Source organism: Macrobrachium nipponense, chromosome 44, assembly GCF_015104395.2.
Source record: "Macrobrachium nipponense isolate FS-2020 chromosome 44, ASM1510439v2, whole genome shotgun sequence".
Classification (NCBI taxonomy): Eukaryota; Metazoa; Arthropoda; class Malacostraca; order Decapoda; family Palaemonidae; genus Macrobrachium; species Macrobrachium nipponense.
This window is the reverse complement of record NC_087221.1, coordinates 47,378,820-47,450,579: the sequence shown is the minus strand read 5'-3', so window position 1 is coordinate 47,450,579 and position 71,760 is coordinate 47,378,820. Positions and strand designations below refer to the sequence as shown.

Here is a 71,760-nt window from a genome sequence, read left to right as displayed (position 1 = left end):
GGAACATGATGGCTGCCTCCCTGAATTTGCTGATCCGCAAGTCTGCGGGAAAGACTTGCCCTGCCACCGTGTCGATCAGCATACCCAGGTACTTCATCTTCTGCTTGGGTTCGAGATCGGACTTCTCGTAGTTTTATCACGATCCCCAGATCGCGACAAAACTTGAGGAGTCGATCCCTGTCCTGCAGCAACTGCGAGCGGGAGCTCGCCAGGACCAGCCAATCGTCGAGATACCTCAAGAGACGTATTCCGTGCGAATGGGCCCAAGCAGACACCAGAGTGAACACTCGCGTGAACACCTGTGGGGCGGTTGAGAGACCGAAGCAAAGTGCCCTGAATTGGTACACCGTCCCGTCGAAGATGAAGCGTAGGTACTTTCTGGAGGACTGATGGATGGGTATTTGAAAATACGCATCCTTCAGGTACACTGAAAGCATGAAATCGTTCTCCCTGATGGAGTCAAGCATGGATCGTGCCGTCTCCATCATGAACCGAGTCTGGCGAACGAAACGGTTCAGGGGAGAGAGATCTATCACCGGTCGCCAGCCCCCTGAGGCCTTCTCCACCAGGAAAAGGCGGCTGTAAAAGCCCGGTGACTGATCCTCTACGATTTCCACAGCTCGTTTGGTCAGCATGGTCTTGATCTCCTGTCGAAGAGCGTTGTCCTTTGATGAACCTCGGACATAGGTTTGTAGATGGACCGGGTTGGAGTTGAGGGGTGGCCGAGATTCGAAGGGTAGTAGATATCCCTCCCGAAGGACGTCCACTATCCAGGTCTTGGCGCCGTAGCGCTGCCAAGTTGCCCAATGGCTCGCCAGGCACCCCCCCATTTCCGGCAGCAGGTGAGGGGGAACACTGTCCCTAGCGTTTCCCACCTCGCTTCGACTTCTTCCCACCACCTCCTCGGGGAAAGGAGGGCTGGGAGGAGGGCTGATGTCGGCCTCCTTTAGCAGAAGACGAAGCAGCAGGAGTCTTCCCACGGGGCTTAGACGGGGCAACCGTCTTAGCAGCCGAGGAAGCGCTAGCTAAACTCGTAGGCTTAGCCGCAGTAGCTCGAGGCTGCCCAGAAGCCTTACTGTCATCAGTGCGCCGTCTCTCCACCACAGCGTCCACCATCTCTCCAGGAAAGAGAGAGGAGGAACTCCTAATAGGTCCGTTGCGAAGACCGAGTGCCGCCTCACGCCCAGCCCCCTTGGTCACTCGCGTAAGGACTGCGTCCCTACGACGAAGAACCAAGTTGGCCCACAGGTTAGCAGTCTGATGGGCGAGGTAAGAGATGGCTCTACCTCCAGACTGGCACAGTCTCCTGAACGCCGGGTCGTCTTCGAGAGCAGAACTCCCGGAGTCGGCCGCTACTTTGGATACTGTGAGGGACCACAAATCCAGCCAAGAGACTGCCTGGAATGCTGCCATAGTGGTAGATTCCAGGGCGAGTGCCTCCTGCTGTGAGAACCTCTGGTTCTCCGACAGGAGCTGCTGCAGGGACACACCTGGAGTTAGCCTTGCTAGCTCCGGGTTAACCTGTTTAGGCGGTATCGGATCTTCAGATGGCACATAAAAACGCCTGTGAACGCTGTAGAGGAGGAGGAAGTAGCTTAGAAGACCGTCCTGACTTAAGCGAATCCTCTCGCCCTGAGACGAGATTCTCCACTTGGTCAAGGACCGAGTCAGCCAGCTCCGATCGCGGCAGACCCACCGTCATCTTGGGTTCCCTCTTCGGGCCCCAAAATGACTCGAGCCGGGACGTGGGCTCAGAAGGTGGTAGCGGCGATCCTTCCCCAAGGCTGTTGTGCTGACGAATCAGCGCAATGACCTCGGCAAAGTTCCTCTGTATCTCGGGAGTAACAGCGTCTTGAGGAGTAGGACCGTCCAGTCCCTCCAACAAGAGCAGCTCTCGAGACCCTCCTCCTTCAGAAGGAGGAACAGCGACAGACCCCTCACGGTCGCCTCCTGCTACTTGCGCGTACGTCCTGGCCGGTCCTAAAACCGTGCCTGGTGCGTACGGCGTCGCAGCAGGATCGCGAGGGGCGCACCCCTCACGATCACTCCTGGATACCTCGCTCTTCCCGGCGTATCCCGAGGAAATTGAAGGAATAGAAGAGGCAGACCTGACGCTCCCTCCTCGCTCGCTTGCAGGACCAGCGTGCTTGGGGGGCTGCAGCCGATCACCAACCCGCGGTGGAGATAGAGCTGCAGGCATGGCCGCGCCGCTCACCTGTGGCGAGCGGCTCGACTGAGCATGTCGACCCCAGTCCCGTGCGTCAGACGAGCTGCTGCTGGTCGCCCTATCCGCCCGGTACCGATGGGAGCAGCGGTCAGGTGACCTGCAGAGCTCGCTGTCTCGCTGTCGCGGTGAGACCGGTGAGCGTCCTCGCGGCGCGTCGAACTGCTGGTACCAGCCGAGGCTGGTACCGACGCCCGGGGGGACCTCTTCCCAGCCTCAACCCGTGGCCGGTCGGAGACCAGCACGTCAGCCCGAGCTGCCGGCTGGTCACTGCGAGAGTTTCCGCTGGCCTGGCGAGAGATGCCTGAGCGGCTCTCACCAGTCTTCTGCTCCGTGCCTCAGTCTTGACGTCGAGCGAACTCGGGCGTCGAAACCTTGGCTGCACGATCTCCCGCGGGAGACCATACACTCGGAACTTCTCGCGAACGAGAAGTTGAGCCGGATCCTGGCTTAGCGGCAGAGCCGCTAACACCAGGCGAGGAAGTACTTGCCGAAGCCGATACCCCTCTGGTCCCCGTCTTCTTCTTTGCAGAAGGAGAGACAGGCCCTGTTCCCGAAGGAACAGGAGGACCTGCAGAAGAGCCCCCCGACTCACCGGAGCGAGACGGGCCCTTAGAAGGTCCCGAAGGAGCCTTCTTAGGGGGGGAGGAGGCAACCTTCTTCTTCTTCGGCTTGGAAGCCTTAGAAGTCGAAGGGGGAGAGGAGGTCTTCGTCAGCTTCCACAGGACAGACGTCAGGTCTTCCATCCAGGATGGAGCCGGGGCAGTTGCCGAAGCAACAGGGCCCGACTGCACATGTCCTGAAAGACCTGAGCCTGGAGCAGCACCACCACGAGCAGGAACGACGAGAGCAGGAGCAGGAACAACAGGAGCGTCAACAGCGGCTGGGACAGCAGGAGCGGCATGAGCGGCTGGGCCAGCAACGGTAGTAGCGGCAGGTACGGCAGGTACGCCCGCAAAGTCAGGCGACCCAAGCGTCTTGTTTTCAGCCACCAACATTCTAGGCACAGGAGGCAGGTCCAGGGGGGAGGTTTTTGGGCAGCGGAAGTCCGGGGTCGGCAGCACAAAGAAACCAGGTGGAGGTGGCACGCCCCTCCTTGGTATGGCAGCGAGTGGCATCTGAACTGCAGCTGTCGGAGTCACCGAAGTCACATGAGGGGTGTAAACAAGGTGCGGAGGGGCGGCGTACCCTGGAGTAGTAATGGTAGTAGTAGTGGTGGTCACCACACCATGTGTGACCACTGCCGACCCCGCCAACCGCTGGATCAACCCCTGGATCAACCCCTGGATGCTAGGCACTCCCTGCAGCCCCAGCGACTCCCACACCTGCCCAAGGTCGTCTCTCGCGGAAGGCACACCTGCTGAAGCAACAGTCGGGTCAGTTAGAGGGGTTCCCTCGCGCTTGGGGGGGGACGAACCCCACCCAGAGCGGACGGAAGACCCCGAGTACAACTGCACATCCGGGTAGCGAGCGCCCTCCTCCACACTCGACGGATCGAGTGAGGAGCAGGACTCCGCTACCCCCCCCCCCCCCCCCCCCCCCCCCACCCCCCCCCCCTCCCCCCCCCCCCCCCCCCCCCCCCCCCCCCCCCCCCCCAACCCCCCCCCCCCCAACCTCCCCCCCCCCCCCCCCCCCCCCCCCCCGCAGGGGAAGGCGCAAAACGTGGGGGCTGACCAGGGGGTAGGAAGGAAGACGAGGTATCCGTCGCCAAAGGAGTCGCTGGAGAGCTTTCCGACGACACCTTTGCAGGCCTACGTCTCTTCCTACCCTCATACAGAACCCACTGTCGGACCAATTCATACAAGTGATACAAGGTTCGGCCTGGGAGCATTCTCGCCCCCGGCACCGCGTACACAATTCATGTGGATCTACGTCCACAAAGGAGCGAAATCCACCGCACTTACGCCCCTCCAGCCCGGGACACACACTACGGGCAACTGGGGGGCGCTGGGAAAGCTCCATCTTTTGATCCATGTTTGTTTATTCACTTCACAATGAATTAAACAAAAGAAAAAACTGTACTTACAAGTTTCTTTCACTCTACAAACAAACCAGTTAAAGGATAAATCCAAACAAAGCATATGACGAGTAGTGGGCAGAGCGATGACGAGCACGTCTTGACACACCACGGCCGAAAGCAAAAGTGATTCTTACCTCTCAGGCGCGCAGGCGCGCGCACTGTCGGACAAGCAGTTAACTACCGTTCGCCCCTTGTTCGAAGCTTACGACCGTTCCAGCTGCTGCTAGCTACTTCCTATTGTTAAAGGACCAAGGGTTTGTATTACGTATCGGAACAAATATATTTTGCTTAGTCGTTTCTTACCTTAAATGGAACCTGACGATGAAGATGTGGAAGGTTGTGGTTGAGCCTCTTGTGAATGATCTATGCCTATGGGAACACGTTGTGCTTCAGATTGTGGAGGATACAATTGGCTGGCTGTAATGAAAAAATAATGGAGCAGTTCCTCCTCGGCGTATTTGTGTATAAAAATAAATTGTGATAAATACTGCCTGAAGTATTCACAACAATTACCAGGCCGTTGTATCCACTCCTTCAGCTCCCGCCAAAGGATCCATGACAGCTAAGTAACGAGACTGCTGAATGTATGAGACCGTTAGGTTTCAAAATCTCAGGTGATTGGATATAATGAAAAATGTAACCAATCAGAGTTTTGAAGCGAAAACAAACGACAATCAGGCGTTTCTCCCACAATGAAATAGAAAAAAACAAAATACGTACTATTGGTTACAGTGGTATATTGCACGAAAAACAGATCCTTAGTATAAGAATGAGAGAGAAAATGAATCGTCCAATATTTCTGCAAGCCTTTCCTTACGATAGTTTCTACAAAAAATTTCTTAAGAATGGGGCCAAAAATGAATGATAATTTGATTATTCGTGAACATTGTCAGACGAAAAAAAAAACATTGTCAGACGAAAAAAAAATTATAAGGGAAAAAAATAGCCAATGATAACTCTTGAAAAAAAAAACTGATTTCATTGGAAGAGCGACATTACTAGCAGGAAGCCAATAATAACTCTTGGAAAGATCCCCGTATTTTGATTGGAGGAGCGACATTAGTGGGAGGAGGAAATGCGCTTTTAAGCAAATATTGTCACATTATGCAATGGGGAGGAGCCAAGAAAGATGAAAACAGATATACAAACTAACAAGAGCTACCTCGCGTGCCCATAAAAAGATATACACTGAACTTAGAAAAAGTCAAGTCCTACAATACCTCAAATATGACAATTTGTCGAAAATTGCATTTTTCCTAACTATACAAACCTGAGGTCCTTTAACAATAGGAAGTAGCTAGCGGCAGCTGGAACGGTCGTAAGCTTCGAACAAGGGGAGAACGGTAGTTAACTGCTTGTCCGATCGTCGTGCGCCGAGCGACAGTGAGGTAAACAAATCACTTTTGCTTTTGGCCCATGCAAAATACGCAGAGTGAGGGGTGGCATGAGGAGGGACTATATGTAAAGGACCTCAGGTTTGTATAGTTAGGAAAAATGCAATTTTCGACAAATTGTCATTTGTTCCGATACGTAATACAACCATCGGTCTTTAACAATAGGAAGACTCACTTCTTGGTGGGAGGGGAGGAGTCTTTTTTGATGAACAGACTGGTGTTCGTCCATCCCTGGAGTGCCTCCCTGGTCGTAAGAGCGAGGGAGGGATCCAAGCCTCTGTCCGATTGATCGGGGTGTGCACCGCAGGATCAATGGTCAGACCTCTGGGCCGAGTACTAAGAGAGAGGCAAGCGTATCTCTTCGTACCAGCATTGTAAGAACTTGTTCCTGTACAGGAGCAAATATAAAGTCATGGGTTTGTCTCATGTAGGCATACCACTTCCTCCCCCTGTAGGAGAAAGTGGTGGATATACGCTCCTATCCCTAGTTAAAGGGATAGGATGGAGCTCGGTCGAGTAGCTACCTGCATCTGACTCCCTTCCAGCATGGTGACGACCGTATCCCCTCTGCCCAACAGGTAGAGGTAGAGAAAGATGGTGAAGAGAAGCCAGTCACACTCTCATTCGCACATTCATTCTCCCAGTCATACCAGGAATCGATGCTGTTCTGCCTGCTCGGGTGCTGGGGTTAAGCTACACAACGTGTTGAGCAGCCACCACCAAAGGTCCCAAGGAAAAAAGTATCCAAGGACTTGTGGGCAACGGAGGAAGTTCTTCCGGGGACGTAACGCTAAGGAGGGTCCAATACCTCTGACTTCGTGGGCTCTCGGTCGGAGCGTACGGATGTCGTCGCTACCATCAGCTCGTACGCTCTCTGATCACCTTGCGTAGCCAGAAAAGAAAGTGTGTTCTTGGAAACTTCTTTCTTGTCAATCCCCTAGTGCTAACGAAGAGGCGTCGACACTCAGGCCTGAGGTGTCGAGTTCTCTTCAGATAGCGCCGTAGCGCCCTCACAGGACAAAGCAGCATCTCATCCGCAGCGTTATCGGTGAAGTCCAGAAGGGAGGAGGGATCGTGAAAGACTCGAACCTGTCGTCAGGGATTGACGGATTCTGAATCTTAGCTACGAAGTTCGGGACGAAATCGAGCGTCACAGATCCCCAGCCTCTGGTGTTTAACATCATAAGAAAGACCATGTAGTTCCCCTACTCTCTTCGCCGATGCCAGGGCCAGCAAGAAGAGGGTCTTGAGGGTCAGATCCCTGTCTTGATGACTCTCGGAGTGGCTCGAAGGGTCTTTGAGTCAAACTCCTAAGGACGAGAGTCACCATCCACGCAGGGGGCCTGAGTTCCCTGGGTGGGCAAGACCTTTCGAAGCTCCTCATGAGCAAGGAGATCTCGAACGAGTTCGAGATGTCCAGTCCCCTCAGTTTAGGACGAGAGCCAGGGCGGCTCTATATCCTTTAACTGTGGGTACTGAGAGGAGCTTCTCTCGGCGAAGAAACACGAGGAAATCCGCTACCTGCTGAAGAGTGGCTCTGAGAGGAGACAGACCTGTCCTACGACACCAACCACAGAAGACGGCCCACTTCCCCTGGTACACCGCTGGCAGAGGACTGTCGGACGTGTCCAGCCATCTCTGTTGCTGCGCTACGAGAAAAGCCTCTCGTTCGCAAGAGATGTTGGATAACAGCCAGCCGTGAAGTTGAAGGGACTGAACTGCTTGGTGGTACCGTTCTACGCGTGGCTGGGCTAGAAGGTTGTGCCAATTGGGTAGCTCTCTCGTGGTGCGTCCGCAAGAAGAGCCCAGCAGGTCCGGATACCAAACGGCTTGAGGTTGTTTGGGGAGCCACATGATCATTCTGAGATTGGAGTGACCAGACTCGACTGATCACTTTCCGAATCAGACAGAAGGGAGGAAAAGGCGTAAACGAAGAGGTTGTCCCAGGGGTGTTGGAGAGTTGTCCTCTGCAGCTGCCCATTGGGTCCAGGCCACGGCTGAAAAAAAAGAAAACCTGTAGTTTTCTGTTGTGCCGGGTGGCGAACAGGTCTACGACCGGTCGCGCCCCCACAGGTTGAAGAGCCTTTCCGCCACATCTTGGTATAGAGACCATTTGGTTCCTATCACCTGATCCCGACGGCTGAGCTTGTCCGCTACTACATTCCTCTTGCCTGGAATGTAGCGTGCTGACAGCTCTATCGAGTGAGCCGGTGCCCACTCGTGCACCTGCACCGTCAACTGGTGAAGCGGAAGAGACACTAGGCCCCCCTGCTTGTTGACATATGCCACTACTGTGGTGTTGTCGCACATCAACACCACTGAGTGTCCCACCAAGCGGTCCTGAAATTCTTGGAGAGCGTAGGAAACGCCGCCTTGAGTTACAGCATTGATGTGAAGGTGCTTTTCGTGATGGTCCCACACACCTGCAGTCAGCAACTCCTCCAGGTGCTGCGACCCCATCCCTCGGTCGATGCGTCTGAAAACAGCAGCATCTCCGGGGGGGGAGTGCGGATGGGCACTCCTCTTAAGAGGTTCTTGTCGTCGAGCCACCAGGCTAGGTCCTGCCTCACCTTGTCCGTGAGAGCCACGGGAAAGTAAGGAGGATCCTTCGCCTGAGACCAACTCTCCCTTAGCCTCCACTGGAGAGACCGCAGGTGAAGACGCCCGTGATGACTAACTTCTCGAGTGACGACAGATGGCCGATCACGACTTGCCATTGCTGTGCTGCCTGTTCCTGCCGAGACAGGAACCGGCCGGCTGCCTCCCTGAATTTGCTGATACGCAAGTCTGCGGGAAAGACCTGCCCTGTTACCGTGTCTATCAGCATATCCAGGTACTTCATCTGCTTGGGTTCGAGATCGGACTTCTCGTAGTTTATCACAGTCCCCAGATCGTGACAAAACTTGAGGAGTCGATCCCTGTCCTGCAGCAACTGCAAGCGGGAGCTCGCCAGGACCAGCCAATCGTCGAGATACCTCAGAAGACGTATCCCGTGCGAATGGGCCCAAGCTGACCAGAGTGAACACTCGCGTGAACACCTGTGGGGCGGTTGACAGACCGAAACAAAGTGCCCTGAATTGGTACGGGACACCGTCCCGTCGAAGATGAAGCGGAGGTACTGGAGGACTGATGGATGGGTATTTGAAAATACGCGTCCTTCAAGCCACTGAAAGCATGAAATCGTTCCCCCCCTGATCGAGTTGAGCACGGAGCGTGCCGACTCCATCGTGCCCCCAACCGCGTCGTGCGAACGAAGCGGTTCAGGGGAGAGAGGGTCTATCACCGACTCAGCCCCCCGATGCCTTCTCCACTAGGAAGAGGCGGCTGTAAAAGCCCGGTGACTGGTCCTCCACGATTTCTACAGCTCGTTTCGCCAGCATGGTCTTGATCTCCTGTCGAAGAGCGTTGTCCTTTGATGATCCCCGGACATAGGTTTGTAGATGGACCGGTTTGGAGATGAGGGGGGGGCCGAGACTCGAAGGGTAGTAGATATCCCTCCCGAAGGACGTCTACTATCCAGTTCTCGGCGCCGTAGCGCTGCCAAGTTGCCCAATGGCTCGCTAGGCACCCCCCCACTTCCGGCAGCAGGTGAGGGGGAACGCCGTCCCTAGCGTTTCCCACCTCGTTTCGACTTCTTCCCACCACCTCCTCGGGGAAAGGAGGTCTGGGAGGAGGGCTGGTTACGGCCTCCTCTCGCAGAAGTCGAAACAACAGGAGTCTTCACACGGGGCTTAGGCGGTGCAACCGTCTTAGCCGCTGTGGAAGCGCCAGCTAAACTCTTGGGCTTAGCCGCAGTTACTCGAGACTGCCTGGTGAACTAAGCGGTCACTGTCATCAGTGCGCCGCCTTTCCACCGCAGCGTCCACCATCTCTTCTCCAGGAAAGAGAGAGGAGGAACTCCTAATGGGTCCGTTGCGAAGCCGAGTGCCGCATCACGCCCGGCCCCCTTGGTCACTCGGGTAAGGACTGCGTCCCTACGTCGAAGAACCAAGTTGGCCCACAGGTTAGCAGTCTGATGGGCGAGGTAAGAGATAGCTCTTCCTCCAGACTGGCACAGTCTCCTGAAAGAAGCGTCGTCTTCGAGAGCAGAGCTCCCAGATCCGGCCGCTACTTTGGATATTGTGAGGGACCACAAATCCAGCCAAGAGACTGCCTGGAATGCTGCCATAGCGGTAGATTCCAGGGCAAGTGCCTCCTGCTGTGAGAACCAGAGGTTCTCCGACAGGAGCTGCTGCAGGGACACACCTGGAGTCAGCCTTGCTAACTCCGGGTTAACCTGTTTCGGCGGTATCGGGTTTTTTCCGAAGGCACGTAGAAACGCCTCTGACGCTGTAGAGGAGGAGGAAGCAGCTTGGAAGACCGTCCGGATTTCAGCGAATCCTCTCGCCCTGAGACGAGATTCTCCACTTGATCCAGGACCGAGTCTGCAAGCTCTGATCGCGGCAGCCCCACCATCATTTTGTGGGTTCCCTCCTTCGGGACCCCAAAATGACTTCGAGGCGGGACGTGGGCTCGGCCGGTGGTAGCGGCGATCCTTCCGCAAGGCCATTATGCTTGACGAATCAGCTTAATGACTTCTGCAAAATTCCTCTGTATCTCGGGAGTAACTGCGTCTTGCGGAGTAGGACCGTCCAGTCCCCTACAGCAAGGAAAAAAGATCCCGAGATACTCCTCCTTCAGAAGGAGCAACAGTGGCAGACCCCTCACGGTCGCCTCCAGCTACTTGCGCGTATGTCCTGGTCGGTCCTAGAAACCGTGCCTGGTCCATACGGCGTCATAGCGGGATCGCGAGCGCGCACCCCTCGCGATCACTCCTAGGTACCCTCGCTCCTCCCGGTGTAGCCCTAGGAGGTTGAAGGTACAGGAGAGGCAGACCTGACGCTCCCCCCTCGCTCGCTGGCAGGACCAGCGTGCTTGGAGGGCTGCTGCTGATCGCCAACCCGCGGTGGCGATCGAGCAGCAGGCCTAGCCTTGTCCGCGATCGCCTGGGGTCGAGAGGCTCAGCTGAGAACGTCGACACCGATCCCGAGCGTCAGGCGAGCTGTTGCTTGGTTTTACCGTTCTCCGACCGGTCCCGATGGGAGCGGCGGTCAGTGACTACTAGGCTCCGCTGTCGTGGTGAGACCGGCGAGCGTCCTCTCACGTTACCGGGCGCGTCGAGCCGCATGGTACCGGACGGCGAAGGGGACCCCTTCCTCGCCTCGACCCGTGGCTGGTCAGCGACCGTCACGTCAACCCGAGCAGCCAGGGCTGGTCCGCTGCGAGAGCGTCCACTTTGGCCTGGACGGTCTCCCGTGGAGAACCGTCCACTCAGTACTTTCTCGCGAACGAGAAGCCGAGGCGGATCCTGATTTTAGCGGCAGAACCGCTAAACACCAGGCGAGGAAGTACCAGCCGGAGGCTGGTACTCCTCTGGTCCCCGTCGTCTTCTTCTTTGCAGAAGAAGAGACGGGCCCTGTTCCCGAAGGAGCAGGAGGACCAGCAGAAGAGCTCCCCGAATCGCCTGAGCGAGACGGGCCCTTAGAAGGTCCCGAAGGAGCCTTTTTAGGGGGGAGGAGGCAGCCTTCTTCTTCTTCGGCTTGGTAGCCTTAGAAGTCGAAGGGGAAGAGGAGGCAGCAGACGACGAAGAAGACGACGAAAGACGACGACACCTTCCTCTTCTTCCTCTTCTTCTTCGCCAGGCTCCGCAGGACAGACGTCAGGTCTTCCATCCAGGAGGGAGCCGGGGCAGTTGCCGAAGCAACAGAGCCCGACTGCACCTGTCCGGAAAGACCTGAGCCTGGAGCAGCACCACCAACAACAGGAGCGACAGGAACAGGTTACAGGAACAGCAGGAACAGCAGGTCTGAAACAAAAGGCAGCGAGCAGGGACAGCAACAGGTACGGCAGGTACGGCGGAAGGAACCCAGGAGAGCCAGGCGTCCTGTCGGCAGCTACCATCATTCTTGGTACTGGCGGCAAGTCTAGGGGAGTACTTTTATGGCAGCTGGAAGTCCGGGGTCGGCAGCACAAAGAACCCAGGTGGCGGTGGCACCGTTCTCTTTGACACAGCAGCAATGGGTTTGTGTACCGCAGCTGTCGGCGTCACCGTCATTACATGCGGCTTATATACTAGATGCGGCGGCATGTCATAGGCTGGTGTTGTGATAGTAGTAGTGGTAGTGGTCACCACACCATGTGTGACCACTGCCGACCCCGCCAACCGCTGAATCAACCCCTGAATGCTTGGCACTCCCTGCAACCCCAGCGACTCCCACACCTGTCCAAGTCGTCCTTCACTGGTGGCACACCTGCGGAAGCATAGTCTGGGTTTAGTAAGAGGGGTTTCCCTCCGCGCCTGGGGTGGGGGGAGACGAACCCCACCCAGAGCGGACGGAAGACCCCGAGTACAATCTGGACGTCCGGGTAGCGAGCGCCCTCCTCCACACTCGACCGGATCGAGCGAGAGAAGGACTCCGCTACCCCCCCCGCAGGAGGGGAAGGCGCGAAACGTGGGGGCTGACCGGGAGGCAGGAAGGAAGACGAAGTGTCAGTTACCAAAGGAGTCACTGGAGAGCTTTCCGATGACTTCTTTGGAGGCCTAAGTCTCTTCCTGCCCTCGTACAGAACCCACTGCGCTCGGGACCAATTCAATACAAGTAATACATTGGCTCGTCCCGGGAGCATTCTCGCCCCCGGCAACGAGTACACACCTCATGTGGATCTACGTCACAAAGCTCTAACTCCGCCGCATCTACGCCTCCCGCCCGGACAACACTCTACGGGCGACTGGGGGGCGGCCGAAATCTCCATTTCTTGGGCTCAGTCAGTGATTCACTCAATGCAATAAGAAATGAAAGCAAGTACTTACAATTCATTTACCACACTAACAAACCAAAAAGAGGGCTGAATTAACCAAAGCAACGACAATAGCGGGCAGAGCGATGACGAACACGTCCTGTCTCCACATGGCCGAAAGCAAAAGTGATTTGTTTACCGCCGCGCGACGATCGGACAAGCAGTTAACTACCGTTCTCCCCTTGTTCGAAGCTTACGACCGTTCCAGCTGCCGCTAGCTACTTCCTATTGTTAAAGGACCGATGGTTTGTATTAGTATCGGAACAAATTTTTTTTCTCTGTAAGTATGCATAAGCGACAATAATGTATTAAGAAGAAGTGTTTTATTATCACATGCTTTACTCAGGAAAAATATTGATATAAAGATTTCCCATAATGGTTGTCACTGTAATAATACCAAATTTTTTACATTTTCATTGTGGCGGGATCACAAGTTGAAAAACAAGCTGGCAAAATCCCCCCCCACATTAACCTAATCACTCTTGCTGCCAAATCCACCCCAGTCACACTTTCCTCTACACACTACAGCATACACGCAGGACAATTGACCTACAACTACACAAAACACAAAGACTAAACACGTACTTACCAATCAATCCAGTTACTCCGGGCTATCCTGTGCTGTCCGCTGGTTAAGGTTACTGGGACTCTAACAACAACAACAACAACCACGACGCCACAACCGAACACAACAACACCAAGGACTACAACCCAACAACTCGACAACACAACCAAGGACAACAACCCAACAACTCAACAACAACACAACAACAATCAAGGAACACAACCACAACTCAGCAACACAGCAACCAACCAAGGAACATAACCACAACCTAATAACACAACAACCAACCAAGGAACACAACCTCACATATAACAACAAAACACAACAAAAGACCACTGCACAAACAACACACACAAAAATCACAACACCACAGGCACAGCAACTCTAAGCAAAAACGCTAACTTAACAATAAATCAACAATACAAATCAATAACACACAAAACTCAACTGACTGAAAAACTCACTCAAATCACAGAACTCTAACAATCAACAGCACCAGCAGACAGCCCAGAACATACCAACAACCAATTCAGTCATTAACTATCCATACAGCAATTAACCCTCTCTCTCTCTCTCTCTCTCTCTCTCTCTCTCTCTCTCTCTCTCTCTCTCTCTCTCTCTCTCTCTCTCTCTCACAGACGTTGTCAAATGGAACTCCATAACTCCTCCATATCATGATTATTAATTTGTATTAATTGTTGAAAAGTAATTAGATTCCTGACTCAAATATCAACAGTTTTGCTGTGAACAGTACCTATGGCGTTGTTCGCGCTCTTCTATTGTTTATCAGTGTTGCCAATTGGTATGTGTTTACCCTCCAAACTGGGTATAAGACTTAAACAAAACCGAGGAAATAAGTGAAATTAGCGTATCTAATTGTAGTATTTATATACATAGAGCAATTTTATCATTATTGCATTACTATGACAACTAGAATTCATGGAAACAGTTTGTAAATGCATAGGCGTATGTGTGAAGTTCCGCTAGATTGGCAGTGATGAGTCATTTTGCCTTATGCTCGTATGGACTTTAGAAATATCTGTAATTTTTGGGGCTTAATTTGGTTGTAAAAAAGGGATAATAGACATGAATTGAATAAACATTTTATTGCAGTGTCTTACCGAACAATTATACAGCTGTAGGTTCCCTACGAATGGCTGACAATAGATTCAAAACTTTCGCGGTGGCGCCGCCATCGCTGATGTAGGTGACGTCATCTCCCTCCACTCGAGGGAGCTACAGGTACAACTGTCCAGGTAACATCAAATTCGTTCTCTGCCAGCTTCTGGTGAACATCGGTGGTCGGTGCAGACTTTTTTCTTCATTTGTTGGGAAGTATTATCTCTCCAATATTGGTGAAGTATTCAACTCCATGTTTGTAGGATTGAAGCTGAATTTCTTTTCTGCAATTTTGTGGTCTTACCTTCATGTTGGACTCTAGTCCTTCAGTAGTTAGGTTTTGTGCCGGAGGGTGCAAAACTAGGTTAGTTAAATTAATTTATGATTCGCACACTAAGTGCATTAAGTTTAGGGGTTGTGAGTGCTCAAGAGAAGTTACTTGTGATGAATGCAAGGATTGGAGTGAACAACAGTGGAAAGTTTTTGTTTCTCACTCGGGGAAGATAATTAAGGATAGGAAGAGGAAGGCGGCTCTCAGAGCTGAAAGTAAGACTAGTTTAGCTTCTTCTGCTTCTTCTATCGAAGCACCTGCTCCTATTCCTTCTCCTCTTATTATGTCTCCGATCTTGAGTCCTACTCCTGCTCCTGTAACTCCTTTGCCAACTTCCCGTGGAGTTTCTCCTGACACCATTGCCAGCATCAAGTCTAAATTTGAAAAGAAATTTGATGTATTAGCTAATATGGTTATGCAGTTAGGTTTATCTGTAAAGTCTTTCATAGAAAAGACTTCTAGTGAAGTGAAAAGTGTTAGTGCAGTGCAATCTGAGGGGGTGGCTGTTTGTCACGATAGTTCTCCTAGACGAAGGTCCCTGTCCCGCTCCCCCGCCTCGGGGAGAAGACACACCGGAGGTCCAAGAGAGACTGTCGGGGTTTGCCCACAGACAGTTGCTTCCTCTGTCGATCCTGTGGTGTGACAGCAGGATTCGACTAAACACCTTTGGAAAGGTGTGTCGTTCGGTAACCAGTTATCAACAGAGTCGAGTGATTCGTCGCCGGTTAGACGTCGTAAGTGGCGTGATTCTTCAGTCTCACGTCCGTTGAAGAGACGTTCGACTGAAGAGGTGTTCTCTCCACCCCCTGTGAAGAGGAACAGAGAAGTAGATATCTCTTGGCCGTCGTGTAGCATAGCTACATGGACTTCGCCTTGTATTCTTACGACAGCAACAGCCGCCTTCGACTCGATTGTGGAGCGACGGATTCTGAGTTCGTCGAGATCTTCGACTCATCAAGCTGTCGAAACTTTACCTTCGACTTTGCATGTGACAGATAATTCGACTGGTGCGAGACCTCCGGTGGCGATCGTGTCAAAGTCCACGACCCCAGTTGCTTCGACTTCAACTCAAGAAGACGAGAATCTAGTTCCTTTACGTCGACAGTAGCAAGAGCTGATGAACTGGATGAAAGAAAACAAACAATGTACGAAGAACAATAAGTCGAATCAAGAACTGTCTCTGTCGCCTATCTCTTCGGATGACGAGGAGGACTTAGAAGCGGACTCTATCCCTCTCTCGTGCTATTCAAAACTTTTACGCTACCTTCTCGACATGCACCCGGATTACTTCGTAGCAGCCGCTCCCAGGTCGCCTGCTTCCATCTTCCTGATGAGAAGGAGGAATTTCGATCCTCTTCTCCCGAAGCTCGTACTTTCCAAGGCTGCTAAACATTCGCTTCATGATATAGAAGATTGGTTGAAGGTCAAGAGAGAGCTCGGGAAAGCAACTTTCGCCTATCCTCCGTCGAAGCTTGTTAAGAGGTATAGGTTCTACGTAACCGGAGAAGCCCCCTCTATGGGAGTGTCTGCCTCCTCCCAGGGGGACTTCTCTGGCTTGGTGGATGCAAATAGGAGGTCCGCGTTTGATGCAGCTAAAATATTCTTTACTTCGCCCGAGTTGGACTATTTGTTAAAGAATATTTTCAAGATTTCAGAAATTATGAGTTTCTTGGACTGGATGATCGGAGCCCTCGCTACGAAAATAGAGGATTGCCCTTCTCTCCAGGAGGACCTGGCATCGGACTGGCTTGGAGTTTTGTCATGTGCCGACAAATCAATTCGGGATGGTTGCGATGAGCTGGCCTCTCTCTTGGCATTCGGGACTCTCAAGAAAAGACAGCTCTGGTGTTCTTTTGTTTCGAGAGGAGTCGCTTCGCCTCAGAAGTCCGCCCTTTTATTTTCTCCTCTTGACAAGGATCATCTGTTTCCCGAAGAAATAGTGGCCAAGATACTTTCCGCACTGGAAAAGAAGTCTACTAATGTTTTGCTTGCTCAGTCTTCTAAGCGGGTTAAACCCTCGACTGTGATGACTACCACCTCGGAATCACCCTTGCAGAAGAAACCCTTTCGAGGGGGTAGGTCTAGACTGTTCGTCAGGCCTCGATCAAATTTACGACACCCAACCAAGTCCTCGACCAAACCCGACACGAAATCTTCCAAGTGATCCTTCAATCCTTCATGCTCCGGTAGGGGGCAGATTGAGCCTCTTTTGGGAGGAATGGAGTCGCAGAGGGGCAGAGCCTTGGGTGACCCAAGTTCTCCGGTTCAGTTACTCCATTCCTTTCAAAGACACTCCACTCCGCCTCTATCCAATGTTCCCATCACATTACCCGCCTACTCTCGGAGAAGTTTGTAGCCTTAACCCGAGAAATAGAGACTCGTACAGAAGGCTGTTATAGAGGAGATAAGCGACAGACCATCCCCTGGGTTTTACAACTGTCTGTTCGTAGTCCCCAAGTCATCGGGGGGGCTGGAGGCCTGTACTGGATGTAAGTGCACTGAATTTGTTCGTTCAGAAGACCAAATTCAATATGGAAATGACTCGTTCAGTGTTGGAATCCCTTCGTAAAGGGGACTGGATGGTATCCCTGGATATGCAGGACGCATACTTCCACATTCTAATTCACCAGGACTCCAGGAAATACCTTCGGTTTGTGTTCATAGGCAAGACCTACCAGTTTCGAGCTCTTTGCTTCGGCCTCTCGACAGCACCGCAAGTATTTACGCGAGCGTTGACTCCTCTGGGAAAGTGGTTACACCTCCTGGGCATCAGTGTCACTCTACCTAGACGACTGGCTTCTCCGCTCCTCTTTGGAAAGTCAGTGCATGAAGGATCTCAAGAGGACTTTCATTAACTCACTCGTTAGGTCGTCTTAGAAACGAGGAGAAATCTTGGCTAATTCCGACTCGGAACATTCTCTATTTGGGGATGACTCTGAACTCTCGAGTTTTTAAATATGTAACCGACCTGGCAGTTATATACATAGCTATATTTTCTGATGTCATGACGTCACGACAGATTTTTTGAAACTCGCAGCAATCGCCAACCATCGGTCTGGTGATCGTTACCTGTACGCCCTCTAGATAGTTACCTGGAAACCTCAGATTTTCTCTGTCGCCCGAGCCGACAACATCGCCGTTGTTGGCTCCTCGATAGGTTTTTCGCTGCTCGGTAGAGTATTTCATTGTTTGGTGAAGTATTTTGTTGGCTTTCGCTGTTGTTGACTTGGATTGATTTTGGATTTGTTTTTGGATTACTCAATTAACGATGTCGGACTCTGGAGTTGTTTATCGAGTCTGCAGTAAGGGGGGTTGTGTAGAGTTAGACTTCCCAAAGCTTCTCTTGATCCCCACACACTTTGTGTGAATTGTAGAGGCCGCAATTGCACGTTTGAGAATAGGTGTGATGAGTGCATGATTTTGGATGATAAAGAGTGGAAGGAGTTGGACAGGTATGTCCGTAAACTTGAAAGAGATAGGGTTAGAAGAAGTAAGAGTTCCCTTTCCCGTTCATCTGCTAGTCAGGAAGTGGTAGATAACCCCATAGTTCCTTCCCCTGTTCCTTCTGAATGTCATTTAGTAGAGGTAGCAGCTCCCGAACCTGTCATCGAGTCAGGGGCAAAGGACTCGGCTATTGCAGGTATTCAGGCAGTTCTTGAAAGAATGGGACAACAAATTGCCTCCCTTACTGAGCAGGGCAATCGTACCTGGACTGTTGTAAGTGCTTTGAGTGCAGGTACAAAAGTAAGGGTCAGTGACAAGTTAAGTGTTAGTGCCAGTGTAGTGGAGGGGAGGGTGAGTCTGATCGGTCCTGTCGCGCTCCTAGACCTAGACCTCTTACAAGCTCCCGGACCCATGGGAGACGTAAAGTTGAAAGTCGAAGGGAGGCGAGAGGCTCTAGTATCCGGTCGGGTGTGCCCTCGAGCAAACCTGTTGACGCCTCCCAGGTTGCTTCAGACAGCCATAGAAAAGGCGTGTCAAGTGTTTTTGGTTCGTCATCCGATGACGTCTCCCCTCGTCGAGGATGACGACACTACATCTTCTCGTCCTCTCAAGAGGAAGTTACCTCGTGATATGCGGTCTCGTCCGATGAGCAACTGCCGGGCTGCAGTCACTGGAGTTCTCCGGAGAGGTTTTCGTCATCGGAAGCTTCCCCAGCTAAACAGAGCAAGGCAGCTCCATCGATGCACGCTCCTCTTCCGCCTTCGGCTTGGGAGGAATTACCAAGGGAGCTTCCTACCGAGCGTCCACAGGAAGCATTAGATAAATCTGCTCCCCCGGTTACAGATCATGCGGGCGAATCGGACAAGTCACCTTCGTCCTCTAAGGGTGATAAAACCAAGGATATGCTGCAAGGCATGCAGCAGCAGCTATCAGCCCTGATGGAAAATCTGCAAGAACCGAAGCGTCAGCTTGACTCCCCCGGGACTTATGAAGACTTCGCTAAGCGTCAGCAGCCTGAAGCGTGCGGACAAGCATGATACTTGCGAAACACTCGGACATGACGTTCACGCGCGCAATGCTTCCGAGCATGACGCCAGCGCGCGTGAGAGGAAGGAACGTGACACCAGCGCGCGTGAGAGGAATGTACGTGACGCCGAGGCTCGTAAGCGTGATGCCCTGGTTGATCATAGTTCCAAGGAGCGCATCGGTACCAACGACACTCCTGCTTTGGCTATGGCTACATCATCCGATATGGAAATGTTGGAAGTAGTTTCTGAAGAGGAGATGAAAGAGCAAGCTCCCCCTTCTGACTATAAGACCCTTATGCTCCTGTTTCAAGAACTTTTTGAAACAGACTTCAAGCCTGCAGCCCCTCGTTCTCCCCTGTCTCAGTTCCTTTGTGGGAGGACTCAGAATAAGGCTTCTTTTACGAAGATGGTCCTTTCCATTTCCGCCAAGAAAGCTCTCGCGAAGATGAACGAGTGGATGAAAGACAAAAAGGAGCGAGGCAAAACTGCATACTTTTTCCCCCTTGCAAGATTGGCCTCAAAATCTAGTGTTTGGTACGAGACTGGAGAAATCCTGGGCCTGGGAGTTCCTGCCTCCTCTCGGGCAGATTTCTCCAGTATCGTTGATGCCAGTCGTAGGCACGCCTAGTCTGCAGCGAAGATTATGTGGACGATGCAAGAGTTTGATCATTTGCTGAAGGGCGTGTTCAGGTTTTTTGAGGTCCTGAACTTTCTCGACTGGTCTCTGAGTGCACTCGCCAAGAAAGTGGAAGCGAAGGACTCCCCGGACGTACCAAATCTCTTGAGCGTGATGTCTTGTATGGACAAGGCGTTAAGAGATGGAACGAATGAAGTGGCAGCGATTTTCTCGGCAAGGATCGTGAAGAAAAGGTCTGCTCCTTTACAGCTAAAGGGGTCACACAAGTACAAAGAGCAGAGCTTTTGTTTGCCCCCTTTTCTAAATTTCTTTTCCCTCAAGAGGTTATAAGGGATATTGCCACCTCACTTACACAGAAGACCACACATGACCTGATCTCGAAGGCAGCCAGCGGGGTTTTGCCTTCTTCGTTTGTGGCCAAGAGAGCGAGAGAGGAGAAACAGCCGCAGCAGTTATTTCGAGGTAAACAGTCCCGAGGTACGTCAGGAACTACTAGGAAGTCCTCCAGAAAAGGCGGCAAGCCCCCTTCCAAAAGGAGGCCATGAAGTGAAAGTCCTCCAGACACAAATAGGAGCCAGGCTTTCAATGTTTTGGGAAGCCTGGAGAGCCAGAGGGGCAGACAACTGGACCCTTCAAATCTTCATGGAGGGCTACAAGATCCCGTTTTCCACCACCTCCCATAGTATTAGATCCCCTCGACTTGACGGCGAGTTACAAGGACGTCAACAAGAGACTCGCGTTGAAGGAACAAGTAGAGCTTATGCTCTTAAAAAAGGCGATAGAACCTGTTTCACCCCAAGAGAACCCAGGGTTCTACAATCGACTGTTCTTGGTACCCAAGAGCTCGGGAGGATGGAGACCCGTCCTGGATGTCAGTGCCCTGAACGCCTTCGTCGTGAAGACGAAATTCACGATGGAGACAACGCAATCAGTGCTGTCGGCGTTAAGACCAGGAGATTGGATGGTCTCATTAGACCTACAGGACGCTTATTTTCATGTCCTCATCCACCCGAGCTCTCGGAAGTACCTCAGGTTCTTATTCGAAGGGAAAGTATTCCAGTTCAGGGCTCTGTGCTTTGGTCTCAGCACGGCACCGCAAATATTTACAGCAATTATGGCGAATGTAGCCAAATGGCTGCACGAAGGGGGGATCCGCATCTCACTTTATCTAGATGATTGGCTTCTCAGAGCCAGCTCCAAGAAGCAGTGTCTGGAGGACCTGGAAATAACCATGAACCTAGTACAGGAACTAGGATTAGTGGTGAACATGGAGAAGTCTCGCTTGGAACCTTCTCAATCGATCATCTATTTGGGAGTTCTGATAAACTCTCAGGATTTTCGGGCCTCTCCCTCCCAGGAGAGACAAGACCGATGCCTGACTCGGGTGCAGGAATTCCTGGGGAGACAACAATGTTTGGTGAGGGAATGGATGAGTCTTCTGGGGACCATTTCCTCGATCGAGCAGTTCGTCTCCCTGGGAAGACTGCACCTCAGACCTCTGCAATTTTACCTTTACAAGAATTGGAAAAGGAAGGAACAAAGACTTTCAGACACCTTCCCAATTTCAGCAGAGGTCAAAAACAATCTAAAGTGGTGGCTGGATCCAGCGAAGCTGGGAGAGGGAGTCTCACTTCAACAGGTGAACCCACAGCTAATACTGTTCTCAGACGCATCCGACCTAGGCTGGGGAGCAACACTAGGGAACAGAGAAATTTCGGGGCGATGGAACGAGACCGAGAAATCGTGGCACATCAACAAGAAAGAGCTGATGGCAGCCTTTCTAGCTCTTCAGGCATTCGAAGAGTGTGTGTCCGGCAAAGTAGTGGAACTAAGCATGGACAACGTGACTGCTCTAGCGTATGTCAAAAAGCAAGGAGGCACCCACTCCTTTTCCCTGAACGAAACAGCCAGGAATCTTTTGTTATGGGCAAAGGACAGAAATATCGTTCTCCGAACGAGATTTGTACAGGGAGAGCTGAATGTCAGAGCGGACCTTTTGAGCAGAAAGAATCAGGTCCTTCCAACGGAGTGGACTCAAGTTGGAGGTATGCAAAACACTATGGGGGTCATGGGGTCAGCCCTCCATAGACTTGTTTGTGACCAACAAGACGAAAAGAATGCAGATGTTCTGCTCTCCGGTTCCAGACCCACAAGCAGTGGCAGTGGACGCGTTCCTCATGGACTGGAAAGGGCTGGATCTGTACGCCTTCCTGCCTTTCAAAGTGTGGCACAAAGTGTTGAAGAAGTTTGCACAGTCCGAAGGAGCCAGAATGACCCTGATAGCCCCGTACTGGCCGACGCGAGACTGGTTCGCAGAGATGATGCAGTGGCTAGTGGACGTTCCAAGAACCCTTCCGTGGCTTCCAGATCTGCTCAGACAACCCCACTTCAAACGGTATCACAAGAATACCCGCGCTCTGCATTTAACTGCCTTTCGACTGTCGAAAAACTCCTTAGAGCTAGAGGCTTTTCGTGAGAGGCAGCTAAAGCTATCGCCAGATCGAGGAGGAGGTTGACCATCAACGTCTACCAGTCGAAGTGGGAGGTATTTAGAAGCTGGTGCAAGGAGAAGGTGTCCTCGTCCAACACGTCTGTGAGCCAGATTGCAGACTTCCTTCTTCACTTAAAACTTAAAGTAGGTCTAGCCACGACTACGATTAAGGGATATAGAAGCATGCTGCCTTCAGTCTTTAGACATAGAGGACTGGACTTGTCTAGAGATCAGGACCTTCACGACCTAATTAGATCTTTTGACACTACGAAACAAAAGAGTGAACAACTACCAGGATGGAACCTGGACGTGGTGTTAAGGTTTTTGATGTCTGGCAAGTTTGAACCAATCCAGGAAAGCTCTTTCAGGGACTTAACCAGAAAGACACTTTTTCTGGTTGCTCTTGTTACTGCAAGGAGAGTAAGCGAGATTCAAGCTATGGACAAAAGGGTGGGAATTCGCAAATCCAAAGCGGTTTGTTCAACCACCTTAGGTTTCTTAGCCAAGAATGAGACACCAACCAATCCTTGGCCTAGATCTTTTACTATTCCCAGCCTTCGAGACTTTGCAGGCCAGGAACGTGAAAGGACTCTTTGTCCAGTGAGAGCCCTACAGGTTTACCTGCAGAGATGCAAAGACGTCAGGGGGACTTTTGACAACTTACGGTGTTCCGTCAAAGACCCCAAGAGGCCTATGTCAAAGAACGCTTTGGCCTTCTTTATTAGAAATGTGATTCAGGAGGCACACATTGAGTGCAATGAAACTTTACACAAGGATCTAAAGGTAAAAGCCCATGAAGTTCAAGCAGTCTCGACATCAATGGCATTTAGGAAGAATCAGTCCCTAAAAGCCATTTTAGACGCAACGTACTGGAGGAGCAACTCCGTCTTTTCTTCATTCTATCTTAGATAGATAGAAACGGTCTATGAAGATTGCAGAACCCTTGGATCGTTCGTAGCCACTGGCTCAGTGATAGGTGAAGGAGTTGATGCCTCTAATCCTACATGTTAGGCCCTTGATGTTTTTATGGTTGTCTGTTGAAGGTTAGGGGAGACCTTCAACAGTCTAGAGTATACGTGTGTTATTTCAATCACTTGTATGTAAGGATTGAATGGTTAGGTGGTCTATTGCCTGTTTAAGCCCATATCAAGGGCATAGGTGGTTTTGTCGCATAGAGGTCACGTCCCGTCAACAAACCCCTTTGAGCTCTTCAGCTGCACAGGTCACATCCCTTAGCTGGAGCTCCTAAGGAGAGCAGACGAAAAGAGGCAGTAGTACTTGTCAAGTCAGCTCCCTTAGCAGGTAAGAGTCATTAGTTACCTATCAAGTAGTTGTTTTACAACGGTGTTGCTGTCTCTGACCCTCCTCCAAAGGTGTCAATCAGCTATGTATATAACTGCCAGGTCAGTTACATATTTAAAAATAACATTTTTATTTTAAAATAAATTTTTAAATATACTTACCTGGCAGTTATATACATAGCTATATTCTCTGACGTCATGACGTCACAACAGATTTTTCGAAACTTGCGGCAATCGCCGACCGTCGGTCAGGTGATCGTTACCTGTACGCCCTCTAGATAGTTACCTGGAAACCTCAGATTTTCTCGCCCTCTAGTCTCCTGAGGGGAGGTGGGTGGGTTTCTGATTGTATATAACTGCCAGGTAAGTATATTTAAAAATTTATTTTAAAATAAAAATGTCATTTTTCGGGCTTTTCTTTCACCAAAGAGAGTCCATATAAATACAAAGTACTCGTGTAACCTTACACTTGTTTCAAGTGTGAAGAGTGTATAGCCTCAGGAGGTCAAGAGGACATCAATCATTATTACCATTGATAGAGGTAAATGGTACCAAAAGAAAGTAGGGAAGATGTCTGACCTGCTTGGTGTAAACACGTGTATGCACACTGGCCTGATGTCTCCACAAAATTCATGGTGAATGAAAGATTTCTGCAATAGAGCACTCAAATTTGCTGAACTACCACCAGTAGAGAGTTCACCCTGGTGTCCCGGTGATTACGCAATGTCCTGGGATTTCTTGCTGGCTATCAAGTGATGTAGTACGGTACGTCCTGGGTGGGAAGGGGTTAACTAGAAATTGGCAAAGCTAACCAGAGATCAGCACCGATAATCCTGTTAACATTGTTGCTAGACAAGCTCCGTAAAACCGGATCGCCGTTAACTGACACCGCTGTTAATCGAGGGCCGCCTGTACTTCCATTTAAAATTTCTTCCTCGGGCACTCTTTCGAAGACGGTGAATGCTCGCCATCACACAAAAAGCAAAACAATTTTGGCACATGGTATTTGGTTCATGATTGTCTGAGCATCTGTGGCATCTACATTGTTTTGGAGATGGTTTAATCATCTCACTCGCATTCTTACATGGTCCCCAAAGCTAATATAGTCGGATAGTTCCTCTGAGGAGACGTTTATCAAACTCTTCAGGATCTTCACTTCTCCTTTCCGAAGGTTCTCTTTTTGTTTAAAGGAGTCTCTTCTGTTTCGGTTTCTATTTCCTGATCGAGAGTTATATCTTCTACTCTATCTGCTTCTTGACTCTCCCATGCTTTGGCTTCTGTCTCTCGAACGAGAGTATGGTCTCCCATTTCTTTGCATATCATTTGATCTAGATGTAGATCTTTGTCTATTTGTATAAAATATGTCCAATTCCTTTTCGGGTTTTTGGTTTTCTATCTGTAGTTCCTTGAACTCCTTTTTACTTAGTATTTCTATTGTCACTTTATCTTTATTTTATAGTTGTTCCATAATTTAAATGTAATAATTTGTTTCAAATTTAGACTTATCTAAAACCAAAACTAGTCCAGAACTTCCTCTGATCCAAAGTTTGCTCTATCCATTTTCACTAAAGATTCTCAAATCTATTCAGATACTCTTCACCTGTGTCTATCTCTCTGTTCAAAGTTTTGTATTTCAGAAACCAATTCAGACATTTTTTCCCAAGATTGTTTTTCAAATTTACCCTTTAGCAAGTGCATCACATCTTCAATGAGAGTTTCACTGTGAGTGTTTACTTTTCTATAACTTCTCTTGACACAAATTCTGATAATTCTCCAATCTCTTTGTCTTGAAACTATCCACTAATTCGAAAAATGTTTAAATTGGAGGAATGGTTGTCTCTGCATCCCAAAGCTTTAGTTGATGGCAATAACTTTTAAAATCCTGGCCATTAGTCCAGATTGGAGCTTTCCGATTTTTAACTGAATTAACATGGTTATTTCCACTTCCAACTTGGTTTATCTCAAAATTCTTTTCAAAGATTTTCAATAATTTATCTAGTCTTTCATCCATATCACTCTTTTCATACATTATCCTGTTTTCCTGTTTGTTTCTTTACCGAAGTCTCATTTTTTGTGAAAGTTTTTCTGATGTGAAATATTGGTCGCTCTGTTTTTAAGTGGTTTATTGCACTGTCCACTAATTCTAGCCTCATAGCCTTGATCTAACTGGTTTTTCGCTGCCTCAAAAAGTTCATTTGTTTCTAGCCACCGTCTTACCTGTTCCACTTCACCTAAATTCAACTCACTATTTTCATTTGCTCTCATCTCCATTTTCTGTGTGTACCAATACTGGGCCTTTATGCTTATGAGAAAATTTGAAAATAAAATTTCCAGCATTGTCTATGGTTCCAGAGTTAGCCAGTCTGGTCAACTGGTTCATAAGCTCTCTTTCGTCTTCAGTGTATCCTGATAAGGAAACTGCAGAGTATTCTGAAGTCGCCATCTTTCCGAACCTTGTGAGGGGAAAAAATGTATATCAACTATTTCCGATTATAACTGTGTTTCACCTTATTGTAGATGGTAACACCAGGGTTTAAGGTTTCTTCCAGATCCCCAAGCACACATGACACTCAAAACAGCAAAATGATTAAGGTGGGAATTAGGGTTAATTTATAACTTCTTTCCTATTGCATGGGTTTTCTTGAAAATTGCAGTTTTCTTGTATCACATTAAGGTCATGGCACATTCCACTAAATGAACATAAGGTTTTCAAACCTAGTAGGTTATGGGCCCAGTTGACAGCGAGTGTCCTGAAATGGTAATGAAGACTGCATGTGGTATTTGAGGCTGATAACTTGGAGCTTTTGTATGGAGGAGATTCTGCATTAGTTGAAGTCTGCTTCTGCTGCTACCAGAGAGATTTGGCGGCAATTATGTTTGCTGTTACTGCTATTGCCTGAAGTCAGCGAACTAGGTACTTGTTTTGTAGTGGACTATGGTATTCTTGCTGCTAATGTGAGTAGCTTAAAAGCCTCTTTTATTTTCATCAGAATGTCTGAGTTGAGAAGTGTCATTGTGCCCCTAAATGGCACTAATTATGCTACTTGGAAATGGCACTCATTAAGGAGAATGTTTGGAATCTGATTGATGACACAGAGCCCATCCCTGAACGCAATGATCTGGATAAATATAATAGGTTTATATCGAAAAGGAATAAGGCATTGGTTATCATAGTTTTAGCTGTTGATCCAAAATTGCTGTATTTGTTAGGAGATCCAGAAGATCCACAGGTGGTTTGGAAGAAATTTTACAACCAGTTTCAGAAAAAAAACCTGGTCAAATAAATTGGCATTAAAGCGTAAGTTGTTCTCCTTGAAATTAAGAGAAGGCGAGTCTGTACAGGAGCATATTAAGACAATTACCGAGGTTTTTGATTAACTCAGTGTTGTAGGGGATCCGGTAAGTGAAGAAGATCGGTTGGTGTATCTGTTGGCAAGTTTGCCTGAATCTTTTAGTATGTTGGTAACTGCTTTAAAGCCAAATGCGGATGTCCCCAATATGGAATTTGTCACTGAAAAGCTTTTGCATGGGGAAAGGTAATCCTTGTTTGCCAAATCCTTTTATGTTGATAATCTTCACAGTAGTATGTCTAATGAAATAGAATTGTTAGAATTTTATGCAGAGGCTAACAAGCAACTGAGTAGTGCCAATATGCCACTTGGGACTTGGGTTACTGACAGTGAGAAATATAAACATTAAAATCGAAGATAACAGTGGTTATGTTGTTCCTACCACTACTTCAGTTCTTGGATTGAATTGGGATGTCAACTCAGACATGCTTAGTTTGAAGTTGGCTAAAATATTTGTACCTGAAGTAATCACAAAACGCAATTTACTTAGTTTGGTCTTGACTGTTTTTGATCCACTAGGATTCCTTTGTCCAGTAATCGTAAGGGGTAAAATCCTTATTCAAGCTGCTTGGAGGACTAATGTCTCCTGGAATGATCCATTAGGTAAAAAATTTTTAAGTAGTTGGATGGAATTATATGAAGAGTTCAAGGCACTTAACCCTCTTACGCCGAAGCGGTAAAAAAAAAATTGTCTCCCGTGTGCCGGAGGTGTTTCAGAGTGAGCGCGGAAGCGGAAAAAATATTTTTTTCAAAAAATCACAGCGCGCTTAGTTTTCAAGATTAAGAGTTCATTTTTGGCTCCTTTTTTTGTCATTGGATGAAGTTTAGTATGCAACCATCAGAAATGAAAAAATTATCATTATCATATATAAATAATGCGATATATGATAGCGCAAAAATGAAATTTCATATATAATTGTATTCAAATCGCGCTGTGTGCAAAACGGTTAAAGGTAACAAGTTACTTTTTTTCGTTGTAATATACACTAAATTGCGATCATTTCGGTATATAACACATTATAAAACGATAAAAGCAACACCAGAGAAAATATTATCACAAAAAAATGCATGAATTCGTAACGCGCGGACGTAAACAAATATTTTTTTCAAAAATTCACCATAAATCTAAATATTGTCCTAGAGACTTCCAATTTCTTTCAAAATGAAGACAAATGATTGAATATTACTATACTGTAAGAGTATTAGCTTACAATTGCAGTTTTCGACCATATCTGACGAGTTAAAGTTGACCGAATGTCGAATTTTTTTATATGTATATTTTTTATATGCAATTATTTCGGAAATAAGAAAAGCTACAACCTTCAAATATTTTTCGTTTTATTCTACAGCAAATTGCGCACATTTTTATATATAAAACTCTATGAAATGCCTAATATGAAACGGAGCAAATATTCCGAGAATGGTACGTACGCATTTCGGAGATTTGTGGCGGAGAATCCGCGCGCGGAGGGAAGGAAAGATTTTTTTTTAAATTAACCATAAATCTAAATATTTTGCTAGAGACTTCGAATTTGTTTCAAGATGAAGATAAATGACTGAATATTACTAGACTGTAAGAGTTTTAGCTTACAATTGCTTTTTTCGACCATTTCGGTAGAGTCAAAGTTGACCGAACGTGGTTTTTTTTCTATTTATCGTGATTTATATGCAAATATTTCAAAAATGAGAAAAGCTACAACCTTCAATTTTTATTTTGTATTCTACATGAAATTGCGCAAATTTTCATATATAAAACTTTATGTAACGGCTAATTTAAAATGGTGCAAACATTACCACAATCGCACGTATGATTTTTTCGGAAGAGTTACCGCGCGGACGTAAAGAAAATTATTTTTTTCATAAATTCACCATAAATCCAAATATTGTGCTAGAGACTTCCAATTTATTGCAAAATGAAGGTAAATGCTTGAATGTTACTAGAATATAAGCGTTTTAGCTTACAATTGCGTTTTTGGACCATTTCGGTAGAGTCAAAGTTGACCGAAGGTTGAAATGTTGGCAATTATCGTTATTTATATGAAAATATCTCAAAACTGATAAAAGCTACAACCATGGGTTGTTTTTAGTTGTATTGTGCATGAAATGCGCACATTTCCATATATAAAACTTTATATAACGGCTAATTTTAAAATGGTGCAAACCTTACCACAATCGCATGTATGATTTTTTTCGAAAGAGTTACCGCGCGGACGTAAGGAAAAAGTTTTTTCATAAATTCACCATAAATCGAAATATTGTGCTAGAGATTTCCAATTAGTTGCAAAATTAAGGTAAATGATTGAATATTACTAAAATATAAGTGTTTTAGCTTACAATTGCATTTTTCGACCATTTCGGTAGAGTCAAAGTTGACTGAAGGTTGAAATTTGGCACTTTTCGTTATTTATATGAAAATATCTCAAAACTGATAAAAGCTACAATCATGAGTATTTTATTGTTGTATTCTACATAAAAATACACACATTTTCATATATAATACTTCATGTAACGGCTAATTTACAATGGTACAAAAATTATGTCAAAGTGACGAAATAATTTCCGAGATGTGTCACAGATACTTTTTAGTGCGGCAAGAAAGAAATTCACGCTTGCGCACCTGCGTAACGATTGTAAACAAAACAACACCTTGATCCGTGAATTCCCAGCATCCCCCAAGGCGCGTGATTCAAAAGTTTTAGGCTGGTAGGCCTATAAGTATTTTTCCGCGAATTTAAAAAAAAACTTTTGTAAGTCGACGTAAAATACGTCCAGTCGGCACACGGGAGACAAAAAATGTCGACGTAAAATACGTCCAGTCGGCGTAAGAGGGTTAAGTGAATTTTCAATACCTCGCAAAGTTGCAACTCGAGGAGTACACTGTTTTGCACATATTTTGTGACGGCTCAACCAAAGCTTATGGTTCTGCGGCCTTTTTGGTAAGAAATGGAGAAAGTTATCTTATGGCAAAAGCTAAGGTTACCCCCCTTAAAACAAAAGCTCTTCCACAATTAGAACTGACATAATTTGGCTAGAAACTAAATTAGCCAACTACATTCACAAAGTTTTAAGTGATAATAATATTTCAAGAACTGTGATTTGGTATGATAATGAGGCCACTATTCAATGGGTCAGAAGCGATAATTCAAAAAATACTTATGTCAAGAACAGGAAGGCTGAGATCAGAGAAGTGTCAGCCAATTATCAGATATTTCATGTGTACTGGAGAAAATCCTGTTGACTTAGTGACTCATGGAGTTGAAGTTGTAGTTTGAGATAACAGTGGGGATACAAATTGATCCAGTTAAGGTTCAATGTTTGTTTGAAGTTAGAGAATGTTTTTTGGAGGAGATTTTCATGATAACGAAATATGTATTTCAGTTTCTGAAAAAATTGTTACTCAAGATATCACTCAATAGAGTGACATAACTTTACCAGATCCAACGGTTTATTGGGTGAGATACTATTAACTTACTGAGTTTAAAGAAACGTTTACTTGGCTGTTTTATTCTGAAAATCCCGATTCTATTGAATTTAGGAGCTTTTGTGATCTTTTGCAGAAACCACATTGCTTGTCTGTCGAATGTTCTGATTTGATTAAGGACGTAGGTCTGTATTTTGATCCAAACATTGGACTGATGAGGTCAAGAGGTTGCCGCCAGCATGTTGACATTACTGTAAATTCCAAATACCCTGTACTAGTTCCACCGGGAGAACATTTAACTAACCTTTTCATTCTTAAGGCACATAGGCATAATTTTGCATGGAGGAGTACAGGAAACTTGCTACTATTCATCGACAACTTAGGATCTGTAAAGGAAGGCAAGCAGTATGCAAAGTGATTAGAAAATTTATCTGCAGGAAAGTTTAAGGTAAACCCTGTATTTACCCTGGTCCCCCTTCTTTACCTTTACATAGTTGTTTTGAAGATGATGAGCCAAGGAAGGTTTATATCTGCATGGTTACTTGTACAGCTACAAGAGCAGTTCATCTATATGTGGCATTAGATGACAGCAGAATCATTTTTATTAATTTTTCATAGGTTTTGTGGTGGCACCTGGTCTGTTCGCAAACAAATAATTTCGGTTAATGGGACAAACTTAAGAAGAAAACTGCTCAAGTTTTTGGAAATAGTAGTGATCCTATACGAGAATATTTTGTAATCATGGTATTAGTTTGGATTCATCGCTCCTAGGCCTTGGCAAGGTGGCTTCTATGAGAGGATGATTAAGGTTAAGAATTGTTTGCAAAAGGTTTTGTATCATGAGAGTCAGTTTAGATGAACTTCAGACTGTGTTGTTGAGATTCAATCTCGTGTTAATAATAGACCACTCACTTATATCAACAGTGATAGGATGTCTTCAGAATCCTTGTCACCTTCACATCTCCTATATGGCAGATCAATTACAACTACTATCTGACTTACAACCTGCTCGACATACGACCACTCGTACTTACAACCTTACTTCAGACAGTTGACTATTGAGTTACTTGGCACTGCGCCATCTCATGAGAACTCTCATCACTCAGGCATGAGAACTCTCATCACTCAGGCAGCATCAGTTTGAGTTACCCTGCCCTATCTGCAGCATCATTTGGTATTAACTGTACTGTAGGCTGAATTGCAAACCAATTTACGTAAGAAGACTTCTGACATGCATGCAAGAACCTAACCCCATTGTAACTCAATGCCTGATTGTACGTAATATATACTATTACATAAATGATTAAAATGTATTAGTAGAAGTACATTATGGTAAAAAGATTGAAATAATGATTGTACATTACATTACAGTACTAAGTAGGCACTTTTATATAGCAAAGGTTTGATAGTATACCCTACCCAGTATGTTGGCCACTTTCTAAGGTTCGACTTACATCCATTCTGACTTACAACCAGTGGGTCGGAACCAAACTTGGTTGTAAGTAGGTTAGTACCTGTATTGAAGCTATGCCACCAGTAGTTTTAGAGGATGAATCTGATCCTACTTACATGGACCATAATTTCCTTAAGAGAACATCATTATGGTTCTGATAGAGCTAGGGAATTGAATAATCTGAAAGTTGGGGATGCTGTTTTGGTCCAAGTTGAATCTCCAAGAAGTGAGTGGCCTTTAGGTAGAATTGTTGAGCTTCGAACTGATTTAGGAGTCATCACAAGTGCTGTAGATGTGTACTGCAAAGGTCATGTCAGTATACAAACAGTTGAAAAGCTTGTACCTTTAGAGGTTAGTGAACCAGTGAATGAGGAACTTATAGGTAATCATGATGATAATGTGAATACTGATGTTCCTAGTTCTGAAATGCCTCATCCCCCTGGTCAAATGATTAAAACACGTCCTCAAGGTGCTAGCAAAACTAGAGCTACACTAGAGAGAAGAGAGCTCATAAAACATGGAGCTCTGTAAGTTTAATTCTTATGTGAGAAATCAATTTTTTTTTTCCTTAGGGCTTGCCCCCAGAATGTTATAAAATGACAGTTAATTTCCATTTCCATGAAAAGAAATGTGTTAATTTCTCTATCATTAATTTTACTGTAGATTTATTATGATTTACTAATTAGTAATTAGTAATTTTTTCATTCTTTTTTAATTGTAAGGATTTTTGTTTGCCCATATTTTGCAAATGTGATGAGTTTCCCTCCACTTGTTTTCCCACCTTAACGGTGGCGTAATGTGCTGCTGGTTTCTGTGCACATATGTTCATGGGTCCTGATAGTGGTGAGCACTGCCATTCTGTATTAGTTATATTATGTAATTACTTCCTGTACCTATCTTCATGAAGACATTGAACTAGCTAAGTATTTTATATAAGTTAATTTGCATGTTTGGCCAAATGTGTATAGGGGAGTTGTATAAGAACGCTAGGTTAGTTCTCGTCTCTGCGTTAGGCGAATACCAGCGAGATTTAAGGTAAACGCAAATTGATTTCTTGTTTGGTAATTTAATTCCAGTGCCTAAAATTCCTACCATTGTTGCCTTAAAGAAAATTGTGCTGTGGACCATTTTGAGCCATCGTAGAATATAATTTCACCACAACTCTTGACCAGTTCAATAATTTCTCTGAAATTCTGCTATTCTAGTCTTTTTGTACATGAACTTCCCTGCCAGATATATACATAGCTTACGACTCTGACGTCACGACAGAAAATTCAAAACTCGCGGCACACGCTACAGGTACGTCAGGTGATCTACCTTACCCGCCGCTGGGTGGCAGGTGTAAGAACCAACCCCCCTTTCCAGTCAGATTTTTCTCCGTCGCCGGCTTAACAGCACCTGTTGTTAAGTCCTCTCAATAGTGGATTTATTCTCGTCGCCGACGATTCTTGGATTGACTTTTTGGTGATGTACCCTTTGTTCGTTGGCTTGGCATACGCTATTTTGGATTGTTTTTTGAATTGTTCTTTGTTTATTTCTCGTAATGGCTGATTCTGAACTTAAGAAATCTTCTATGTTTAGAGTATGTTCGAAGAGTGAATGTAAGGTGAGGCTTCCTAAAGCGTCTTTAGACCCTCACAGTGTGTGTATGAACTGTAGAGGGAATGAATGTTCTTTCGTTAACCCTTGTCAAGAGTGTGAAAGGTTGGATGAGGACGAATGGAAGTCTCTTTCTTCCTACTTAAGGAAGTTAGAGAAGGATAGAGCGAGTAAGGCTTCTTCCAGGAGTTCAAGTAGGTCTCTTGTTAGAGAACTTGATGTTGAGAACCCAAATGTAGACGTAGTTCCTTCTCCTGTTTCAGCCCCTGCTCCTAGCTTTGAACCCGAAGATTCGTGTTCAGAGAACGCAGTAAGGAGTAACGAGAGCAAAGTACGCTCTTATAAAGGTAAGAGTGACAGTGAAAGTGATAAGTGCAGTGCCCCTAGTGCAGTGGAGGGTGCGTCTGACCGGCTCTCTAACGCTTCTAGGCCTAGACCTCTTCCAGACTCCCAGACCCAGTGGAGGAGGAAAGTCGAAAGCCGCAGGAAGGTTAGGGAGGACCCCCACCGGTCAGGCGTCCCCTCGGCAGATCCTGTTGCTCGCTCCCAGGCTGCCTTGGATAGAGCCAAGAAAGAAGTGTTGAAACAGTGCTTCTCGTCTTCTTCGTCTCCTTCTCCTAAGCGTAGATGGAGCGCTTCGGAGTCATCGCGCCCTCTCAAGAGAGCTTGGAAGGAACCTTGCGCCCTTCCCTCCAGCCCCGAATCCTTCTCAGAAGATCCAGAGATCGAGTGTAAGAGAGCCAGGAGATCTCAAGGATCCTCTTCTCCTTTTCCACGCTCACGCTTCTACTCCTACCGAAGAGTTTGAGAGATCGCCAGCGCGCATCTTGGCTGGCCTACAGGCGCAGATTTCTGCTTTAGCCAACTCTTTAGCTGGGAGTTTTCATCGTCAGAAGGACATCTCCCTACCGGTGAAGAAGTCAAAGAAGGATTCTGCGGATTTTTCGCCTAATGCAGGAAAAGTGCAAGAGCCTCGCAGCAGAGCCTCTTTCATTAAAGAGAGAGTCAGTCGCTCTCCAAGCAGGCGCTCCTCTCACGCAAGTAGACGTAAGGATCTTGACAGGCGCTCTTCTCCTGAACTCCGCTCTCCTAGTTTTAGGGAGGATAGGCATCGCTCTCCGAAGACTCGCTCTTCTTCTTGTAAACGTCAAGAGTTTGACAAGAACAAGGATTCTCGTTCTGTCCAGGATCGCAGTAGGCGCTCTTCACCTGGAAGCCGCTCTCCTCTGCATAGGTGCACGGAGACTAGTAGGCGCTTTTCTCCGGATTTTGTTTCTTCGCCTGAGATTAGTTCGCCATCTGTCAAGGAGCCTAGCAAGAGACAGACTAGACTTTCGCCTTCTTGCGAGCTCACTCGTTCAGACAGGCACTCAGTACCTCGCAAACGCTTTGCGTCTGATAGACGTTCTTCTTCGGAAGACTTTTCGCTTTGTGACAGGCGCCAAGAGCCTGACAAGCGAGTTGGATTGGACAAGCGCCAAGGGCCTGACAAGCGCTTAGAACTTGATAGGCGCCTAGAGCCTAGCAGGCGTAAGATTCCTGATAGGCGCTCTCCTCATACTAGGAGCCCTTCAGTTGTCTCTGACAAGGATTTGGACAGACACGCCTCCTCTAGCAGGCGCTCTATTAGTAGGCGCTCTCCCAGTAGGTGCTCTCCCAGCAGGCGCTCTCCCAGCAGGCACTCTCCCGACAGGCGCTCTCCCAGCAGGCGCTCTCCCAACAGGCGCTCTCCCAGCAGGCGCTCTCCCAGTAGGAGTTCTCCTGGAAGGCGCTCTCCTAGGAAAAGCTCTCCTATAGGCAGCCGATTTCCCAAACGTCTTTCTTCGGAAGAAGGACATGGTGCTTCTGAGGAAGATCTTCCGAAGGATTCTTCAGGCTCCTGTTACAAGAGATTGACTGAACTCCTCTTACAAGAATTTGGAGAGTCTCTTTCGGCGGTTGCACCTCCTTCTCCACCTTCATTATTTTCTACAGCTAAAACTTCGAAGACGTCGTCGGTGGTGAAGATGAAACCTACGGTGTCAATGAAGAAAGCGCTCAAGAGCTTTGAAGATTGGTTGGTCTCCAAGGAGGAGAAGGGGAAGACAGTTTTTTCCTTCCCACCTTCCAAACTTACCGGAAAGATGGGATTCTGGTACGAGTCGGGGGAACCTTTGGGTTTGACTCTTCCAGCTTCTGCAGACTCGGACTTCTCTTAGTTGGTGAATTCCGCGCGTCGTTCGGCGCTTAATTCAGCTAAGACGACGTGGGGAATGAGCGAACTCGACCACCTTCTGAAGGGAATGTTCCGGGTGCTGGAAGTGTTTAACTTCCTCGACTGGACCCTAGGAGTCTTAGCTAAGAAGACGAGGGATCAAGACTTTATCTCCAGAGGATTTACATTCAGTATTGTCTTGCATGGACAAGGCAGTGAGAGACGGTTCTGGAGAGATAGCTTCGCTTTTCGGGGCAGGAGTTGTTAAGAAGAGGGCAGTTTTCTGCGTCTTTTTAACTAAAGCGGTGTTGCACGCGCAGAGATCGTCGCTGTTGTTTGCTAATCTTTCCCAGCAACTCTTCCCCAAGAAGATCATAAACGACATTTCCAACGCTCTTTCTGCTAAAGCGACGCAAGATATGTTGGCTCGCTCAGCGAGAATTCCTAAGGCTTCTTTTCAACATAAGGCGAAGACCGCGCTTCTTCCTCCAGAGGAACAAGACCTCCTAGAAGAGGAAGGACCTTCTCTCATTCTATCAGAGCGAAGAAATAGTACGAGTGTCCTCCAGACTGCAGTAGGTGCCAGACTGCTGTGTTTTGCAGACGTCTGGGCACAGAAGGGGGCGGACAACTGGTCCCTCTCTATAATCAAAAAGGGATACCTCATTCCCTTCGTGTCGAGACCTCCTTTGACCACCACACCAAGGGAGTTAGTGGCCAGGTACAAAGACCCTCATATGAATCAGGCCCTTGCTCTAGCAGTAGAGCTGATGCTGGAGAAGCAAGCGATAGAGATGGTGCAGGACCCTCATTCCGCGGGTTTCTACAACCGTCTTTTTCTTATGCCCAAGAACTCAGGAGGATGGAGACCGGTTCTGGACGTAAGCGCCCTGAATGTCTTTGTGAAGAAGAGAAGTTTTACGATGGAGACGACATCCTCAGTATTAGCCGCCCTTCGTCCAGGGGACTGGATGGTGTCACTAGACCTTCAGGACGCTTATTTTCATGTGCCAATCCATCCTTCTTCGTGCAAGTTCCTGAGATTCATGTGGAAAGGGAAAGTGTTTCAGTTTAGGGCATTGTGCTTCGGCCTCTCCACAGCCCCTCAAGTCTTTACAGGGCTGATGAAGAACGTAGCCCAATGGCTTCATCTCGAAGGAGTGAGGGTGTCCCTTTACTTGGACGATTGGCTGATCAGGGCCAAATCGAAGCAGAAATGTCTGGAGGACCTTCACATCACTCTGACCTTAGCGAGTTCTCTGGGTTTACTGATAAACTTCGAGAAATCACAGCTAATCCCCAGCCAAGATCGTATTTATCTGGGGATTCGGATGGTTTTTCAGGCTTTTCGGGCTTTTCCATCCCCGGAAAGGATCAACCGTTGTGCAGAGAAGGTCGCAACCTTTCTGGAGAAAGATGTATGCACAGCGAGGGAGTGGATGAGTGTGTTGGGGACACTCTCCTCACTAGAGCAATTCGTTTCTCTAGGGAGGTTGCACCTCCGACCCCTACAGTTCTTCCTGAATCAGAACTGGAATCGGGGTGCTCAGAATCTAGATTTTGTATTCAAAATCCCGAACGAGATAAAAGAGGATCTCCGATGGTGGACAAACCCTCTTCTTTTCAAGGAAGGCATTTCCTTACGGTTGAAAAACCCCGACCGTGTCTTATTTGCAGACTCATCGGACAAAGGTTGGGGAGCAACTCTAGGATCCAGAGAAGTGTCAGGCACCTGGATGGGGGAACAGGTGTCCTGGCATATAAACAAAAAAAGAGCTCATGGCGATTTGGTTAGCCCTCAAGGAGTTCGAACCTCTCGTTCAGAAGTCTTCAGTTCAGGTCAACTCGGACAACACCACAGCCCTGGCTTACATTCGGAAACAAGGGGGGACTCACTCATTCTCCCTGTACGAAACAGCAAGAATGCTCCTCTTATGGTCGGAGGAAAGGGAGATAAGTCTTCTCACCAGGTTCGTACAGGGAGAAAGAAATGTCAGAGCAGATCTGCTCAGCAGAAGAAACCAAGTCCTTCCCTCAGAATGGACCCTTCACTCGGACGTATGCCAGGGACTGTGGAAGCTCTGGGGCAGACCTCATCTGGACCTCTTCGCAACTGCCAGGAACGCGAGGATAGACCTGTACTGCTCACCGATTTCAGACCCGAAAGCAGTAGCGGTAGACGCGTTCCTGTTGGACTGGAGCAACCTAGACCTTTATGCGTTTCCTCCTTTCAAGATTCTAGGGGAGACTCTAAGGAAATTCTCAGCATCAGAAGGAGCAAGGATGACCTTGATAGCTCCATTCTGGCCCGCCCAAGACTGGTTCACAGAGGTACTGGAATGGTTGGTAGATGTTCCAAGATCTCTGCCACTAAGAGTCGATCTGCTCAAACAGCCCCACTTCGACAGGTTTCACAAGAACCTCCCCGCTCTCAGTCTGACTGGATTCAGACTATCAAGAGTCTGGTCAGAGCTAAGGGGTTTTTGGCAAAGTCTGCAAGAGCAATTGCCAATGCATGGAGACCTTCCACTTCCAAGGTCTACCAGTCGAAGTAGGATGTTTTTCGACGTTGGTGCAGGAATCAGAACGTTTCTTCCTCCAGTACCTCTGTGACCCAGATAGCAGATTTTCTTATTTTCTTGAGGGAAAAATGCAGTTTGGTAGTCTCTACCGTTAAGGGCTACAGGAGTATGCTATCTTCTGTGTTCAGACACGGGATTAAACATCTCCGAAGATAAGGATCTGCATGACTTAATCAAGTCGTTTGAGACTTCTAAAGGGAACTCTTGTTTAACACCAAGCTGGAACCTGGATGTAGTGCTTTCGTTCTTAAGATCCGCTAGATTCGAACCTCTCCATTCAGCTTCCTTCAGAGATCTTACTATGAAGACCTTGTTTCTCTGCGCTTTAGCTTCAGCTAAGAGAGTAAGCGAACTGCAAGCTTTGGAAGGAGATGTTGGGTTCCAAGGAGACTCAGCTGTGTGTTCGTTTCTCCCGTCTTTCTTGGCCAAGAATGAAAACCCCTCTTCACCTTGGCCCAGGAGCTTCGAAATTAAAAGCTTATCCTCTCTAGTTGGATCAGAAGAGGAGAGGACCCTTTGCCCTGTAAGGAGCCTAAAGTTTTATCTCCAGAAGAAGAAACAGCTTCGGGCTAACTCAGACATCCTATGGTGTTCCGTAAGAGATCCTAGTAGGCCCTTATCAAAGAATGCCCTGTCATTCTTTATAAGGAACCTTATCAAAGAAGCTCACGCATCTTGTGACCAAGATCAGTTTAGACTTCTTAAAGTCAAGGCACATGAGGTAAGGGCCATCTCTACGTCTTTGGCTTTCAAGAAGAACATGTCCCTACAAAACCTCATGAAGACAACTTATTGGAGGTGTGAGTCAGTCTTTGCCAACCACTACCTGAAAGACGTAAGAATTACGTATGAGAAGTGCTTTGGGTTAGGCCCGTACGTATCGGCGGATTCAGTGCTGGGGCAGGGAGCTGAAGCATATCCTTTTTAAATATTTTCCCTTATTGTATTTGTATTGTGTTTTTTTTGGTTGTGGGAAGGAGGATGCAGGAGGCACCTCCCTCTTTCATAGTATTAACATTTGTATTTAGGTTAGGTGATCGTTTTGTGCTTGAAGCTCCTTGCAAGGGTAGTGGACAGGCTCTGTCATTTAAGTGGGTTGATCCCCATTGACTAGATCCTAACTGGATTCTGCCAAGTAAGAGGAGTCAGTTCCCATTGGTAGACCCAAAGAGTTTTTCAGCTATAGGTCACGCCCTCGCTGTAACTCTTCAGGCAACGCAGACTTGTAGACAGTAACTACGAAGTCTTCTGCCTAAATCAGGTAAGAACCAAGGGTATTTATTACTTTAACATATGTTTTTTCCCCTTTCTCTGGACTTATAAGTCTCTCTCCCTCCACCAAGGGTGTCAATCAGCTATGTATATATCTGGCAGGGAAGTTCATGTACAAAAATGATATTGTTAGTATACAATAAAGTTTTGTACATACTTACCTGGCAGATATATACATAGCTTACGACTCTGACGTCACGACAGAAAATTCAAAACTCGCGGCACACGCTACAGGTAGGTCAGGTGATCTACCTTACCCGCTGCTGGGTGGCAGGTGTAAGAACCAACCCCCCTTTCCAGTCAGATTTTTCTCTTCCACCTGTCTCCTGAGGGGAGGCTGGGAGGGCCATCAATCGTATATATCTGCCAGGTAAGTATGTACAAAACTTTATTGTATACTAACAATATCATTTTTTGTTTAATCTTCCACAGATCAACTGCCTCTCTTTTCATAATTCTCATTGCACTTATTTCTTTCTTTCTTCTTTCCTATTTTAGTATTTCCCTTTTATGACAGTAACACCAGATGGTCTTGCTTTCAGTCACATGACCCGATACTAATGGCAATTCTATATCAATCCTGGTGTTTACGACCCAATGCACCCTCAGCCATGATACACCTGGTGATAGTCAAGTAAACACAAGAAAAAATTTTAAAAATGCTAATCAAATGTAAGTTCACCAAAGTTAACTTCCAAGTGCCCGTTAGTTCCATATTACTAGTATTAATTATTTTTGAATAGAATGGCTAGTCTTCTTTTTTTTTTTTTTTTTTATAGCAGACATGTTAATGTAGGTATTGCCAATATAACTTACCTCGGGTTCCTAGGTGTGGGACTCTTAAAAACATCTGCATATGGCTAGCTTGAGTATTCTCCACTAATATCCCATTTGCGGGGTGGGTTTGCTTGGGGAAAACATTAATTTTCCAATAGCAGTCTAGGTTTTACATAATCTAGTCTAAGAGTATTATACAGGTTAATCAGCTTAATGTGAACTAGACCAGCCCTAGGAGATATATAGTTCGGTCATGTTTTGGCTGTTGTTTTGCTGTGTAGATAAAGATACCTCCAGCTTTGAGCCCGAAGTGTTTTTGTTCGGTTCCACTTCAAGCCGAATGTTATTTTTCCTTTGGGCATGTTGGTTATCAATGCTGAACGCTCAAAAGATATTACTATGTATTTGCCTTGACTGTAGCTACTTGTAGCATACTGTATTTTCATCCATGTTCTACTTGCTTTTTTAGCTAACTGAATTTGTAAATTTGTACTATTGCTTTTCTTTAAAAATACATTAGGTAGGAGGCATCAGCTCCCAGAATGCATGTACGTATGTAGATGCTGTGTACTTAACAAAGGTTTATTTAACCATTAAGGAAAGCCAACATATGAGATGAGAAGCCATGGGACTTATTTATGGATTTCTGGCATTATGTAACTGAAAATGGTAGAAATGAGAATGGTCACATCATCACTGAATTACCTAGGACCTTCAATGAAGGTATACTGTTGATCTTATCTGCAAACTCGTTATTATCTGCAAACTCGTCAATAAATGAAGATAAAATGGTGTGCGGTATTAAAACTGTTGAAGTATTGCTGCTATATAAAAGACACGAAGCTTCTCTATTGCAGAAAACACTGGCCATAGTAACTTATAAGGATTCAGTACCAGTGATTATATAATGTGCTGTTATATCTCAAGTTACATAATCCACTGTGTGCAGCTGATTATTGTGAAGAAAGTCAGACTGATTGACCTTGATAAACTGAGCAAAATCAGGTGGAGCTTTGTTAAGAGATGGAGGAGAGCAGATAAGCACCCTCAGAAATGCTGGAGCATGCAGCTTATTGTCAAAAGATATAAACACACCTCTTTTACCTTCTGCATCTCTCTGAAGGTGGTTGAAGGATGGCTGTCACTCTGGAGGGAAAGAGTAAGTTTGTGCCACCTCCGGATTTGGGAAACAAAGTAAGTTACCTAAAGTGTTCCTGCTCCTTATTGTATGGGTAAGCTAGGTGGGAGCTAAAAATTGTGGCTCTGCCAAACTTTTATATCATGAAACTTGTGTACATGCTGTAATACAAATCTGGAAGTCTTTACAGTATGGCATTAAGTTCTCTCGTACTTCTATCCCCAAAAGTTTTTAACTTTTCAAGCTTTATGGTGCTTTTAACACCCCCAATGTCCTTTGCCTTTTATGATTTTGGGATTCAGCTCCCTTGTTTGAGGCCTTACCTAGACAGACTTCCTTCTGTTCATTCATTTTCCACATTTACCCATTTCTAGCAGCTAATCATTTAGTCTAATTTTGCTATCTTCTTGATAATGGTCTTTTATTTTAGTTATGGTCACTATACCTTCAGTTTTTCATTGAAATTTATGAGCAAAATGAAATATAATGTTAGTGTTAGCAATAACAAATACCTTTAACCTTAGTAGTAAGTGAACCTTATGACAAAATGGTATCTTCAGAGTTGTTTGCATAAAAATATCATACAGTTTCATCAACAAAATACCCCAGCAGCATAAACAGATAATGTGGAAACAGCCTTTACAATCTCAGTCTTACAAAATTTTTATCAAAATTCACTCATATTTACTGATAAATCCACTTCCAAAGATATGTGAAAATTTCAAGGTCATGTCCTCTTTTACTCTTGATTTTAAGATGACAGATGTTTCATTAATCAGCATATATTTATTTTTATATTTTTCCTGGCCATTTTAAAATAAAGTTACCTTAACTTACGACAGTTGACATCCATGTACATAGTAATGGTATACTGTACAGTACATACAGTATCTTGTGATGAACAATGACCCCTTGTCTGCAGAACTGCATTATGGAAAATTATATAACTTAAACATTGTCAAGTCCAAGCATTGCCTACCACATAAGATTGCTACTAATGCTTAATTGTAAATCACATATCACACACTAATAAAACAACTGTATTCCTCTAGTGCCCTGAAGATGACGTGCACAGATTTATAACAGACTGTATGAAGGCTGTTGGTGTTCCTCAAGAAAATGCAGTGCTGATGGCCGATATTTTAGTTGAGGCCGACCGGCGAGGGCATTTCAGTCATGGGCTTTTAAGGACAGGTTAGTTCGTATTAAAACTGCTAGTGTTTATGCATACTGATGTAAGAACATTCATGAGGATGATGCATACTTCACATTCATGTAAGTAATACTGTGCAGCATGTTTCATTTTACTTCTTGGGTAAATGTCTTTTAAATAGAGAAAACACTCATTTTACTTCTTGGGTAAATGTCTTTTAAATAGAGAAAACACTCATTTTACTTCTTGGGTAAATGTCTTTTAAATAGAGAAAACACGACTGAATAACAGCGGTTACGTCACTGTGATTTAACTTACCTTTTTAATATGGAAACCCTACACACAATTGTAGCTAAACTTAACTATCTACAATTAATACAGCATCTGCAAGATAGTACGCGCGACAGAAGTGCAGCTGTGTCAATTCAGTTGTAATCTCTAAAGTTTTCTAAATATTGTTCAGCTATTATGTTTATAAAAAGCTAAATCAGACTGCCTAACTTAAATTTTTAGCTCTCATGGGGCTGGCCAAAAAATTGCTTTATAAAAATAATAGCAATATATAAGAGGCTGGATAACAAGCTTTGGGCATTAAACTCCATATTTTGACTTGTTAAAACAAGGCATCTTTTCATTACATAGTTAATAAGCAGGTATCTGGAAAATTAAGATCGGAACATGTCCTTCCTAGTAACAAAAGACCTTAACTTGTTTACACAACATATTTCAGAAATGTATTTGGCCGATATGCTAAAGAAACTCTGCGACCCTCATGCTAGACCAACAGTCCTGAAGGAGAGTGCATCAACAGCTATAGTGGATGGGAACAACGGTTTGGGTCCTGTGGTTTCTAAGTTTTGCATGGATTTGGCAATCAAGAAGGCAAAAGAAACTGGAATAGGCTGGGTTTGCAATAGAGGCAAGTTGTGACAATTACAAGCAAATATACAAGATAAAAGTCACTGAAACATTACAAACACAAAGTAGAAATAGTGGAATTAATGTAAAGTTGGATCACCGTTTCCTTCAGCATGAACCTAAAGTGAAAGCACAGTAATAGTAGTAGTATGTACTAAGAGCTTTGGTGAGGGTTCCATTATATTTTTCAGGAAGCAACCACTATGGTATTGCAGGAGTGTGGGCTATGCAAGCAGCAGAAAAGGGAATGATTGTGAGTAATTCTGACAGTATTTTTTTCTGCGCAATTCATACTGTAACTTGGCTTAATTTAACACCTGAACAAGAGGATGATAATTATGTATTTGACACCTAAAGCTTTGTTTTTTATTACTATTGTATACAGTACTGGAATGCTTAAATGATTTATCCTTTCACAGGGCATGTCTTTCACGAACACCTCATCTCTCGTGGTTCCAACAAGGAGTGTTAAGGTAGTACATTTATCAATCTGCATTATGGTAAAACAGCTGTTAAAAATGTTTTGATTTTTAACTGTATCGTTGGCAACAAAAAGGCGGTTAGGACGAGTGCCACCATGGGGTGGAAGGGCAGCCTTTACGAGGTTGAACATTTCTGTTACTTTGGGGACACCCTGTGAAGTAGGTATTGAGAAGGCTCTAACAAAAGCAGAGAATAGTGGCACCCAACAGCTTTAAATCAAGCAGATCTCTCAAAGATTGAGGTGGTTTGGATGTGGGATTGGTGAAGTGCTTGTATTTGATGGAAAATACATATGTATTGGAAAAACAGTATACGGTACATGGATATCTATACCAGAATACCACTGGGAAGAGGTCATTGTATGTCTGACAATACAAAGCGTAAATCTGACAAATATTACCGACGGTGATCTTGAACAGTGAAGTTTTAAATGTACACCAAATTTATCAGTATTACAAGCTGGCTCGGCTATGAATTAAAAAAAATATTGCTGTGGTTTATAAAATCTACATTTTTTTTTATACTGAACAAAGCCTCCCTAGGTTTTAAAATAGTCATGGATAATGTATGTATTGTACTTGAATAAGTTTAAAAAAAATTAAAATGCACAGATAGGAATTGGTGCTCAAGGAATGAAGTCTCTACAAGCACTATTATTTTTTTTCATCCACAGCCTGTCTTGGGCACAAATCCAATATCTCTGGCAGCTCCAGCAGAAGGTGGTAATTTTGTACTAGATATGGCAACAAGTGTTGTGGCAGGTGGTAAGGTAAGAGACAGTAATGTTATAAGTCCATCTAGGTCTGTCAATCCCACACCCAGTTGAGGGTAGCTTTTGTGTGTGTAATCATCCTGAGTTTCATGTCTTGATAAGTACATCTTAGTTTAGATTTTCAGCAAATGTGAAATATATTGCAGCACAGTCTTACTTCCTTGTCATCCTAGGAATAACTAAGTTATTCTAGGTAACATCCTCTGACATTTGGTTTAGGAGTTATAGAGACAAGGTTATTTTGAGCCTCAATAATTTCGTGTGATTTTGATCATATTTACTATTTTTATTCTGAAAACATCTTCCTGATTTTAAAATTATAGCAAATAATCTATGCATATTGCAACTCAGCTATGAAGTAATGCATTAATCTAATTCAGCTTGACCTGTTTGCATACTCCTTGCGTAAAGGTGGAGAAGAAAGTGTACGAAGGGAAACCACTACCAGAGAATTGGTCGCTAGATAAGGAAGGCTGCCCTACAACGAGTGCCAAAAAAGGATTGGAGGGTTTCCTCTTACCCCTTGGAGGTGCAGAAGAAACCTCAGGATACAAAGGCTTTGGTCTAGGAATGATGGTGGAGATATTTTGTGGCATCTTGTCAGGTAAGAAGTACTTCTCGACGTGGTTCGGAAGTCACGTAAAGCCGTTAGTCCCGTTGCTGAATAACCACTGGTTCCATGCAATGTAAAAACACCATACAAACAAACTAACTTCTCTGTTGTAATAGTAATTAGACAGGGCAGATGTAAGTGATGAAAGTGCCACTTTTTTGCAAAAATCCAAGAGGACTGATTTTTGAACATATACTAAGTCCTTGAAATCAATGTTGTTACAAAACTATTCCAAATATACTTATGTATTGTATCTATGGTACACATACCTTTTTATTTATCCTCCCAATATTTATGATTGAACTATAGTATTTTCATTCTCTAGGAGGGACATATGGGCCTCATATTCGTGAATGGACCAAAGCAGACAGACCAGCGGACCTCAGCCACTGTTTTGTGGCAATTGATCCAACTTGCTTTGCTCCTGGTTTTGAAAGTCGGCTGGGAGATCTGATGAATTATTGCCGCAACGTACAGCCGGTAATACAAGCTTAACAAAAACGTTCCAGTCTCTAATATTGAATATAGGAAACTGCATTTAGAATGTAAAGTATACTAGTACAATTACTTATCACAAAAAGTCTTTGAAGTAAAGCAAAATAATATTCAGATTTGATCAGTACATACCTCATGATCAATAAACATTAATTATAAGCACAGTAACATAGATATGATATTTGGGACTCCTCTTATTTCTTAATAGGTTGATCCCCAAAAACCAGTTTTGGTGGCTGGTGATCCGGAGAGAATCAACTCTGAGAAGGTCAGAGCAGATGGAGGCATAACTTATGACACCAGCCTCATACAGGAAATGGTAAGTACCCTGGATCGGTAATTTTGATCAAGAAATATCTACTTGCAGCATTCAATGATCCAACAAATATCTGTTGCTCACAGAAATTTCATTTTTCAAACAGCACAGATCTTATAATACCAAAATCTCAACTTCCTTTTATTTGGGTTGTGATGGCATCCTATAAATTCCTATTAAATCCTATTATATTATAATTATATGCAAAGATATAAATATTAAATATATATTAACCCTCTTACGTCGACATTTTTTGTCTCCCGTGTGCCGACTGGACGTATTTTACGTCGACTTACAAAAGTTTTTTTTTTAATTCATGGAAAAATACTTATAGGCCTACCAGCCTAAAACTTTTGAATCACGCGCCTTGGGGGATGCTGAGAGTTCACGGATCAAGGTGTTGTTTTGTTTACAATCGTTACGCAGGTGCGCAAGCGCGAATTTTTTTCGTGCCGCACTAAAATGTATCTGTGACACATCTCGGAAATTATTTCGTCATATTTCGTCACTTTGACATAATTTTTGTATCATTGTAAATTAGCCGTTACATAAAGTATTATATATGAAAATGTGCGCATTTTTATGTAGAATACAACAATAAAATACTCATGATTATAGCTTTTATCAATTTTGAGATATTTTCATATAAATAACGATTATTGCCAAAATTTCAACCTTTGGTCAAATTTGACTCTACCGAAATGGTCGAAAAACGCAATTGTAAGCTAAAACTCTTATATTTTAGTAATATTCAATCATTTACCTTAATTTTGCAACTAATTGGAAGTCTCTAGCACAATATTTCGATTTATGGTGAATTTATGAAAAAACTTTTTCCTTACGTCCGCGCGGTAACTCTTTCGAAAAAAATCATACATGCGATTGTGGTAATGTTTGCACCATTTTAGAATTAGCCGTTATATAAAGTTTTATATATGGAAATGTGTGCAATTTCATGCACAATACAACTAAAAACAACACATGGTTATAGCTTTTATCAGTTTTGAGATATTTTCATATAAATAACGATAATTGCCAAAATTTCAACCTTCGGTCAACTTTGACTCTACCGAAATGGTCGAAAAGCACAATTGTAAGCTAAAACGCTTATATTCTAGTAATATTCAAGCATTTAGCTTCATTTTGCAACATATTGGAAGTCTCTAGCACAATATTTCGATTTATGGTGAATTTATGAAAAAAATAACATTTTCTTTACGTCCGCGCGGTAACTTCTGAAAAAATCATACGTGTGATTGTGGTAATGTTTGCACCATTTTAAATTAGCCGTTACATAAAGTTTTATATATGAAAATGTGTGCAATTTCATGTAGAATACAACAAAAATAATTGAAGGTTGTAGCTTTTCTCTTTTTTGAAATATTTGCATATAAATCACGATAAATAAAAAAAAAAACCACGTTCGGTCAACTTTGACTCTACCGAAATGGTCGAAAAACGCAATTGTAAGCTAAAACTCTTACAGTCTAGTAATATTCAGTCATTTATCTTCATCTTGAAACAAATTCGAAGTCTCTAGTAAAATATTTAGATTTATGGTGAATTTTAAAAAAAATCTTTCCTTCCCTCCGCGCGCGGATTCTCCGCCACAAATCTCCGAAATGCGTACGTACCATTCTCGGAATATTTGCTCCGTTTCATATTAGGCATTTCATAGAGTTTTATATATGAAAATGTGCGCAATTTCACGTAGAATAAAACTAAAACAAAAAATATTTGAAGGTTGTAGCTTTTTTATTTCCGAAATAATTGCATATAAAAAATATATATAAACAAAATTAGACATTCGGTCAAATTTAACTCTTCAGATATGGTCGAAAACTGCAATTGTAAGCTAATACTCTTACAGTATAGTAATATACATCATTTGTCTTCATTTTGAAAGAAATTGGAAGTCTCTAGGACAATATTTAGGTTTATGGTGAATTTTTGAAAAAAATATTTTACGTCCGCGCGTTACGAATTCATGCATTATTTTGTGATAATATTTTCTGTGTTGTTTTTATCGTTTTACAATGATAATATTTTCTGTGTTGCTTTTATTGTTTTACAATGTGTTATATACCAAAATGATCGCAATTTAGTGTACATTACAACGAAAAAAAAAGTAACTTGTTACCTTTAACCGTTTTGCGCACAGCGCGATTTGCATAAAATTACATATGAAATTTCGTTTTTGCGCTATCATATATCGCATTATTTATGTATGATAATGATAATTTTTTTCATTTCTGATGGTTGCATACTAAACTTCATCCAATGACAAAAAAAGGAGCCAAAAATTAACTCTTAATCTTGAAAACTAAGCGCGCTGTGATTTTTTGAAAAAAAATATATTTTTTCCGCTTCCGCGCTCACTCTGAAACACCTCCGGCACACGGGAGACAATTTTTTTTTTTACCGCTTTGGCGTAAGAGGGCTAACCCTGTGAATAGTTACTTGTAGCAGTCTTTTGGTGAAAGCAAATACCAAATTGTCCTGAACACTTAAATATTAAAATGTCTGTCCATTTTACCTTTTTTTAATTATGAATTAATTTCTTCTTACAGTGGAAATTAGCAAAGTTCTTGGGTGTAAAGCCACTGCAGTCGGTATGAATTGCTTCTGAGGAGCCAACCAGGGTGTAAAGCCACTGTAGTTGGTATGAATTGCTTCTGAGGAGCCAACCAGTGCTAAGTTTTCTTTCTTGAACTTGATTAAAGGACTACAATTTACATTTAGTATCATTGTAAATACTTGTCAATATTCTTTTATTCATTTTCTTGGTGAAGGGTAATGTTTTCAGCACTTTTGACCAATAATCAGATGCAGAGGTGTCGCACTGCAACTGCAATCTAGTGTTTGTACCATCTCCTTACTAACAAGTGGCGTTATTATAGTATGTAACAGGAAACTAAAAATGATAGTGTGTACCAGGAAACTAAAAATGTTCGATTCCAATTAGCTGATTATGAAACTAAATCCATAACAGCCTGCTTCATCTGCAATACTATACTAATGGAAGTTGATAAAAAAGCAGGAGCGATTATTTTCCCCTTTTATTTACTTTTGAAAAAGTACCATATCTACCAAAAAATATTTAATCTTTTCTAGCATAGACAAACTGTGCATTTGTAACTTCTAAAATATTGCACACAGAAAAATTTCTTTCTTAACCATTTAAATACAGTAATATTATGCTTTATACATTAAATAGGTAGACATATCAGGTAGCACACCCACATCCGAATTTTTACCACTGACAATACCTCATCAAAATGTTCAATACTTGTGCATCCCTCACACCCATGTTGCTATTGTAACATTGTATAAATTTTTAATAATATTCAAGCACAATTGTACATTTCTTCAAATATCTTAGTAAAAGTTACATTTTTATAAAAGAACTTAGTAATATCTACTTTAGTAACTTACATTAACAGACATAAAGGAAATAGGCACAGCCGTGTGCTTACATGATTATACTGTATTACTGTACAAAGTTTTTGTTGGGATATTTCTTTTGATTCAAGAGAACATTTCTATTCTATACTCTGCATATTCAGTGCATAATATAACACGCACATAAAGTACACATGATTATGAGACCCACCCTCCCAAACATATATAAGTAGTACAGTGCTGTACAATACTTACAGAAATAAACAATAATGTACCAAAACCAATCAAACCATGCTATACGTGAAAATGGAACTTGATAAAGGTAGTAAGTAAAAAATTAAGTGACATAACAGAAATTAATGATTTGGTATAAACAAAAATCTGCACATAAAATGTGCATGCAGCTGTGATTAAGCTAAGTGCATAATGGTCACCACTCCAAAGAAAGGCAAACTTACACACAAATATCCGCTACAGTACAAACTATTTTTGTTAAGTGGAAACATGAAACACCTTTACAAACATATGTAACTCCTTATATTGCAAAGTCTATAAAAAACTTTACATCTTTTTTTTAAAACAGTACTTTATTATAAATACTGTATACAACTAATGCAAAGACGAGCAATTTCATCACAATACTTGCTGATATGTGCACCAAAGCAAGATAAAGGGTAATTGTACAGCCAGTATCTGAACTAGATAAGATTATAGATTGACCAGGCTATCGAGTCCAATTTCTAGACTTGCAAGGCTTGATTGATTGAAGCATACTTTTTTGAGCAAGGAGGCAAAAATTGGAGTGTGTGTGTTAGACAGCTGATGGGTAAAGCAAAAGGGAATATGTGTAAAGTGAAAGACCAGTTCAACACCACTGGGGACTAGTTAAGTAGAAGAGTAAATTGCATACTTTTACTCGTAAGTAGTCATTATATTCCCTCAGCAGTTTTTTTTAAAGTACATTTTATCATTAGATTTATTCTATACAGGCTGCTCTCAGAGCAAGAGCCCAAGCTGGCAGAAAGCCAGCTAAATCAAAACCAACCAACCTTTATTCTACCATATTCTTAAAAGTACGTAGTTTATAACTACATTTGTGGGTTGTGGAATGAACTACAGTTTTATCTCCTATTAGCAGTTAAGTGCAATAATGAGAGAAATAATTATTATAAAGCTGGGCATGTATGATGTACGTAATGTATCTATCCTAGTATACCTTTCTTTCCATATTTCCAAGCACCAGAAAATCAATTCTGGTAGAAATTCCATAGGGACTATACACCTATCAACAATGCATAGCTGGATTAATAAAAGCATCAAAGTTAACACAAGAAAACGAGACAGCATCAAAAATAACATGCTACATTTTAGTTTGCAGATTCCTGAAAATAGTATAGTCTCTATGTAGTTTCCAAGAAAAGTAATGTTTTTTATGTAAAACTATATAACTAGCATAAAAAGCATCATCACAAAGGAAATGCAGTAGTGTTACGGTATTTATCATATTCCTAGGACTTTCTACTGCATTACAAAATGGCCCCTGCAGTAGTGTTCGGTATTATCATATTCCTAGGACTTGCTACTGCTTTACAAAATGGCCCCAAATCATTATAAACAATTTATTACAAATTAACACCTCTTGATTTCTCACAGTACCTTACCTGTTGGCCCCTCTTGAGGGAAAAACTTTGTAAGTTTTATGCAGGCTGCATGGGTTTGACATTAAGTACCTTGGCAAGCTTCCACTGAAAATGAAAAAATTTAATATAAGAATTCTGCTGCGAAAAATAAACAGACATCATACACTGAGGCACAAAAACCACTGATCTAAAAGACCAGGATGGTTTGGTTGTATGGTAAGTATGAAAGACAAGCAGGGAGTCAGGAAAGTAGCAGAAAGGAAACAGGACATCAAAGATATAGAGAGATCATCAAGAAAAGGATGGGGGGAAAAATCAGAATAATTGAGGATTAAGGTAGAAAACGCACCAAGTACAAGAGCAGAGAGCATTAATGAACAAGTAACCTCATAAAGGATAAATGTGATATAAAAGGAAAACCTTAATAGTGATAGTACTTATACTCATTTTTAAATAATTTTCACTATTGAACACAATTTTAGGGCAATGCTACATAACTACAAACTCAAACTCAAATTATAGGGCAATGCTTCATAACTACAAACTCAAACTCAATCACCACTGAGAAGGAAATGACCGAGGTTTTGAAAAGGTGTAACTAAAGGATATTAAGATTCATGGCCAGATTATGTAGATATTTACATATGAGGAACTGGCGAACAGACTTTGTATCAAGTGCCCAGAAAAGACAGACACTTCAAAGAACGAGAGGGTTTGGACATGTGATGAGAAGGGATGAGCAATAGTTTATATATAAAAAAAAAAGGCAGTAGATAAGGAAGAAGCAGGACAAAGACTTGAAGGAAGGCCCCAGGATGGATTTTTTGATTTATAGATTTTAGGCATACTAGATGCCAAGCACTGGAGCAACTAAGGCCATTCAATGCTGAGACGGAAGTTGACAGTGAAGAGGTTTGAAAGGTGTAAGAGGAGAAAACCCTTGTAGGTGCACTATGAATCAGTTGTTACGAGAAAGTGGAAAGTAAAATGGAAGAAAGAGAATGTGAACAGATACAGTAAAAGGAATGAAAGCAATTGCAGCTTGGGGCAGAAGGGATGCCACAAAGAACCAAAAGTAATGCCTACCTTGCACCGCATGAGGTGCACTGATGGCAGTAACCCCTATGGGGGATGGCCCCAGGAAATCATGGAGTAAGGAACAGATAAACCCTTAGACTTGCAGGAAGTTCAGAAAGAGAGAACATGGGAAAGAAATAAAACATATTTAACTTTTATTTCCTTTCTAACATCCACATACCAAAAATAGTTGTACGTACACAGTTGTTCCCTTATACGTACCGAATCTGTAATTTGATTGATGTGATAAGTAATGCCACCTTCTTTCTTGATTTTCTCAATGTGTGCGCGTTCTGGGTCTCCGGCAGCTAACACTGGTTTTCCTTGTTCAGCCTGCAATTGTATGAAATACTAGTTTACAATTCTAGAGAAAAGGAAATTTTCCAGAAATTCACTTTAGAAATTGATATGCTAAAGATATTTTTTTGTAAAAATGTCTTTCAGATATTCATTACTGGCAACATACCAAATTTTAACAAACTTATGTACAAATCAAAAAGGTGACTTTTTCCATGCATGAACTTTGCCCAAAAAACAAATACAAAAAGCAGTACAATGGTCTTCTCCCTACTAGCACTATAGTAATCATATATTTATTTAATATAAACATTAAGCAGTTTTACAGTTAACTTCTACTATACACTAGAAATTTCCTATTTACTAGCTGGTCACTAGAATTCTGTATTTACTCTAGCAAACAAATATGCCCTATGATACTCTCAGCCTAAAACTACGAGTATATATCAATAACATTAAATTTAGAGATAACTTTAAAGAGAAATAAGCTTCCACTGAAGTTACGTATATGAAAAAAGAAAAACTGATCTACAGATAATTCTTTACAAGGTACTACTATACATTTCTGGAAAAGGGGAGGACACCAACATCTAAACTGATGCAACTGCAGTTTTCATTTCCATTTACCTCCCTTCCAGAAAAGTTCTTTACTATGTACCAACTATCTTTCTGTAACTGAATAATTGCATAATGTAACTACCAGGATGAACATTCAATTAATTGTCCTATTGCCTGAACTTAATTTCAACTATTTATTTCTTTCTTTTACACTCTTACAGACACACAAATATCAATACAGGATTAGTCTGATATGCAATAATCACAGTTGTCTTAAAAATAAAACTTATCATAACATAAATTCGAATTATTCGCATCACTCACTGGTTCCATATTACGGCAGTGGTCCATCAAGTCACTCATTCTGCCTTCAAAACCAGGGGCAAAGAACGAGGGATCAATAGCTACGAAGCACTGACCCAAGTCAGCTGGCCGATCAGTCTGCATCCATCTGCGTACGTTTGGACCATAATGTGCACCTATTCCATAGGAAAGAAAACGGATAAAGCTACAGTATGTTAATATAAAGCACATACAGGCGGTCCCCGGGTTACGACGGGGGTTCCGTTCTTAAGACGCGTCGTAACCCGAAAATCGTCGTAAGCCGGAACAACGCTCTTGAAAACATGTCCACAGGGAATATTTCATTACTAATTTGCAATTTTTCTTAGGGCCGTATCTCTAAAATTATCACATTTACTTTTTTCATGTGCAACACTGTGTATTCACAAATTACTGTATATTTTCATTAAAATACAAGAGAGAGAGAGAGAAATAACTCCTTACGGTTTCAATAGATTGAAATGAACGTCTGAAGGCAACTTTTTCCCCCTCCCATAAATACATATATTTCTCCAGAGAAGAGAGAAAGAGAGGACTGTGCAATTATGTTTGTCTGTCTATCAATTCTTTTGCTGAGAGCGAGAGAGATAAAAGGATGAAATAGAAACACCAAATGTATGACAAGTATCTTGTGGAGAGAGAGAGAGAGATTGTCCTTACAGTATTTAAAAGAGAGAAATGGAATGATTATTGTATTTAAAATACTCAGATATGAATTTTGTACTTACAGTTAATAAATATTATTAAAATGGAAAATTAATGATAAACTTATTACATACATGTCCATGAAAATGATCTCATCTCAGTAAGAGAAGAGAGAGAGAGAGAGAAGAGAGAGAGAGGAGAGAGAGAGAGAGAGAGAGAGAGAGAGAGAGAGAATTACATAAAACCATTAAATTCGTTGATCATCGTATGGCATTAAGCTCCGAGTGTCACTCGAGTTGAGTTAGGGAAATTGATACAGAAAAAGACAAAGGGAAGAATTTTCTTTTGAAATTAGTTATCGTATTATTACTACTTCTATTATTATTATTATTATTATTTGAAAATATAATATACACATGCATCTACCATAAAAATTCTCTCATCTCAGTAAGAAAGAGGAATTATCCTTACAAGTGAAATGGAAAGGTCATTTTCATCTCTAAAATACGACCATTATGAATTTTGTAATTAAAGTTTTATTATTATTATTATTATTATTATTATTATTATTATTATCAAATAACTGAAATTATCAATAAAAATTTTACATACTAGTACTACCATAAAAATTCTATCATCTCGGTAAAAGCGAGAGAGAGAGAGTGTTTATCTCTCTTCTCTCAAAAAATACTTATAACGCTTCCAGCGAAAGAGAGGGAGAGAGTTACCACTGACACATTATTATCTTGTATGGCAAAAGAGAGAGAGAGAGAGTTAACCTTAATTAAAAGTGACATGGATAGATTAGTACGTATTGTATTTCTTTAAAATACTATCACATATGAATTTTGTAATTACAGTTATTATTATTATTATTTGAAAGTATTAAAAACAAATAGTACAAGTACATAAAAAATCTCGAGTCTCAGTAAATGAGAGAGAGAGAGAGAGAGAGAGAGAGAGGAGAGAAGAGAGAAGAGAGAGAGAGAGAGAGAGAGAGAGAGAGAGAGAGAGAGAGAGAGAGAGGGGAGGGAAATTTCAGGACCACGTCATTGCAACACTGCAGCTCTTCCCCCTACAGGCTGTCACAGAACTTGATATATCTGACAGTTTTAGTACTTGGATCTCTAGGAAAAGGTTACAGAGAAGACTGGGATTTCCTTCATTCTTCCATAATTTTTTAAATATAAGCTAAAATCTTACTAATTCACTATGGTATTTTCTTTAATGAATTGATATTATTGCTGTATAAATTAATATTAATATTTGAAAATAGTAAATCATTTATTTATCATACAAAAAAACATAGTAGAGAGAGAGAGAGAGAGAGAGAAAATTATTATTTTTATGGAGATACCGAGTTACTGACAGCTATAATGAAACATTACGTAATGTAATATTAAAACAGAAGAAGAATTCTAAAAAATACATACGTATTTGTTGGCTTCATGATCGCAGTCTGATTTATTTTATATTTTATGAAATGTATTTAGTCATGAAAATAAACATCAAAATACACTAATTAGTGATTATTTTCGTCGGAAAATACAAAGAGAGAGAGAGAGAGAGAGAGAAACTGTGCTAAACTATAAAGGATTCTTATCATAGTATGCGTTTTTTAAAAGCGTCGTAAACTCGGAGCGTCAGAAGCGTCAGCGTCGTAACCTCGGAACAAGCGTTGTAACCCAGGGCGGATTTTTCAATTAATATTTAAGAAAAAGCGTCATAACCTCGGAACGTCGTAAGCCGGACCCGTCGTAACCCGGGGACCGCCTGTACTTTGTATGTATACTATTCAGTAATTATACAAAATACAATACTACAAGTTTCAAATGAACAAGCTAAAAACCTAATAAACAGAGAGGAAATTTCTCTTTTTTTTTTTTTCACAACTAAAAATGTACAGATGTAAATGAATAGAAACTGTAGAATTAGTTAAAATAGCAGTACAGTATATATATATACCTGCCATTATTCCACAGAAAATCTCTACCAACATTCCTAGACCGTATCCCTTGTAGCCAGAGTGCGTCTCTGGGCCACCGAGAGGCATTAAGGCACCAGCCATAGCATCAGCAGCATTAGTAGTAGATTTGCCATCTTTATCCAGGGCCCAACCTTCAGGAATTGGTTTTTCCTTTCTACGTTCCACCTCAATCTTAAAGAGGAAGACACTGGTTAAAAATGAAAAGACAAAAACTAGAAAATCAAGACCAGACATAAGATGACCATCTAAGGATTTAAGTAGCATAATTTCAACATACTTGGGCCATTCAGAAATGGGCTGTTAAATGTAAAAGGATTTAGACCTCTAAGAAATGAACTGGCTGTGTCAAAGAACCCAAGCAGAATGTTGTCGAGCTACTCGACTTCAACGGATTTAAGAGCCTGAGGCTTTCTGTTACCTAAGACAAGGACTAACTTTCTAAAAGTAAGGGGCTGGGCTGATCTGCTGCTGTATTGACATAATTGACTCGTGACTTTTTTGCAGAGTCCCTTGAGGTTTTGGAAATTTATTAAAGATTGAAAGAAAATAATCCATATCTATAATTGACCAAGATGTCTCCAGAACATGGTGGCACTGAGAGAAACTCCTTAACAGAAAAACATACAGTATATATGGGGCATATAGTATGTATGATTCAAAAAGTTTCATAAATTAATGGAGAAAGTCTTTCATATAAAAGTCGGAACCATTCTAGGTTGAAGTTCCATTACGGTTCTGATCACTTGACAAAAAAGGGATTTTGACGTAGGAAAAATCTATTTCTGGGTGATTGGCTCGTGTCGCCCTATGAAACCCACCCTGTCTTTGTTTACCCTCCCTGCAAGACAAGATGTTCATAGATTAAGGATGACCGCTAGGGGCGCTGCTGTCCGTGGCGTCCCTAGTAGTAGTAGTAGCGGCCGCATCACCCGTTAGTATCAGCTCTCTCTAGTGGGGATTTTGATTGGAAGGTCTAAATGGTGAATGACTCGTGGTAGTGATCCCACTCGCCCCTATTCTCATACCGACACTTCTTTTATAGAGTGAGCGAGTCAGTTTTACTGACATTTTCTTAATTTTGTTTTTCTCTGGTAATTTTAGATTAATTTTGCCTAGAAAGAATGATATTAAGGATACTTTCATAGGGCGACACGAGCCAATCACCCAGAAATAGATTTTTCCTACGTCAAAATCCCTTTTCTGGGCTCAGCTCGTGTCGGCCTATGAAAGAGTACCAGAGAAACAGACAAGATGGGAAAAAGGACAAATGAAAATCAGTGTAAAAAAGAGGGATATAATATAAGTGAATCAGGTATTACAGAATACAAACTAAGTACTTAAAGCTAAACTTATGCTAAACAATGACATAAAAAAGAAAGCCAATAATATAAAGTACTAAAATAACTTATTGTACTAGTAATATACAATAATGCAATGCAAATTAACAAAATAGATTCACTTAAGTAAGGTATTTACATAATATACAAACACATTGTGTCCTACCCTAGCATAAAAATAAGGGTAGGTACACTGAAGTACATTATAAGTACATAGTGTGGATGTCCCTAGCAAAAAAATAAGGGACAATCCACCAATATGATCTCAGCGGCTAAGGCTAGAGTATCCGAATAGCATGGCGATAGGGTGAGGCATGTTGGACGAGGTAGGTAGAAAGGAGACCTGGATCTATACTATGACTACTATACAGTATCAGGAGAAACAATGTTTCCCGCTGCTACTGCATTTTGAAAATTTTTAAAGATTCCAAGGACTTTAGGTAGTGACGTTTAAAGACTGTCGGAGATTTCCATCCAGTATACTTTTTAAGATCCTCGAAGTTCATATGTTGAAAGTAGTTAATTGAGGTGGCTATCCTCCTGATGTCATGTGCTTTTGGAAATGAATCAGGATTGGCTTGTTTAATGAAGTAAAGGATCTGTTGTCTAATTCCTTTTACTGATAAAGTACCACCTTTTTCTCTCATGAAGAGAGAACCTGAGGATCTTGAGGATGTGCGAGATAGAAAGGCTCTTAAAGTTGATACTGGGCAGAGAGAAGGATCTTGCGGAAGTGGGATGACTTTCCAAGGAGCCCACCTTGCAAGAGGATCCTCATTTTAGCCAAAAAACTACGATCCGGAGCAAGCAGAACTTCTCCTGAAGGGAGGAATTCCACACGAACCCGCATCTCTGGATAGAGCCGACAGTTCTGAAATTCTAGCTCCTGAAGCTAGGCTTAATAAGAATAACGTCTTTCTAAGAAGCATTATGAATGTACAAGACGAGTTGTCAGTATCTGAGGCTAGTTTGAGGACATCATTCAAGAACCATGAGACTGCAGTAGGCCTTTGAGAGGGTCTAAGTCTAGCACAGGCTTTAGGAATAGACGTAAAGTAAGATTCTGTTAGGTCTATCTGGAACCCAACTGAAGATCTTCCTCAAAAGCCGATTTATGAGTAGTAATAGTGCTAGCTGCTAAACCTTTTTCAAACAAGGATCTGAAAAAGGATATAGCTAAGTTAACTGTCATGGTTGTAGTGTTTGATTCTTTCAGGAAGGATGCTAATTTTTTAACAGCTGAGTCATATTGTCTAATAGTTGACTCTCTCTTATCTGATTCTAGGAAGAGGATGTTTTGGGGATCAATGTTAGCATCTTTGTTAGCCGCAAACTTCATGAAGTCCATAAAGTTAGGGTCTGAAGAATTCCTGAGGAAGCGAACACAGTCCTCATTTGTACTGATTGCGACAGCTTGGGATTGGGAATCCGTTGAGGTCGGAGACCCAATTCCAGAAGCAGAGGATACCCAGTTGCTCTTGGGCCGTCCCTTTGGAGCAATCAGAGCTACTAGTCCCTCGAAAGTCCTCAGCTTGCTCAAGACTTTCAAAAGAAGATTCACTGGAGGAAAAACATAAATTTTCCTCCACTGATTCCAATCTAACGACAGGGCGTCCGTGGCATAAGCCAGAGGGTCCAGGTTGGGGGCCACATAGCAAGGGAGCTTGTGGTTCGCTTGTGAGGCGAAGAGATCCACTTGGAGGCCTGGGACTCTCCGGCATATCCACTGGAATGACCTGTCGTCCAGGGACCATTCTGATTCCAGAGGGACCGACCGGGACAAAGCGTCTGCTATCACATTTCTTACCCCCGCCAGGTGAGTGGCGGACAGATGCCATTTGTGTTTGTCTGCTAGTGCAAAGATGGCTATCATGACATGGTTCACATGTTTGGATTTGGACCTCCTCTGTTGTGCAATGAACTACCACTGCACTGTCCAAAACTAGTCTTAGATGAGACTTTTTCGGGGGAAGAAGTCTCTTCAGGGTAAGAAATACTGCCATTGCTTCCAAGACGTTTATGTGGAGCTGGCGGAACTGAACTGACCAAGTCCCCTGAACTTGTTTGAATTGAGAATATCCCCCCACCCGGACAGGGAGGCATCCGTGTGAATGGTTAGTACTGGAAGGGGATATTGAAGGGGTACTAGTTTGGCCAGGTTCTTCACCTTTGTCCATGGACGGAGCTGATTGCGAAGGATCTGTGGAATTACTGACAACTTGTCTCGAGATTTGGCGTTTGCTCTCGATCGCCAAACTCGGTTTATATCTTTCAGCCTTGCTTTCAGGAGGATGTCTGTCACTGAGGCAAACTGAAGAGAACCTAGGATTCTTTCCTGGTTTCTCCTTGATGTCTGTTTGCATTTGAGAAATTGTTTCACAGACTTGGCTATTTCTTTCCGTTTGACCACCGGAATTGACAGATTGTGGGAAGACAAATCCCATTGGATTCCTAGCCACTGAAACGAGACTCCGGAGTAAGTCTGGATTTATTTCGTCTTGTTTATCTGGAACCCCAGATGTTCCAGAATTTGAACTACCTTTTTTGTGGCTTTGAGACATTCCTCGACTGTTGGTGCCCAGATCAACCAATCGTCGAGGTATGCTGCTACCATTATCCCTTGAGTTCTCAATTGTTGAACCACCACTTCTGCTATTTTCGTGAATACCCTGGGGGCTACATTCAGACCGAAGGGCATCACTTTGAATGAGAATGTCTGATTTCCTAGTTTGAAGCCTAGGAATGGGCGGAAGTGCCTGGCTATAGGGATATGATAGTATGCGTCTGTAAGATCGATGGAGCATGTGACGGCTCCACGAGGAAAGTAAGGTCCTTACCTGCGAGATGGTAAGCATTTTGAACTTGTCGCAACGAATGAAAGAGTTTAGCCTTGACAAGTCTAAGATTACCCTTCTTTTTGTTGAGCCTTTCTTTGCACGCTGAATAAGCAACCTTGAAATTTTAGATGCTTGACTCTCGCAATAGCTCCTTTCTGAAGGAGTTCCCTCGCGTAATCTGTCAATTCCTTTGATGGTTCCTGATAAAATGATTTGATTGGAGGGGGATCTTTGATCCAACTCCAACCCAATCCCTTGGACACTATGCTCTGTGCCCAATTGCTGAACCCCCACCTGTGACGGAAGAGGACAGCCTCCCCTCTACCTGGGAGCCTCACTGTTGTTGGGCGGGTTGACCTCCACGCCCTCCTCTGAACTGCCTTCCCCTTGCCGCTCTTCCTGTGCCACGCTGGCGAAAGTGGCCTCTCGCTCTGCTACCTCTCGACTGCCTATTAAAGGGAGGGTTAAAAAAAAGCCTGACCTTCATACATAGGGTTGAAGGCCGGCGAGAGTGCGTAGGAGGTCGAGGGTTGCGACTGAGGAGACAACAGGAGGATGGGTTGGGTCTGTTTTGAGGTTGATGGTTGTCCCTGTTGGGTAACTGGGACGGCCTGAACGAACTGCTGTTGTTGCTGATGTTTTTGGTAAGGTTGGAACCTTTTACCAGACTTCTTGAGTTTCTTACCAGCAGCGGGGGCGGATTCTTGTTTCCTCTTAGAGGAGATACCCCACCTAGCTCTAAGGCTCTGGTTGAGCCTAGCAGCCTCATGGTGCACCTCATTCACAGCGGACTCTGGGAAGAGGTCCGCCCCCCACATGCTGGAAGCCAGGAGTCTATTAGGTTCGTGCCTAATAGTGCACTCCTGCAGAACGTGCTTTCGGCAGTTTCCTCCTAGCTTGGAAGAAGTCGAAAGCATCCGTCTGAACTGTTTGAAGCTGAGACTTGGCCAGAATCTTAAATAGTGGTTCTGTGCCATACGATAGTGCCGCCATCTCAGTGATAATTAAAGAGTTGAGGGATCTCCCAAACCTAGTTCGAGCATCGAACTCTGCCTGGATCAAGGTATCAGGCAGCCTGTAGAGCTTTTCGCCAACAACTGGTCCATTGCGCAGTCTGGTTTAAGCTTACCAAGCGTGAATGTGGCAGGCAAGTTCTCCCACAATTCTCCGAAGGCTGGAAAGAGCGGAGAAGTAGAATCCGCTTCCCTCAGCTGTGGCATGGGCTCATCCTTGAGGACTGCCTGAAGAGTCGCTTCCACTATTTTGGTAGCGAACGGAAGAGAAGCCTCCTCCTCCGTCGCAAAAATAGTGAAAGGACTCTTGAAAGCCTGGAGCTTAGTGTTGGTACACTCCCAGTCCTCCAGGCAGTGAACCCATTCCCGCTGAGCGTGCTCTCTACTATATAGCACGTTCTCTCGGGAAATCTTGTCCTCCCTAGTGAGGGCCGCCACGGTCAGCCTAGCATATCCAATGAAAGGCTGAGTCAATCCCGGAGGATAAAACTCGAAGTCCTCAATCCTTCGAGTTCCACACTCCGGGACAGAGATCATACCGTCCTTGAATGGAGCGTAAGCGGCCACTCTCCATGGGTTATCCATGGGAGAAGGCTGGTAGCGACTCATAAGGAGGTTAGCTGGAGAATGCCAGCACCTGCTACTGGGGAGACTGGATGAGGAGCCTGAGAAAGCCCAGCTACTCGGTCCTCATTCTCTCTAACTCTGTTAGAGAGATCTTGGATGGACTGGCCCGACTGACTAAGGGTGTTTGACAGCTGTGCAAACATCTGTTCAAACTTGGTTCCGAGGGCGGAGACCTGCGAGCCCTACCATCTCTCCTACCTGTTGCATCACCACTGCTGAGAAGGCAGTGGGATCAAAGGCGCTCGGTCCCGCTACTCCAACCTTGGTGCTGGCGTGGAGCGGTGGATGCCGGAGAAGGCATTGGCTCAGCTGGAGCGCGAGCCTTCTCCTTAGAAGCCTTGCTTCTAGAGCTCTTGGAGTATGAAGAGCTCGGCTTAGCCTTCACCGCGTCAGCATAGGAAGTCGAAGACTTCTTTACTGAAGAAGACGACGACGACTTCTTAGAAGTCGTCTTATGGAGGGTCTTCTGTTCTCTGTCCCTTCACCTTTGGGGGTACAGAGAGAGCGGGAGAGCGGGCAGGGATCTCAGGATCACCGTAAAGACCTTGAAAAGATAAGCAGTAGAAGGGACAGGAGAAGATCCAGGAGCGCCAAGGAAAGACCTTGGGTGCCCGACACACCTACATCAACCAACAAATCCTCCGCCCCTACCGCCATAGGCTCGATGTTCAGGTCCAAAGTTGCGACGTCTGGGACCGGCTCATGCGTGGCCACGGACCCGAACGACTGCTGCACCTCTTGCTGAATGGAGGCGATGAGAGGGGCTGCTGAGATAGGATCAACGTATCCTGTTGATTTGCCGCCGGGGAAGATCTGAACGGCCAGCTTCTTATCCAAGATGTACGGCTGGCCCTTGGCGGCGTTCTTCCCGAAGCCGCCCACCCAAGCCTTCAGGGTTGCTAGGGTGACTTCCTTCACGGCGGCAGCCTGAAAGAGAAGGCGAAATGAAGCTTCTAGTGGCGGGGACGGGGTTTAACAAGCTTATGACTAAGTGTTATTAGTAATACGATAAAGAAGTCTAAAATCGACTTACCCCCCCCACCAGCTGACTGACAAGGTCATAGCAGATGGTGCAGGCTTCTGGGTGCCAGACGATCATGGCGTTGTGGGTCGTGGCACACGGGGCGTGAGTCCTGCACTCATCGTGGGGGCGCAAGGGGATCGTACAGCGTCGCATTGCACCCCAGGACCTGACAGTTGGTAGCCTGTAAGTGGAAAGAATACATAAGTATCAGGAGAACACTTACAGCCTAACAATTGCTCCGCTGCATGCCGGAGCGAGAAAGTTAGATAAAACCAGAGCCCCGCCATAATACGTGTGGTAACAAGGTGGTTGGAGTTGTCTAAGGCTACGCCGGAGACAAGAGAAAGAATCCAACCAGGTGTGGTGGTGAGCTATGAAACCACGACGGAGAACGACGGAGATGGTATACACACAGTTAGATAATACTAAAATTCACCGTAAAATTAGGGTATATCCTTATATTATAACGAAATATATATAAATCTTTTCCCCGTCTACTAGAAGAGTGCCCGGGTAAGAAGCAAGCTCTCCTCCGGTAGCGGGAAAAAAGGGCAGGATATAGTAGGCAAGCAATAGACCACTAGTAGTGACCACCCCGCCCGCTGGCGGAGCCAGACGAACTATAACCAAAGGTGCCCCGGCTGCAGCGGAGGCTCCGTTCGTTACAGTGGGGGAAAGGTGGGACTGAGGCAATGGGGGGGGTGTTCCCGGCGTGACGCGGCGGGAGAGAGAGTGGCCTACTCCTCCCCGTCCCTCAACAACACTACCCCCGCTCGGTGACCGCCCTGGTACCCGAGACAAGTGGTCGCCCTATACCCCAGCTGGGAGGAACCCTGAACCCTCCTCAGAGAAGGAGGGAGGAAGGCTACTGAGGTTGTCATGGCAACCAAGGGGTCCCCCAGACCCCTCCCTATACCTGGTAGGGAGGGAAGGGGAAGGGTAAGGTGCTATGGAACACGTGACCGCAAGTGGCCTAAGCCGCGATAGCACACCGTGGGAGGGCCACGTGAACCAGACTGTACCAACACATGGGACATGCACCTAGGCTAGCCTAACACCCTAAATAAAAACTAAAATTACATCGTAAAAGTGGAAAAGACACTTTTAGTAAAAGAAAAAGAGCCCAGGGCCCAGGAGGAGGCAAACTGTTCCGAGGAATAGTTGACTACTCGGAGCCAGCGATAGCCGATGAAGAGCAAGAGCCAGGATGCTGGGCCAGAAACACAGAATAGCCCTAAATACCAAACTAAGAGAAATGGTAAAAGGGCTGACCTAGCTAAAAAGGCGATGTAAAAAACGATGAACGTGATATAGTAAGCCCATAAGTACAAGAAGTCCAGTATGGAAGACCGGGAAAATTCTTAACATGAGGCGGCATGGCGCCGCCACGAGTCGACCGGAAACCGTTTTATATGACCTATTAGAAGGAAAATACTGGTCCCTGGAAGACTAAAATACGGTAAAATACTACTTATGAGGCACTTAACTTAGCCGATGCGATGGCAGCACGTTCCATGGTTAATAAGGAGGTAAATCCAAAGATAACACGGCACAGAGAAAAAAGCGTACAACGTGTACCGTCTAATGATTAAGGATGACCGCTAGGGGCGGCTGCTGTCCAGTGGCGGTCCCCTAGTTAGTAGTTAGTAGCCCTGGCCGCATCACCCGTTAGATATCAGCTCTCTCTAGTGGGGATTTTTGATTGGAAGGTCTCTAAATGGTGAATGACTCGTGGTAGTGATCCCACTCGCCCCTATTCTCATACCGACACTTCTTTTATAGAGTGAGCGAGTCAGTTTTACTGACATTTTCTTAATTTTGTTTTTCTCTGGTAATTTTAGATTAATTTTGCCTAGAAAGAATGATATTAAGGATACTTTCATAGGCCGACACGAGCTGAGCCCAGAAATTAAATAAGCATACTGCTTTAGAACAAAAACCACAGATAAATTTTACAATCAATCACCAATATTTTTTCATTATGATGGGAAATCCAAATAGTACAAGCATAGCTAATGTTTGAAAATCTTTTCACTAATCCTAACTGACTCGTCTACGAATGAAAAAATCAGTTACATTACAAATTTCCATCATGAAAAATCTCAAAAACCAGATAATGAAGTTTACATACAGATATAGAGTAAAACAATACGGGGAACTATGCAAAACTAATTTACCTTGCCAACTGCAACTACACACGTGGCCATATCAAGGACGAAGCTGTCATCCCCTTTTGCTGGGGCAGAAAGAGCAATTGGGTTTGTGCCAAGCGCTCCCTAAAATAAAAACATGGTTGACAGCAATCAGCATTGGTCTATCATATGAAAATATACTGTAATGTATTTACCTTGAGAGAGAGAGAGAGAGAGAGAGAGAGAGAGAGAGAGAGAGAGAGAGAGAGAGAGAGAGAGAGAGATTCTTTCTACTGTGAAAATTTAAAGCACAATTACGTGTCCAGCCACCTGTAGATCAAACTGTCACTGTTATTTTATTTGATTCTATTCAAAGATATATGAAGGTAAAAAAAGTTCTTAAAACTTTGGCAACAACATGAGAATAACAATATGTGAGTAACATTCCAGGAACTTAAGAAAATGGTTCTAATACTAATACCAAGGCTCTTTGTTAGTATTTATCAACACTATTTTTTTTTAACATAAATTTAAACACCTTATTTCTACAAAGAACACTGCAGTTTATATGCATTAACCTCATTTAAATAACATGTCTGCATGGGATGTTAAATGATTACACCTTCCTTGAGTAAAACAGTTTTGAATACATGTTTTTCAAAGTGTTCTCAAACTGTGTTGTACGTTCTCTCAAACGTAAGAAACTTTCACTGAATATCACTTTTGCAGTTTGCCTTTAAAACAACAAACACAGTAAATATGGTTCACTGAGAAAAATTAATTACTTTATGAAAAACAATTAAGAAAGATATTCTGAAATGCAATTATGGTTTGGAACTAAATAATTAAAAGAGAATATGAACTAACAAAAGTTTTACCTCAAATAACCACTAAGATGTCCATATTCAGCTGAAGATCTAACAATGAAAATATTCACAAACCTTGTACCACAGAATCTCAACAATAATAAGAGAAATATCAATGGCAAGGAAGCTAACAAAAATGCCTCACTTTAATGACTTGAAATCTGTGCATTATACTTTACTAAACTCTAATAGCAAAGAGAATTGCTAAAACTACATAATGTGAATCACTTGTGCTAACAGTAAATATGGAAGGAAGATATCTGTAAACTGGACCTACCTTCTTTGCACGAGTGGGGGCAACTAGTGGAGATGTGTTTGTAAAGCTCATTCCCTGAAAGTAAGTCAAGTCATGTGAACCTTAATGAACAGAAATGGCATAGTATTAGAAAAATTTGAAGTAATATGGTGACAAGAAATTTTATCCCATCCATTTCTTGGCAGAAAAACTTGAATGATTGCTTCCCATACTCTACTAATTTTTTTATTTTCCTTTTTTCTGTTTTTATTTTAACATAATCTTCCAGTATCTTCAACAAACATAATTAATAACTGAAGGTAAATTAAAAAAACATTTCTAAGCTATACATGTGGAGTTATTTATCTTAAATCTATCTCCAACATCTAAGATGAAAGTACTGTACAAACATAATCAGTGCTAAGAATAAGGATTAACAAAACTTCAAAGATATGTAATTCTTACATCTACACTATCTACTAACTATGCATGAAATGAAAATCATATGAGAAGCAAGGTTTCACGATTAACAGTTAGTCACAACTAGCAAAAACTGGCAAACATTCATCTCATCCTACCAACATCCGTTGAAAAAATGTATGAACAAAAAAGTAACGATAGCTAATGACACCAAATCACCATTCACTCACCAAAAGTCCTTGTTCAGTGGCCCTCATTGCATACCATCCGGCAATTCCATAATGGTTACTGCCTGAAATACATTGGCTTCTTGAAATATCAGTATGCGATATATATTACTCTAAATCTAGAGATGACACCTAAATACAAAGTTGATGCAAGATGTCCAATATAACAAAAGGTGAATCACACAAACAATGATTAACCAGTTGAAAGAGGATTATGGTGTGTCTAGACGAAGTTTAAGTGTTGTTTAAGTCAGGTCTGAACCTGAATACAGTGGGCATCATATGGTAACTGAAAGCCTTATAAATATGATTTGTGCAGAGGCAGTAACGAGGAATTTGCTAAAGCCCTCAGCTTACAACTATAATTTTATCAAGAAGGCTTGTTCTCTGTAAATTTGATAGAATCACTCAGTTTACAATGCGTACATAGTGCTACTGCTGATTATACGTTTTGGATCAAGGGTGCTTTTGTACAGCCAGTACACAAAATAACAAAAACCATAACAGTCTCCAACTGTACCTAATGTCCAAATGCTTAACAACATTCCATACATAAGCATGAACAACTCATGTACAAACAGAATTGGAGATACACAATATAAAAAAAAAAGGACTTCATGCTAATAATTCCACTCCAAAGTAAATGCAACAGTCACATGACAGATGTTTTCATCATCAGAATTACATTTAGAAAATCAAATTCAATCTACCTCAATAAGATGAGACTTACCTCTAGCACAGACCCAACCAATGCCAGTCTCCTTAGCTTTCTTGACTGCCAGGTCGATGCAGAAGTTGCCGACGACTGGACCAAGACCATTATTGCCATTGACTAAGGCTGTGGACACACTTTCCTTTTCGATGGTAGGGTCTGCTCCCCCTTCACAGATTTTCTGTCGCACATCGTTCACGTACATCTCTGGTAATGAACAGGAAAAAAATTAAGCAAGAATTTTGCTTCATACACTACTTCATACACACTGCTTATTATACATTCTAAAATTAAACACTTTCTTTTTCAATGCTCGGTTTCTCAAATAGAATTCAAGTCACATTACTAAATAGCTTGAAAACACCAGTCAATCACATTCCTAGACTCTCAAAAGGATCTGGCCAAGAATCTTGTTCTTCAACAAGAACTGAAAACTAAAACCAGTCCAGCAGAGACCAAAGGAAATGGGTAAAGTCATGCAACATGGGATGGAGTACATATAGCATACACCTTCTTTTATCGTTGTCCATTGTACTAAGATGAAAAAAAAATTCCCAATGAGCAACAAACGAATCTGGTACAATTTTTTAATCCGATTTTACTTTAAATATTGTTATTGTACCAGCATAAGGCAGTGCAATTTTCAAAATACAGTGCAACTTACACAAGTCCAGCAATCAAGGGCTCATAAAACTCAGCCCTAACCAGAAACTTAGAGAGAGACTCACCCAGTCGATTAAGACCATGGCTAAAATGGCCCCTTTTATCAGCAGCAATCAACACGTCAGCAAGCGCAGTTGCATGGAATTTGGGTGTTCCAACAGCCATCATACAGTCAACCATGTATCTATGGACTTCCTCGGGGACATACTGCAATATTTATTTAAATTAGAATGACCTCAGCAGGTTATGGGCAATGGTATAGGTTTAGTCACAGTAAATAATTACAGAATGGAGCATTTATGCGGATTACTAATGGCTGTTTTTAGCCCGTATTCTCTCCTGAACGATACAGTAATTTTCAATTTTTAATTCAGGTACAGCAATATGGGATACAAATATGTATTTCCATAAAACAAGGAATTTGTATCTGATACTAGCCACATGTCTAACCATGCTTGAAGAATGATTTAGGGTACATATATGTAAACATCTTGCAACCCAGAAAAATCACAAGGGCGTAGAGGTGCTGAAATATTTATAATTAGTACTCGCAATGTAAAGCACAATCCTAGGAGAAACATGCATCTTAATTCTACAACAAACAATTGCTGGCTAAACTGTAAAACAACCCTTGAGAACAATGATTCCTATTTTCATACAATAACTTTTTACGGTACTATTGAAATATGTACAGTACTGGGTAGTATCACGCATAAACAGAATTCAACATGAAGGAAAACCGTTTCCAGCAAAGGGGAAGAGTTGCTTTATATGAGAAATGAAAAACCCAATGGAGGTAGTAGCAAGGATCACAGACACCCATATCCTAATTATGTGAGAATATTTTGCTAGAAAAGGAAATTAATATTTAACACATTAAATCTAGCCAACACCTTAACCTAGCTTATCTTTAACTATGATAGAATGTTCTATCAGAATACTGTACATCACTTCATTTAACATTGATAACTTTGTGACCAAAATGCTTTTAAAAGCTTTCCAAACTACAGTTTTAACATTAAGAATTTGAAAGAAAGTCAAGATCCATGGAACCGAGATACAAAGTTTGACTCTTGTTTGTTTTGTTTTGGGAAACTATGCAGCAGCATACCCCTGTTCACAATGAGCATACCTTACATTAGGATGTATCTCCAAGTTCCCATGTTCCTTTTTAAATTATTTTTAGGGATGACCATCCTAAGTTAAGTTACAGATACGGTAGGTCAGGTTAGGATGTGCTAGAATCACTCCAGCTTTTTTTATTTTGTTTTATTTTGCCTTATTCTTCAGCTGATGTTGGCTCTATTCACCAGTTTGCTATTTTCCTTTGCTTGTAATTTACTCTTTCATTTGTCACAAAATAATTCATTTGCAATTTATCCCACATTTATAGTAAGTCCCCAATTACTGCTGGAGTGTAAAATTAACTAAACCTTTCCAGCAGAAGTTATATGAATCACTGATAAAAAAAAAAAAAAAAGTCACACTTTACAATGTACGTAGCCTATGTCAAACTTCTGAAACAACAGGTAGTTGACATGTCAATCTTACAAATGTCAAACCTCCATTTGTCAACAAGATTTAAGCTGTAATTCAGATAAACCAAAATAACTCTTGATAACTCAAACTGTACCAGGCCAAGCAATAAACTAAAAGTAGAATAAACCACAAAATATTAACTGGGTGACGAGGGGCTAGGCTACTGTTAGTGCAGAATTCGAACTTTTACTTTAATGACAATCAGACAATAACTTAGGTAGTACTTGACTAAGTAGTCTTAGGAATTAATTCAAAAAGCACAGGATAGGTAATTCATGTTAGGATAAGGTAATCCATGCAGCTCCATTTATCAATGGGTAAACTAAAAGTATTGGATTAGGATAATGTTAAAGCTATAGAAAAATAACAAGAAGAAAATACACAAGTCTGTTAAAAAGCACCACAGACAGCATAAACTATGACAGCTACATAGCTTTAACGTCAACAAACACCTGTCATTTTTGACAGGTCTGGAGCCAACAGGTCTTCGAAAAGAACAAAGACGTAACAGCACATAACAACAAAAAAAAAAAAAAAAAAAAAAACACCGTTAACACACATGACACGTCGCACCTTTGTCCCCAAATCCGCTGGGGGGGTGTGAAGTTTCTTCTGGTTGGTAAAAAAATCCATGTCTTCGTCTTCTGAGCTGAAGGAGCGACGTCCTAAAGACTTCTTCCACAAAGGGCGGCGACGAGCGTCGAGGAACCGTTCGTCTGCGGGGCGAGCGAGGCAGCGACTCGTTCTCCTGTCCGTCGGAGGGTGTCGGGAGCGAGGACAGAATAAGGGGGGATCGCTGAACGGCAACGGCGTGGTAACAACAGCGACTGCTTCGTAAGTGGTGGCGAGTGAGGGTATTGGTGGGGTCATGGTCAAGGTTGCTGCGAAGAGGGGGGGTGAGGGCGTGGGGAAATAAACGAAGGTGGGGGGATAATGCTGATAAATGTCTACTACTACTACTACCCCTCCACACGAGCATCATCCTGACTCCACCTCCTGCACACATATTTGAGCTGCCGATTCCGGGCCGCCCTTGGACTTCCAGTCCCTGAAACTATTGTAATTTTACAGTGCCACTATCATCCTGCGCTACATTCGAGGTCTCACAGATCTATATTGACAGACGACACCAAATACACGTCATTTAAAAGTGTAACTTCGATCCGTCTTCCCGGTTCCTGGAAAAGACTCGATGGCACCTCGAAGGTTCACCATAAAATGAATATTTAATGCCTGAGGAACCGCTGCTTTACGCCGGCGACCGCTTCCACTCGACCCATTTTTACTACGGTACCATGTCTTTCCTCTTGACTGCTCTTTTTAACTTCGCTCCGCACCCCACAGGTAATTTGTTGCATAAGGTTTCCGGTGGAGGACCCGCAGACGCCTAGAAGATGACACTTCAAACCAGCCACTGTCAGTGTGCCGATGCCTTTTCGCCGAAATCGGCTAACTCAAGCTCTAAAATCGGCTAAATTCCGGCTAGACTTAACAGAAAAATGGCTAAAAAACGGCTCTTTTTTTATTTTTTTTTCTTATTGAAGGTTATTTTCTCCCTAATTTTTACAAAATCAATGCTTTTCATTTAAATCATTATAAACTACTTTTTTTTAAATTCTGAACAAAGTTTCAAAGTAAATAAGCATTTCTGATTTAGAAAGTATGGAGAAAAATGTTGTTTAATTGTTTAAATCAAAGATATGTTTCAATGAAAATATTTTCCATGCTAATAAAAGTAAATATATTATATATATATATATATATATATATATATATATATATATATATATATATATATATATCTCAATTTGAGCTCAGAAAGTAAACAAAGGCACTAAAAGTGACATGTTCAGTTTAATTGAAACTAATCTAAAGAAAATATTTTACTTGTTCATAAATGGTAATAACAAATTGAATCCCTACAATAGAAAAAAATTATTGTGTATCATAATTACTCACACTTGTTATATTTACATAGTTTGCAATATAATGTTTAGATCATCATCATCTCCTCAATATCTGCTTCGTCGGTGACGGTACTTGATGGTCCAGGTTGATCATTGTGCTTTCTTGTGAACTTCGATACTTATCATTTGAAGGAATTAAATCAAGCACTTCATTTGGAAAATTATATGACACACAAGTTTCTGACATACGGTTTAAACCATAACGTATATGTAGTAATGCATTTGTAGTTCTTTTCTGAACTTTTGTTTGTATGTTGCCTGTTTAGGCATGCTTGAAATGCTAGCA

At 43.3% G+C, this 71,760-nt stretch overlaps 2 protein-coding genes across 4 annotated transcripts; one reads left to right on the top strand and one right to left on the bottom strand.

Moving 5' to 3' along the window:
* The first annotated feature begins 40,941 nt into the window (after positions 1–40,941).
* LOC135204305 (uncharacterized oxidoreductase YjmC-like) lies at positions 40,942–48,662 on the top strand. 2 transcript variants are annotated; one of them, XM_064234464.1, is made up of 10 exons: positions 40,942–41,233; positions 42,230–42,371; positions 43,061–43,253; positions 43,444–43,501; positions 43,668–43,721; positions 44,405–44,500; positions 44,915–45,107; positions 45,442–45,596; positions 45,820–45,930; positions 48,498–48,662. In XM_064234464.1, the coding sequence occupies exons 1-10, from the start codon at positions 41,174–41,176 to the stop codon at positions 48,543–48,545; spliced, it is 1,110 nt and encodes a 369-aa protein (XP_064090534.1). In that variant the 5' UTR covers positions 40,942–41,173; the 3' UTR covers positions 48,546–48,662. The 2 variants fall into 2 exon arrangements, with proteins under 2 accessions (XP_064090534.1, XP_064090533.1); XM_064234463.1 differs by having other exon boundaries at positions 40,954–41,233; positions 43,061–43,249; positions 43,440–43,501.
* Positions 48,663–48,971: 309 nt separating this feature from the next.
* On the bottom strand, positions 48,972–70,908 carry LOC135204304 (uncharacterized oxidoreductase YjmC-like). 2 transcript variants are annotated; one of them, XM_064234461.1, is made up of 10 exons: positions 70,081–70,908; positions 68,034–68,175; positions 67,324–67,512; positions 66,597–66,658; positions 65,989–66,042; positions 64,891–64,989; positions 55,854–56,046; positions 53,226–53,380; positions 52,269–52,379; positions 48,972–51,074 (listed from the first exon to the last, which is right to left on the bottom strand). In XM_064234461.1, exons 1-10 carry the CDS (start codon positions 70,375–70,377, stop codon positions 51,027–51,029), a joined length of 1,350 nt encoding a protein of 449 aa, XP_064090531.1. In that variant the 5' UTR covers positions 70,378–70,908; the 3' UTR covers positions 48,972–51,026. The 2 variants fall into 2 exon arrangements, with proteins under 2 accessions (XP_064090531.1, XP_064090532.1); XM_064234462.1 differs by lacking the exon at positions 70,081–70,908.
* Between the last annotated feature and the right edge of the window lie 852 nt (positions 70,909–71,760).

Coding starts and splice junctions, on each gene's coding strand:
- LOC135204305 (XM_064234464.1), top strand. CDS start 41,174: ATGGCTGTCACTCTGGAGGGAAAGAGTAAGTTTGTGCCACCTCCGGAT. Junction 43,502..43,667: donor CAGCAGAAAAGGGAATGATT/GTGAGTAATTCT, acceptor ATCCTTTCACAG/GGCATGTCTTTCACGAACAC. Junction 45,597..45,819: donor ATTGCCGCAACGTACAGCCG/GTAATACAAGCT, acceptor ATTTCTTAATAG/GTTGATCCCCAAAAACCAGT.
- LOC135204304 (XM_064234461.1), bottom strand. CDS start 70,377: ATGACCCCACCAATACCCTCACTCGCCACCACTTACGAAGCAGTCGCT. Junction 67,513..68,033: donor CCATGGTCTTAATCGACTGG/GTGAGTCTCTCT, acceptor GTTCATTACCAG/AGATGTACGTGAACGATGTG. Junction 53,381..55,853: donor TTTCTGTGGAATAATGGCAG/GTATATATATAT, acceptor CCTATGGAATAG/GTGCACATTATGGTCCAAAC.